Here is a 72,089-nt window from a genome sequence, read left to right as displayed (position 1 = left end):
TTTACAGAACATTTTATCTAAAGGGTGTGAAGAACCTACTAAAAACTCTCAAGCATTTCCCCATTCTTCAAAATGAAACTCTATAAATTCCAGAATAATAAAAGCGATAAAGACGAGAGTCAGAGGGAACAGTCCTTATGATATGTCTGAATCAAAAGATATGTAATTAAATTATACATTCTCCAGTTATTTGACTGACGACAGTCATGAGAAATAGTCCTATCTCAATTACTGATGTGTACTCTTGTGCCAGATTCTCAATTATGTTATTTTAATCTCTGCTGGTTGACTACATATCTACTTTAAATCTGAGTGTGAATTTTAATGGAAGTGGAAATGAGAAAGAAATTCTCTTATGTGTCTCTGCCACCTGTACCTTTCAGGTCTGATTTTTCTTCGATGCATGTCAGCTTCACGCGGTGCTCTCCTAACTTGAACACTCCAGTGCTTCTCTTACAGCGTAGAAAGTTGGTATGAGTCACTGCCAAGGAGAAAAAAAAGTTCATTTCCTTTTCCTATATAATCACTTAATTTGGAAAATGGGAGCTTTCTCTTATCCTAATAGTTAGGGCCCTCACATTCTGTTTTCTCCCTATGCAGTTCCTCTGTTGTAGCTCCAGGTGAATTGGTTGAAAGATATTGTTGAAATTAATATTTTTATTATCATACTAGAGGCCTGGTGCACGAATTCATGCATGGGGGGGGGGGGTTCCCTCGGCCCAGCCTGTGCCCTCTATTAATCCCAGACCCCTCGGGGAATGTCCAACTGCCGGTTTAGACCCTTCCTTCCCCAGTTGCTGGCTGCCGGCTGGGGCCTTCCTTCCCTGCCTGCTGGCTGCCAGCCGGGGCCTTCCTTCATTCCGCACCACCCCCTGGTGGTCAGCGTACATCATAGCGAGCGATAGAACTCCCAAACTCTTGAGGGGACAATTTGCATATTAGGCTTTTATATATATAGATTGTCCATTTTGTGCTTTATGGGGGTAGTTTTTCAAACCTTTATGTGCATGTGCTTTTAAGCATATTTTTCTATTAGACTTGGTGTTAGAGTGGTGATTTTTGGTGAACACTGGGATATTTCTACAGTTTTATGAGCCTTTTGGTACATGATATGAGACTGGAGACCAATTTCATTTTTAAAATATGGATAATCAATTGTCTCTACACCATTAATTGAATAATAAAACTACCCTTTTCCTATAACACTGCAATTGCCCCTTCTGTTTTATATAAAGAACTTATATATGCAGAATCTGTAACTAAGCTCTCTATTCTTTTCTTCTGGTCTATTTGCCTTTATTTGCACTTATATTACTCTAATTATAATAACCTTATACAAGGTCTTGATATCAGAAAGAACAGGTCTTCCAACTATTCTTTTTAAAGCCAGACTTTTTTAAGTCCATCTGAAAGTTGTTTTTTTGCTGGTTACTCTTTACTCATACAAGGCAGCCCTTTGCAATCCTACTCCAAAATGAGGGCTGATTTACTGGTCAACAACTTTCACATGTATAGGTAAGGGTCTAAATTCTATCTTTCATTTCCTGACACAAGGCAGCAGCATCAAAGAATAGCAGATCTAGTATGTAGATCTGAATTTTAAATCAGAGACCCTGAAGACATTATAGCTTGATATGTTGAGGAAAATCAAGATAACAAAATGTTTGATGCAACTTTATAAAATTGGTTTAGGGAAATATTTCAAGGAGACCTCTACTTTTGCTAACTTACCCAAACAATTTGCAATACAGCAGGCACCAAGAAGTGAGATGAAAACAATAGCAATGACCCAAGAGATTAGCTGGAAATGCTGGCCTCCTTCTACCAGGACAAAAAGAAAGATAAATAGATTACCCCCTTTTCAGCCTCAAGAGCTAGGGAAACTAATTCTATCAAGGAACAAGCTAAACATGAGATCATCCAAAAATATTTTAGATGTGGAGGAGAGCTTAAAAATTTTCCCTGAATAAATCAATTTCATAGTTTATAATAAATAAGTAAATAAATAACATGTAAACTTTTTTTTAATAGGAAAGGCTTTTTATAAGGAAGACACAAAATTCAAAAATTGTAAAAAATTGATAATTGGGGTACATAAAAATTAAAACTTCTGCATGGCTGGAGTGGCTCAGTTGGTAGGAACATTGTCCTGTACACTGAAAGGTTTCAGTTTTGATTCCCTGGTTAGAGTATATACAGAAGGCAACCAGTTGATGTTTCCCTCTCACATCAATGTATCTCTCTCTCTCTCTCTCTCTCTCTCTCTCTCTCTCTCTTTCTCTCTATTCCTTCCTCTCTCTAAGCATGGTCTCTGGTGAGGATTATACATAAAAAATTAAAATTAAAAAATAAAGCTATGATATCTTTAAAAACACTAAAACTTCTATATAACAATGTTAAAACAAAAGGAATACCTGGAAAAAATTATGTCACAATATTAATATCCAGACTGTATAAAGTATTTTTAAAATTAATTAGAAAACAGCAAAAATTTGATGAAAATTTAATTTGTTGAAATTATAAATGGCCATTAAACAAATAAAAATATGCTCAATCAGAGAAATGTAAACTAAAATATCATGGTATGATTTTTTTACATATCAGAGTTTTTAAAGTAAATTAAAAATATAACATCCTAGGTAAGAAAATAAATGCTACTGCTGAACTATAAATTAGAAAGCCACTTAGACAGATTGTTAGCAACATTTATCAATTTTTAAATGCATTATATTTGCCACAACAATTTCATTTTTAAATTATAGTTTACATTCAGTATTATTTTGTAGTAGCTTCAGGTATACAACATAGTGGTTAGATAATCATACACTTTACAAATTTCATTTTTAGAGATTTGTCCTATAGAAATAACTAAATTTATTTCTATTAAAGGATATTCATTGGAGTACTTTGGAAACAGAAAAAACACTGAAACCTAATACTTGTATATGTATTGTCAATAGTAGATATTTTAAGCTATGATGAATCCATATGATAGAATTCTATATTGCAATTAAAATAGTCATGTTTATCAGTACGCATTGTCATAAAAAATCTCCAAGACCTATTGTTGCATAAAAAAAGGTTTTTTTCAGTACCATCATTCATTATGGATCCATTGAAGTTTGCCAGGGTGTGATGAGGAGATAAAGTGAAACATTAATTTTAAAATTACATATTTCTGCATATGCTCTATATATTTCTCAAAATATTATTTAATGTTCTCACAGTACAAATCCATTTGTGTCACTTTAGTAAAACATAAAATGGGAAAGTTAAAGCCTCAGGAACAGCCTTAGGCGGGATGTTTTCTATATCTTTTCTCACTTCCCTTTAAAAGAACCTCCCCAAATTACTGTCTTCCCTTCCATCTCGTTTTTCTTTTATATTTTATATACTTTAACTCCTTTCTTGGCCCAATTTATGTTTTACAAAGAAGTTTCTATTTCCCAGTGTATTAGAATCTATTTATAGCCTTTTTCTTCATCAAAGTCATTCTCATTTTCTTCCACCTTCTCCTCCCCATATCATCATTTTCAATCTTCACAACTACAACTGTCAATTTTATTTTTAAATCTTAGTCATAATTTTATCTGCCTCTTTAAAATTAAAAAGAGAGAAGTACTCACGTTTATTTTGAGATCTTTCTTGCCCCATTGTGTGTTAACTCTCTTGCTGTCCAGTGTTTGGGAAAAACAGATGCCTCTTATATTTTTTTCCAGGTATATTTCTGTGGATAAGATAATATATTCAGAAATACTTGAGATTAAACATCAGTCTTACTATTCTGGTGAGACTATAAAGCTCTCAATATAAAAGACTTGACTCAAAAGAAGAAGTCTTTCTAAAAGTGAGTTTCCTTTGATTCACTCTGGGAGATGGAGCAAAGAAAAAAGGAAATTGAGAAAGCAACATCCAAAAACAGTAGAAATTTCTATAAGTATCTTGAGATCAGTAATTAATGTATCATGTGGAATTATTCTATTTATTTTTATTTATCTGAACATAAAAATTAGCAGTGCCATAACAGACTAATCATTATACCTAATAAAAATTTAATGTATCTGACAGACTTGGAACAGTTACTGCTGCTGCTAAGGTTCCAGTAGAGACGTAAGAAAAAGGGTACTTGCACTTTCTGTCTGTCTGTCTGTGGCAGCCAACCTTGAATGCGGGGATACAGTAGGCAAACATGAAGCTATTACAACTTGGAAATTGCCTTGTAAACAGTTGAAGAGCCCGTTTTACTCCAAAGAAGAATCTAAAGTACAAGTTAACAAGTGAAAAAAAAATTAATGAACATGCTCTCATTTTTCTCTTTTTCTGGATTTTATATTTTCAAGGCAGTTACATGCTTGAGGTAGGCTCTGCCCCAGAAAGTCCCCTGTAGTTAGTACGTTGTGTGCAAAATGGTAAAAGACAATGTGACCAATGATCAAAAGCTTTTAATGCACACAGTGTATATACATTGTATGTAAAGACACAAAAACCTTTGTTTTGGTGTTGAGAAAGAGGTGGTGGAGCTATTGATGAAATTCCAAACTTTTCATAGATGAGAGAAAATAGTATTGTTGTTGCAAAGGAAATGAAAATGTGACATCCTGTGATAAAGTCACCATCAGGGTCCCTGACTTCATTTACTGTACTGTCATGCACTGAATGTTTTTGTCTTCCCATCACTGTGCTAGCACCTGATCTCAGACTTCCCAGCCTCCAGAACTGTGAGAAATAAATTGTTATATAACACCTGGTTGCAAAAAAAAAAAAGCACAGACTAAAATAGCCCGGCCAGCATGGCTCAGTGGTTGAGCATCAACCTATGATCCAGGAGGTCAGGGTTTGATTCCCAGTCAGGGCATATGCAGGGGTTGCGGGCTCGATCCCCCGCGTGGGGCATGCAGGAGGCAGCCAATCAATGATTCTCTCTCATCACTGATCTTTCTCTCTCTTTCTCTTTCTTTCCCTTCCTCCCTGAAATCAATAAAAATTTATATTTTTAAAAGTAGACTAAAATACACTAATGTCACAGTGAAGAATAAAAATAATTATCATGTTCTGGTTCAAATTAGTGAGATGGAAAGCTCCTGAACTCACCTCCCACAGACACAGCAAATCTACAGCTACACATGGAACAATTCTCTCTGAAAGAAATTGAAGCATACCACTACAGAAAATCATAAGAACATGAGTAAAGAGTGCAAGAGGAAAAAAATTATAAAACAATCAGAAAACAATAAATATGACAATAGCAAATCCATACCTATCAATAATTACTTTAAATAAAATGAATTAAATTCTGCATTTAAAAAATTAGAATGGTTAAAGGAATTAAAAAACAAGACCAAACTATGTGTTGCCTGTGAGACCCAGTTCAGCTTCAAGGGCACACACAGTCTGAAAGTGAAGGGATGGAAATTATATTTCATGAGAATAGACACCAAAAGTATAACAGAGATAGCTATTCTTATACCAGAAACAATAGATTTAAGGTAAAGATTGTAATAAGAAACATTGTAATAAGAAGCATTACTACAGGTCATTATATCATGATAAAGAGATCAATCTAAAAAAGGATGTAACATTTGTATATATTTATGCACCCAATATAGGAGCACCTAAATATACAAAGCAATGGAGAAATAAATAATCAATACAATAATATTAGGGGCCTTTATTACCCCACTTTCATCAATGTATAAATCATCCAGAAAGAAAATAACAAAGAAACTTTATGTTAGACCAGATGGATTTAGATATTACAGAACATTTCATCCAACAGCAGGAAAATACACATTCTCAAGAGCACATGGAACATTCTCTAGGATAGGTTATGTTAGGCCACAAAACAAGTCATAATAAATGTAATAAGATTATGATCATATCAGGCATCTTTTCTAATGACAATGGTATGAAACTATAAATCAATAATAAGAAAAACTGGAAATGCACTAACATGGAGTTTAAACAGTGTGGTATAGAAAAATCAATGGGTCAAAGATGAAATCAAAAGAGAAATCCAAAAAAAATCTTAAGACAAATAAAAATAGAAATACAACATACAAATATATGTGGGATACAACTAAAGGAAACTTCATAGCTATAGATGACTACATAATAAAAAAATTAGTTCTTTGAAGTAAAAACAAAATTTTTATAAATTCGAAGATGCATTTGAAAAGTGACATGTAAATCAAATCAAGCTACTAAATCCATTAAGATTTTGACCAGACAACCCTTTCAGATAATCAAACTAACTTGCAGTAACCAAGCCCAGAAATGGAGATAAGTATATGGAATGTGAGATTCAGAGGTTTGCTAGAGTGAGGAATCTTGGATAATCTGTTACTAAAAATTTTACAAATTTTTGCAAAATCTGTAGGTAATTTAGAGCATCCCATTCTATTAGGCTGTGCAATCTCTTCTACACCACAAGTTACTGCTTTTTGTCATTTTCACTTTGATGGCCTTTGTCAAAGACTGTCCCACAGTGTCTCACAAGTGAATTTTTGCTCTGAAGTGAAAGAAACAGTTCAGCCTCAAATCGTATGGTCCAAATTTAGCAAAACAACAACAACAACAAAAACAAAAACAGTTCCTTTGCCCTCAGAGTTTTTGGGCTCATACAGATGATAGAACCTAAAAAAGGATATATAGAAAATAAACATAACAAGGAACTACCTGATGAAAAACCAGAACTAGGAAGGAGATGGAAATAAAAGTAATCACTCAGTTACAAAAATTTAGTGATCATCTACTATGATGCGATACACTTTGTAGACTGTAAGAATACAGCAAGGAACATTGTCTTTCACTGATTCCACAATACACTTATTATTTTTCAAGGACTCTTCCACACTCGGGAAAAGGCAGTGGCTAAATAGGTAAAAATCACCTATCCTAGCATGAACTAGATGAGTAGAAGTTGTCTACCATGTCTTCCTAATTAGATGAAAGAGGGTTTCTTTCAAATGTGACAGAGTCTCGGTACTTTACAAGATATTTGTTTAATTCTTTGTTCTAAGATAATTTTATAAAAAGTTAATACATAAAAATGATGAATCAATGGTCACAGACTCAACATACTTTAAAAGAACAAATATCAAGAAAGGACCTTACTGATAGGAACAATCTCCTTGAAAAAAAAAAAACAACAACACCCCTGAATTAATGCATGGGACACATAGACCATTCTTGGCCCCAAAAAGTCAGAATCATGTAAAAGTTCATTGACTAAATTGAGCCTCTCAAGAATACATGGGCACTAAATCATGGATGTTATATACAATATAATTAAGTGCTAACACTTTAACCAGGTAAAAATAAAAGTGTGGCTGACAAAAGGTAGGAATCATTCTCATTTTAATAGAGATATAACAAAAAATAAATGAACAACCTCTAGCAATGGAGATGTTTTACAGACAAGTGAGAATCACACCTTAATCGTGTTTTTCCTGTGGCTTAAAAATGTTTTTCACATATTCATTCAGTTGTTCAATCATTTATTCATTCATGCTTGAATTCAACAGGTGTCACTCCAGACCCAGTGTGTCCTCAGTGTCCTAGTGCACCCTAGTGTCCCCTAAAGGAGGACACAGTAAATAAAATACGAGTTATTCCCTTACAGACCATTTCCACATGATTCTTATGGTTATTCAAGCAAGAGATGTCGAGTGAAGTATTATTAGATAACACACAATCCACACACACTTCTAACTTAAACACAAGTGGGGGAGAGCTCAGCAAGGTATCACTTACCTAAAGCTTTTCATTCCTTTTTGACACCACAGTCACTCTTGTGAAGATCAGGTTTTTGTTCTAGGACCAGGATTGAAAACAGTGGTGTCCAACATGGGATGTACAAGACAACCCATCTGGGGCACAGGAAGAAAATATTTTCATGTATCCTTATATTGTATCTTTTACTGGTAATACGTTTTACATAAGATGTATAATGTTAGTATTATATACATTAGTACACATGTATTCTTTATGAATCAATAAGTATACATATGTTATGTGCTAAAAATATAACAAAAATAAGTGAACAAATATATTATTTATAGAGTTGCAAAAGCAACCAATAAATTAATAACCAATGTAATATAATCAGGCCAACTCAGAAACTAAGCAAAGTTGAGTTTGTAAGAGGTTGACATTGGTCATTACAACTGGAAGAGGCTGAGGAAAAAAGTGGCTCACCAGTATGCTTTGTAGACTAATTCCTAACAAGGTAATCTGATAGGCTATGTCTGATTCATTGTCCAGATCCCTTGTTGGATCTGTAGTATTGCCCCCCGCCCCCCGCCCACTCCTACCTTGACACCTCTTGGTAAAAAAAAATAATAATAATAATATAAGTAACCTAACCATACACCTTGGAGCATTGTGAAAAATATACCACTAAAGCAATAATAGTTAATATGTTTTGGTATGCCAGGCACTCTTCTAAGCACTGAACACAAATTGCTTAATCTTCACAAATTGCAAATAACATATACAAGTCTTTTTGAAAAGTTAAAAACTGGTCTGAGCTCCCACAGTGAATGCTAGACCTGGAATTCAGATCTAGGTAACATGGCACTCAAACCCATACTGTTGTTAACCACTACATTATAGTCCTCTGAGAAAAGGACATTTTATCAGATAAAATGCCACTGATAAAACAAACACTAGCTTGCAGATAAATTAAAAAATATAGATTAACAGTAAATAAAAACACATTTAGTATAGAAATCATGACTAGACTACACTAAAAAGGGAATTTACTCAAGAGGCAGAGAAAGGAAAATTGTACACCAACTCCAGTGATGATGAAAGCAGCAAGTGAACAAGATGACACCACAGCAACAAACCAATGACTCAACGGAGACCCACAGCTTCCTCTTTGGTGGAGCAAGTAAATAACACTAATGTGGGGTAATATACTTCTCTGAGAGCAGACAGGCCAGAGTAAACCAGAAACTAGAAGCCAGACTACAGTCAAAGACATTCAACAGAGAACTTTTTTCAAGTACTATAGACAGCATTCATACTCCCAGGCTGCTGACTGGGTTTGTATATAGAAGATGGAGTGCCCCTAAAGGGCCATGAAAATATTTGGAAAAAATTTTTTCCAAATTAGATGAAAACTATAAACACACATATTAAATAAGTTTAATACACTCAAAACAGGATGAATATCAACATACACACAATCAAGGTATATCATACTAGTAATCAAGTTGTTTTAAAAAATAGTGAGAAAATCTTAAAAGCAGCCAAAGAAAGGAAATACAGTATATACAGAGGAATATAATAAAGAAATATGATGGACTTCTCAATAGAAATTGGCAGGTTTTCTAAAGATGTTCATAGATTTTTTCCATTTGACTCAGCAATTTCACTTCTAAGAATTTACTCATGATAAATGAAAACATGCTCAAAAAACATTGCATATAAACATTCATAGCAGATTTATTCATAGTAGGTGAACTCTGGAAGCAACCAAATGTCCATCAACAGATAAATTGTATTACATTCATACAGAGGAATACTACTCATCAATAAAAACGAACTTGTTAACAGCTAAACAACAGCAGAATGTTACCAGCAACCTCAGAACTTGAGCTCTGGCTAAGAAAAAATTGAGAGACAAGACTCAAATACAAACAAAAGTTTATTTAGAAAGTAACAGAGGTACAATAAGTGAAAAAAAAGTGAGCCAGGTGGGCTGCATGGGCTCAGGAAATAAGTTACAGAGGCAAAAAGTGGCCTTTGGAGCTAAGGAGAAAGAAAGGCAAAGGTAATGTTCCTGGGGGAAGAATATGGGGGGGAAAGGCATGGCATGCTCTAGAGAGAAAGAGCACATCTGAGAAGGGGGTGGGGAAAGGTACAGGCATGGGAGAGAGAGAGAAATGGGTCCTCCATCCCAAGGTTTTTTATTTGCTCTCTAAAAGCAGAGATCTTAGGGTAGATCCCAGGAAAGACTTTAATGAAATATTCATCAGCTTTCTAGGTGTGTCTTTCAGGGTTGTGGTCTCTACTGATTGGTTGGCACCAAGGGAGATGGTCATTAGTCATCACAGCTGGTCCTGATGTCAGCCATGGCATTGTCCCACCTGGCCTTTTTGCTTTTTTGGACCTGGAGCCGAAACACAACTGAGGCTTAGATATTATTTCTGGTTTGACCAAAACCCTGTGATCAACAGACCCAAGGTTCTACTTCCAAGATCATTTGATGCAAGTCAGAACCTTATTGTTCTGAACACTTAAAGGAGTAGTCATGCAAGGGCTTGTATGGGAATAGTTTAAAGCTATTCTCCAGCCTCCTTATTCCTCCTCTAAGGGGGTCTAACACATGACTAGCAACATGCCATGGGAGGAAAGTTCAGGGAAGGGTCTGAACCATATGACCAGTGATAAGCTAGGGAAGGAAAAGTCGCCCTGGGGCGAGTTACCACCATACAATTGTTTGCTGCTAGGCGCTCAGGGCTGTCTGCCCTGGTGACTTTCCATACCTGGCCTATTTTTTTCTACTCTGCTCTTGCATGTCTAAATGCCTAATACATTTCCACTTCAAGGATTTTTGGTTCTGATTTCTATAAGGGAAGGGGTGTCCTGCTGAAGAGAAGCAAAGTTTTCCTTCAGAGCTAAGGGATGTTTGCTTTTTGCACGAGGATCAATGAGGCCTGGGCATGGAAGGAGGTTGCGATGGTCTCTAGAGTTGTTAAAAAGCAATATCCCTGGAGCATGAGTAGGCCTTGTACCCCAGTGGAGAAAAATCACGTTATAAGTCTCAATAATTCCAAGTCAAAAAATGGGAGAAAAATTAGAGGGTTGTAGTTAAATATCTAAGAAAACTAGAAAAATTCAGAATCCAGTTTAGTTTATAGGTGAAAAATAAAACTTTGAACACAATTAACGGAACCAGAGTCTAATATCCACAACTGTGCATTACAGATTCTATTGAAACACAGCATGGACACAACAAGAATAGTAATTAATCCTATAGCTTCTTTTAAACCTGCTTTGCTGGAACCTCATAAGGAATCTACAGATTGTGCTTTAATTAGCCTCTGAGGATGAAGAAGCCAAGCCACATAGTCAAAGCACCCAGAGATCCACCTCCACCTCCAGGCTGCCTGTTAGGCATAGTCACTGAAAGAGCCTCCAGTTGTACACCTCAGCAGGGCATAAGCTCCCACAGAGTGGGGCAAGAGGCATTCAGTGAGTGAGGCTATTGCTTTTTCCCAGGCTGATGGGGCATGGAAGGGAATGCTCTGCCAGAGACAGATGGCTTCTGCCATATACGGCAATGACTCAGCACAGGGATCCTGATGGCTGACTCTTCAGCTCTCTCCCCAAAGACAACAACCCCAGACGCTCCTCACATGGCTCTAGTCCACTCTGCCCTCCCTCTACCAGAGCCTAGGATGAGTGGCTGCAAACAAAATCTTGGTGCATTGGTCTTTTAAGAGTGGGCCTGCTCCTCTAAGCTGTCTCTCCCAGGCAGACAAAACTTCCACTGCCTTTCACAGCTGGATGTTATGTGGGTGCATGTCCCTGGTTCTGGTGCTCTAAGCTGGGAAATCCAGCTTGGGGTTTACATTCCACACTTCTCAGGGGGAATACCCCCTCCCCCGCAGCTGCGATATCCCTCCAGAACTCCAGGGGCAGCCTGTGGGAGCCCCACCAGCTCTCTCCTACCTCCACATATTCTATCAGTCTTCATGTGGCTTCTCTCCAGCTAGCCTTTTTTTTTTTTAATAGCATACAAATTATTTTTAAATATGTTTTTATTGATTTCAGAGAGAAAGGGAGAGGGAGAAAGAGATAGAGATGAGAAAAAACATTGATTGGCTGCCTCCCTCATGCCCCTGACTGAGGATTGAGCCCACAATCCCGGCATGTGCTCTGACCAGAACTGAACTGGTGACCTCTTGGTTCATAGGTCAAAGGTCAACCACTGAGCCATGCTGGCTGGGCTCTCCAGCTAGTTGGTTATTTGGGATGATTTTTTTATAATTTAGTTGTAATTCCAATTTGGTTCTGGGAGGACGTGAGTGTAGCTTCCACCTAATTCGATACCATATTAGATCAGTATCTTAGACTCTTGAGAAAGGAACTGATGCTTTAATTACTTCCACTGAGGAGAACTAATTCATCAAAGGACAGTATTCAAGTGTTGCTTTTCTCTCTTGGCTCTCTATAGGAAGGTGAATAGGAGGTCTTTTTTATTCTGCATGTAGCCTACACACTTCTCCCTAAAAGGGGTTTCCATTTTAGACTTGGAGTTGGGAGAGTAATCTAAAAACTTTTTTGACTGCAAATCCAATCCATACTTTTTTAGTATAGATTTGCCAGAAATAAAACTAGTATTTGCATTCCTTCCTGGTTCCTTTATATGTTTCATAAATTCTCCAGAATTCAGAAATAAGAGCGGTGTCATGAATCAGCACCTTTAAACTTTAACAAGTAGGATTTGATAATAGATTAGATGAAAAGATGTAGTGTGTAAGCACCTGACAGTTGGACTTTTATTATTGTAACACAAGTGCCTTAAGTGGTTGAGCTAAGGCATCCACTTCAAAGATTTCTGATGGTTATTGCTAAAGGTGTCTTGGAATCATAATAAGAACCACAGAGTCAGGTACAGCCACAATACTGGTTTTCTCAGTGGTTGAGTGACAACCTGTGAACCAGAAGGTCATGGTTCAATTCCTGGTCAGGGTACAAGCCTGGGTTGCTGGTTGGATCCCCAGTAGGGGGCATGCAAGAGGTAGCCAATCAATAATTCTCTCTTATTATTGATGTTTCTATCTCTCGCCCTCTCCCTTCCTCTCTGAAATATATATATATATTTAAATAAAATAAAAGTGAAGATGTCTGCGGAGGCTCACTGCAGGCCCAGATGAGTGCCTTCAGAAACTTCTAGCCCAGTGGTCGGCAAACCGCGGCTTGTGAGCCAGATGCAGCCCGCGAGCCGCGGTTTGCTGCTCTGTTGACTAACGGGTTTGCCGACCACTGTTCTAGCCAATAGCATTACTACTGGTAGACTGAGACAGCACAAACGGGGGTAAAGAAAGGAAAATTGTTGAGAATGATTCTTAGATTTATATTTTGGTCATCTGGATATATGTTGAAACTGAAATGGGGAGTACTAGAAGAGACAGTTTTTAAATAAATAAATTCTAGGGCCTCTTTTCAACATGCAAAGTTTGAAATGTCTACTTATAACCTTCAAGTGAAAGAGCAGGACCTACTTATATGAAACTCAGAATGGAGGTCAAAGCGAATAGGAATTTGAACATTAGAACAGGAAGTCTAATTACTCATGAAAAAGTGGTATCTTTCAGTAGGATGGCATTTCACAAGCAAGTCATAAAAAACCCTTGTCAATCTTCCATTATGAAGAATTTTGACAAGTCACTGGGAAAGAGGAAGGACAATTAGTTCTGTTACAATTTATTATGTCATTATCAGGCTAGAGAGCTTCATGTTTTCACAAACCACCAAAACATAACCCTCTCACAGATTCTTTACTCCTGTTCTCCCACATTTATTTTTTCTTGTGTGTTTTAAGATTAAAATATGTCATCATAATTCTGACCATTTAATGCCAATTCTCTAATCCTCTTAACAGGTGTACTGGTTAATAAAGCAGATTTTTTTCAATAGATGGAGTTACACATATGTTGATATATATATGCGGTTTGATATGTATGCTATTTTGTTGTATTGACAACAAGCTTCAAAACTTCATATGTCAAATTTTCTGAAGGTGTTAACATTATAGACATTTTTACGCTTAAAAATGTTGAATTTTGTGCCAAAAAAAAGAGAGCATTTGTAGGAAGTTTTAATTTCATTACTTTATTTTGAAGAAAGTGCTGCTGAAAGTTATTGTATACTTCGGGAAGCTTATGGTGAATATGCTCCATCTCAAGATCCTTGTGAACGCTGGTTTAAACTCTTTAAAAGTGATGATTTCTATGTGAAAGACAAAGAACATTCAGGTCAATTTTAACCATACTTTGATTGTAAAACGACCAAAATGGGCCAGAAGACATGGCAAAGCAATTTTGCTTCATGATAACGCACCATCACACACTTCAAAACCAGTTAAAGACAAGTTAAAAAATCTTGCCTGGGAAGTATTAACCCACCTGCCATATTCACCAGACCTTGCTCCTTCAGATTACCACTTGTTTGATGGATGGCACACGCACTTTCTGAGCAGCACTTCAAAACGTACGAAGAAGTGGAAAATTGGGTCTCTGAATGGTTTGCCTCAAAAACAGAAAAGTTCTATTGGGACAGTATCCACAAATTACCTGAAAGATGGGGCAATGTGTAGCTAGTAATGGACATTACTTTGAATAAAGCACTTTTGATGTTTCTCTTGAAAATATCATGTTTTCTTTGATTACAAAATCTGCATTATTAACTGGTATACCTGGTAAACACACTCACTTTTCTATGTGCCTAACCTCACGAAAAATAACTTCGCTACCTCAGAGCTTGCTTGTGTGTGCTTTCATTTTTTAATTTATAGTTTTATATATATTTTTAATGTCCATCGAATAAAAATGAAGAGCTACAGTTTAGATTAGAGATTGTTAGGGGCCTCACTGATTCCCTAGTACCAAGAAAATAGTAATTATTCAATAGAAATGTTGATTCACTGGCTGTCTACTTCTCTGTATTTTACTATTCCTAACAAAATAGAATCTCCTAGGTCTTTTAGAAGTGTCTAAAGTTTTCTGAGTACTAGTAACTACAAAAATATATAAGGAGTAAAATAAACAAAGTAAATTTTTAATGCTTTGAAATATCCTAGATATCTTGCGATGAAAACTATCTTTGGTAATACATGAAATTGTCTTTCTTACTTTCTCACTTCATTTCTTTACTCCTTTCCCTTATTTTCTTCTGATTTGTAAAAACTCAATCCAAATTCTATACATTTCTCTTGATTAATGAAATATCTGTCCTCAAACCCATTTCTCTATTACTTAACATTAAAAAACTAAACTGGAGCTGGTGTTAATGCTAATATTTTTTTAAATTTCACTAAAGTCTGAGATTTTTTTTTAACATTCAAAAAAATTTCAGCTTATCTAAGTCAACATGTTCTCAATTCACATAATAAGGCAGCTTGGGTTGCTCTCCCATACTCTTATTATCTTCTTATTTACCATCATATTAGAAAGTAGATATATTTTAAATATCACAGAAATAGCAAAGCAGAGAGATGCAAAATCCTTAATGCTTCTCAAAATGTAATTATTAGATATTTGCTTAATGGTACAGGAAGTGGGAATAATATATTTTAGTATTATATTCCTTGACAAATTATCCTTTGCACATGTCTTCCTTTCATAGTTTAGAAAACTTTTGCATTAAAATTAAAAATATTACTCTAGAGCCAAAACCGGTTTGGCTCAGTGGATAGAGCATCGGCCTGCGGACTGAAGGGTCCCGGGTTCGATTCCAGTCAGGGGCATGTACCTTGGTTGTGGGCACGTCCCCAGTGGGGGGTGTGCAGGAGGCAGCTGATCGATGTTTCTCTCTCATCGATGTTTCTAGCTCTCTATCCCTCTCCCTTCCTCTCTGTAAAAAAAAATCAGTAAAATAAAAAAAAATAAAAAATCAGTAAAATATATTTTTTAAAAAAAATTTAAAGAAAAATATTACTCTAGCGATTATAATTATGTAAGATGCTAATTAACCAGTATACTTCTTTTGAACCATGGAGAGTTTAACACTGGTAACTCCAAAACTGGGACGTAGTGTGTTAAAGGGTTACTACCATTGATGTACACATATAAATGACTTCAGAGTAGAAATTTGGATGATGATAGCAAAATGGAGGCTTAGGAGGTTCCAACGCAGTCTCTCCACAAAACAAGAAAAAACAATGAACAACTACAAACTGACAAAAAATAGCTCCAAGGAAGTTTGGACTGCAACGTAAAAGCAGCAGAAATCCCATTAAGCTAAAAAACCAATAGATGCTGCAAAGAAAAGCATATGACTCATTTTATTTTATTTTTGTTGTTGTTCATATTTTTATTTTTTATTTAAATTCTTTATTGTTTAAAGTATTACATATGTCTCCTTTTCCCCCATTGACCTCTTCCCAGCCACTTCCACCCCCCAGCTCATGCCCTCATCCCCCTACTGTCTGAGTCTGTGGGTTATATTTTTTTGCATGCATACAAGTCTTTTGGTTGATCTCTTACCCCTCCCCTCCTCTGCCTTCCCTCTGAGCTTGGACAGTCTGTTCAATGCTTCTATGTCTCTGGATCTATTTTTGTTCATCAGTTTATGTTGTTCATTATATTCCACATGAGTGAGATCATGTGATATTTATCTTTCTCTGACTGGTTTATTTTGCTTAGCACAATGCTCTCCAGGTCCATCCAGCATTGGACTCATTTTAACTGCATCATCTCATCTTCCAGTCCAGAAAAGCTCAGCACCAGAAGGAATCCCCTCCGAAATATTTTACCCATGGAGAACAGATTTGTGGGAAAACCCCAGCAAGCCTCACTGCCATGGAAGTGTGCAGCCTTTGTTACTGAGGGATACTATAATCGTCACCAACACTGATCCCAAAATTCTAGAGCTGAAGAATAGAAAGAATAAAATGAAAACTGAAATAGAGAACTTCAACATCAGGCTCAATCAGGCAGAAGAAATTATCTGGGAACTTGAAGACAGCTCTCTTCATATTATCCAATCGGAGGAGAAAAATAATCTTATATAATAAAAGCCTAATATGCTAAGTGTCCAACCATTTGTTCGACTATTCGACCAGTCACTATAACCAACACTGACCACCAGGGGGCAGATGCTCCGACTGGTAGGTTAGCTTGCTGTTGGGGTCCAGCCAATTGGGACTGGGCGAGATGGGTCAAACATGCCCTGGAGCACTCCCACGGTCCCTCCCTGGCCCTGATAGTGCATCGGTAGAGTCCCTTGGCCTGGCCTGCACCCTCTCGCAGTCCTCAGGGGGTGTTGGAGAGCCCGTTTTGGCCCAATCCCGCAGGCCAGGCTGAGGGACCTCACTGGTGCATGAATTCGTGCACTGGGCCTCTAGTTTATTATGAAAGCCATATGGTAATCACAAAGCAAAACCTTATAATAGATACACAAATGATAGAAGAATCAAAGCTTACCCCTACAAAACATCACTGACTCACAAAAAAGATAACAAGAGAGGAAGACAGGAAAAAATAAACTACAAAACAATCAGTAAGCAATTAACAAAATATGATAACAAGTCATTACTTATCAATAATTACTCTAAATATAAATGGTTAAATTCTCCAAGTCAAAGGCATAGAGTGGCTTAAGAAAATTTGTAGGCTAAAAGTGAAGGGATGGGAAGACATTCCATAAACAACCAAGTCAGAAGAGTGGGAGCAGCTATACTGAAAATCAGGCAAACAGACAAGTCCAAAACTGTAAAAAGAGATGAAGAAGATCATTATAAATGACAAAGGGGTCAAGTAATAAAGAGAATGTGCCAATTATGAATAGACTAGAGGCCCGGTGCACGAAATTTGTGCACGGGGGGGGGGGGGGTGGCGGGAGCTGTCCCTCAGCCCAGCCTGAACCTTCTCCAATCTGGTACCCCTCGAGGGATGTCTGACTGCCCATAAACGGGCAGTCGGACATCCCTCTCACAATCCAGGACTGCTGGCTCCCAACTGCTCGCCTGCCTGCCTTCCTGATTGCCCCTATCCGCTTCTGCCTGCCAGCCTGATCACCCCCTAACCACTCCCCTGCCAGCCTGATTGATGCCTAACTGCCCTCCCCTGCAGGCCTGGTCACCCCTAACTGCCCTCCCCTGCAGGCCTGGTCACCCCTAACTGCCCTCCCCTGCAGGCCTGGTCCCCCCCAACTGCCCTCCCCTGCTGGCCTAATTGCCCACAACTGCCCTCCCCTGCTGGCCATCTTGTGGTGGCCATCTTGTGTCCACCTGGGGGCAGGATCTTTGACCACATGGGAGCAGCCATCTTGTGTGTTGGAGTGATGGTCAATCTGCATATTACTCTTTTATTAGATAGGATAGAGGCCTGGTGCATGGGTGGGGGCCCACTGGTTTGCCCTGAAGGGTGTCCCGGATCAGGGTGGGGGTTCCCTTGGGGCGTGGGGCGGCCTGGGCGAGGGGGCCTGTGGTGGTTTGCAGGCCTGCCACGCCTCCCGGTGACCCAAGCAGAAGCCCTGGTATCTGGGATGTATTTATCTTCTATAATTGAAACTTTGTAGCCTGGAACAGAGGCCAAAGCAGGCCAGGGCTGTGGAAACTTGGCTTCCTCCATCGCTGGGGGCAACCCAGCCTCCTGCTCTCTCCAGCTCGGTAGCTATCGCCATTTTTGTTGGGATTAATTTATCTTGTATAATTGAAACTTTGTAGCCTTAAGCGGAGGCCTGGGCCGGCCAGAGTGTGTGGAATGCTTGGCTTCCTCCATCACTGGGGAAACCCAAGCCTCCCTCCTGCTCTCTGTGGCCGCAGCCATCTTGGTTGGGGTTAATTTGCATACTTGCTCCTGATTGGCTGGTGGGCATGGCTGGTAGGTGTAGCGGAGTGATGGTTAGTTGGCATATTACTCTTTTATTAGATAGGATGTGTTATATATACATATTACATCATTATTAACATTTCTGAAGACAAAAATAACCATCAATTCAATAATTGTAGGAAAATTTTTAAACATTTTAATTAATTTATTTTTTAATCTTTACCCAAGGATTTGTTTATTGATTTTAGTGAGAGAGGAAGTGGGGGGAGAGAAACATTGATACAAAAGAGAAATATTGATCAGTTGCCTCCTATAAGCTTCCCTACTGGAGATTGAACCCGCAACCTATGTATGTGCCCTGTCTTGGAATCGAACTCACAACCTTTTTGGTGTACAGTCACACTCCAACCAACTGAGTCACCCTGCCAGGGGCAATAATTGTAGGGAAATTTAATGCCCCACTTACAACAATGGATAGATCATCCAGACAAAAATTCAATAAGAAAATAATGGACTTACATTTTATGAAATTGATTTAAAGACACATACAGAACATACCATCCAACAGCAACAGAATACACATACAGACATTTTCCAGGATAGATTATATGTTAAGCAGGTCTAAACAAATTTAAAAATATTGAAATCATATAAAGTATCTTTTCTGACTACAATGGGATGAAACTAGAAGTCAGTAACAAGGGGAAAGTAAGAAAATTCATAAATGTGTGGAAACTAAACAACACATTTTTGAGCAACTAATGGATCAAAGAAGAAACCAAAAGTAAAACCAAAACTATCTTGAGAAAAACAAAAAATGAAAACACAACATACCCAAACTTATAAGATGCCTCAAAAGCAGTTCTAAAAAGGAAGTTTATAACAATATATGCCTACATTAAGAAAAAATGATCTTAAATAAACAACCTAACCTTATACCTAAGGAACCAGAACAGAACAAACTAAAAACTAAGTTAGCAAAAGAAAGGAAATAATAAAGATTAGAAACGAAGTAAAATGGAGACTAGAAAAACAAAAGAAAAATCAGTGAAATTAAGAGTTGGTTTTTGGAAAGGACAAATCTATCTGACCTTTAGCTAGACTTACCAAAAATAAAAGAGATAATTAGATTTAATAAAATTATTTTTTAAATGAGACATTACAACTGATACTGTAAGAGTACAAAGAATCATAAGAGACTGTTCAGAACAGTTATACTCCAAAAATTAGGTACCTTAGAAAAAAATGTATTAATCCCTAAAACACACAAATTTCCAAGACTGAATCATGAAGTAACAACAAATCTGAACAGATATTATTATGAGCAAGGAGATTCCATCAGTAATCAAAAATCTCTCACCAAATAAAAGCCCAAGACAAAATGGCTTCACAGGTACACTCCTGATAAACATAGATACAAAAATTCTTAACAAAACACTACCAAATTCAAAAGCACATTACAAATGCCATACACCAAGATTAAACAGGATTCATCCCTGGGATGCAAGAATAATTTAACATATGCCCATCAATAAATGTGATACAACCCATTAACTGAATAGAGGAAAAAACTCATAGAAACATATGAGCCAGGTGGTCAAGAGGAGTTCCACTGTCAGCAACCACAATACAGGGGTACCAGACTTACTAGTATGCGCAACTTGTTCTCCAGGATATAACGATGACTTGGAGTAAGACAAAGGGAGAACCTTTGTAGTCTCTGGAGAGTATTTCAGTCAGCCCCTATATGTGTGTTAAATTAGATGCCTGCCCCTCAGGCTGAAGCTTTTAAAATAGGCCTCTCTCACAGAAAGATGGGGTGTTTTGTAGTCCTCTGCCTCTGCTGTGCCTGAGGGATTAGCCATGATGAGCCTGCTTGAGCCCCACGAGAACCTTTCCTTGGTTCTCTATGGACTTGGGGGGTCTCATGGATGCAAGTCCTGTTGGCTTTCAAAGCTAGATGGTGTAGGGCCCCATTTCTCAGGTGCAGGACTAATTGTGGTGCCAGATGTGAGATTCAAGCCTTTATTTGCTCAGGGATAAACTAGGACTCTTCCAATGTGGGTTGCCATGCCTGGGTGGGGTTTATGGCAAGATTGTGTCTCTGCCTCTCCTTGCCATATTAATATAAATTTTTCCTCATTCATCTTGTGTGTAGGAGTTGCTTAATGAGTTTTGGGGCTTCTTTTAGAGAAAATTGTCCTGTATGTAGGTGTAAATTCAGTGTGTCAGTTGAAGAAAGTGAGTTAGGGCCGAAACCGGTTTGGCTCAGTGGATAGAGCGTCGGCCTGCGGACTGAAGGGTCCCGGGTTCGATTCCGGTCAAGGGCATGTACCTTGGTTGCGGGCACATCCCCAGTAGGGGGCGTGCAGGAGGCAGCTGATCGATGTTTCTCTCTCATCGATGTTTCTAGCTCTCTATCCCTCTCCCTTCCTCTCTGTGAAAAATCAATAAAATATATTTTAAAAAAAAAAAAAAAAAAAAAAAAAGAAAGTGAGTTAGGATTTTCCTACATCACCATCTCGAACCACAGTATGTTTTTCTTATCCTTTCAATTGCTCATGTCTGAGTTATTTTTCTAATTTCAGCTTTTCCTACCTATTGTTGTGCTCTATTCTCTGTTTTGGTACTATAATCATCTAACTTCACATGTCTTTCACTTGTTTACTTACTTTATAGACGATCATTCTTGGAATCAACATCAATTCCTAATCTTCTATTCTTGGTTTTACTTCTGCTCTCCTATCTGGAACTAAAAGGAAAATAAGTTCTCACTTCCACTTTGTGGTTGTTCTTTTAGAATTACTGCGTTTGCGCTAACATACTGAGACATACTAGGAACCTCTTATGTCTGTTTCTCTGAAGTTTTTATCCAAGAAAGGGATTTATTTAGAGAAGTTAGACTTTCGTCACTCTGAAAATCTAGAAAATGTTAAATGTAAAATTCACTTCAAAAGAAGTAGTGTTGTTGAAAATTAAAGTTCCCAAAGATTTAAAAGCCTTTTTCTTTATATGGAGAGTAAAACAAGCAAATGTACATTCAAAAATAAGAGAATGTTAAGGACTTCTCCAAATACATTAAAATCATTTGCTTGGTAGTTCACATGAAGTTACTCTGTTCAATTACTATGTCAGTTCATGCAAATAACAAGCATGTATATGACATAAAGTAATTCATTCATATGCCTTCAAAATATGAACAATTATTCACCTTTATTGCTATTTCTTTTTTAAAAGTCTATTTTTTATTGATTTTTTACAGAGAAGAAGGGAAAGGGATAGAGAGTTAGAAAACATCAATCAGCTGCCTCCTGCACACCCCCTACTGGGGATATGCCCGCAACCAAGGTACATGCCCTTGACTGGAATCGAACCTGCAGGCCGATTCTCTATCCACTGAGCCAAACCGGTTAGGGCATTTATTGCTATTTCTACGCAATTTTATTAGAGTTATTGGGGTGACATTGGCTAATAATATTTTATAGGTTTCAAGTATATATTTCTTTGGTACATGACCTGTATATTTCATTGTGTGCCCACCACCCAAAGTCAAATAATCTTCCATCACCATATATCTGACCCCCTTTACTCTTTACTACCTTTCCACACAGCCCTTTTCCCTCTGGTAACCACCATACTGTTGTCAGTGTCTATGAGTGTTTTTTTTAGATTGGAAAAATCATCATAGTTAATATGTCCATATTACCCAAAGGAATATACAGATTTAATGCAATCCTCAGCTAAAAATCCCAATGGTATTTTTTAAAGAAATAGAGCAAAAAAATCATCAGACTTTTATGGAACCAAGACCCTGAATAGCCAAAACAATCCTGAGGGGAAAAGAGAACAAAGCTGGAGGTATCACACTCCCTGACTTCAAATTATACTACAAAGCGGCATAATCAAAACAACATGGTATTGGCAGAAAAACAGACACGCAGACCAATGGAACAAAACTGAGAGTCCAGAAATAAACCCTATGGCAAATAATTTTTATTGTTGACACTATTACAAATGTCCCCCATACTCCCCATTTCCCCCCCTCCTCCCAGCCCCTGCCCTACCCCAGGCCTTCATCACAATATTGTCTGTGTCCATGGACTATGCATATATGTTCTTTGGTTCATCTCTTCCAGTCCCCAACCCCCCACCCCTCTGAGATCTGTCAGTCTGTTCCATGTATCCATGCCTCTGGTCCTACTTAGTTCATCAGTTTATTTTGCTCATTAGATTCCACATATATGTGAGATCAAGTAATATTTGTCTTTCTCTGACTGGCTTATTTGGCTTTGCATAATAATTATCCATGCTGTTGCAAAGGGTAATAGTTTCTTCTTTTTGTTTTTATAGCCACATAGTATTGCATTGTGTAAATGTTTGCTGTAGGTTTACAGTTGTGAGTACAGGAAACACAGAGTTTATTCTTGTATTATTATTTATTAATTATTGTATTATTTTTCATACAAACAACTACAAACCTACTTTTGCCCCACATTATTGCGGTCCTACTTGCCATTCTCAAATTAAGAGTGAAGCTTAACATCTTCATAAAACATGTTTACTGAATTAGGTATTCCTCTTCTGCGAAATGCTTTTTAAATATTTTGCCCAATTTTTTGTATTTCTAATTCATTTGTGACCATTGTATGTTCTTTGTATTAATACTGTGTTAGTTACAAATATTTGAAATATCTTATTTCAGTTCTACTTTTTAAATTCTGATAGTGTTTTAATGAACACAAGTTCATAATTTTAGTGTAGAAGAATAAATTGTTTTACTTCTTGGTACACATATTTGGTATCTTTTTAAAGAAATTCTGCTATGGTAGCCAGCCTATAACATAGCCCTCAGTGCCCAGCTGGTGTTGCTCAATGGTTGAGCATCGACCTATGAACCAAAAGGTTGCAGTTTGATTCTTGGTCAGGGCACATGCCTAAGTTGCTGGCTCGATCCTGAGTGGGGGAGTGCAGGAGACAGCTGATCAATGATTCTCTCTCATCATTGATGTTTGTAACTCTCTCTCCCCCTCTCTCTCTCCCTCTCTGAAACCAATAAAAATGTTAAAAAAAAAAAAAAAGTCTAAAAAAAAAAAAAAAGATAGCCCTCAGTGATTTTCATCTTGAGCTTGTCCTGCCTTTGGGTAATCCATTTCTGTAGTATATCAGTTTGGTCTATGTGACCAATGGAATGCACCAGAAATTAAAGTGTTTGACTTCTGAGGCTAGATCATAAAAGACATTACTACTTTCACCTGCTCTCTTGGATTCCTTCCTCTGGGGAAAGCCAATCATCATATTGTGAGAACACTCAAGAAACCCTATGGAGAGTTCCCTATGGTGAGGATCTGAGGCCTTCTAACAAAAACCAGTACCAAGTTGCCAGCCATGTGAGTGAGGCATCTCGGAAGCAGATCCTTCAGCTCTTGGCAGGCTTCCACATGATTGCAGTCACAGTTACTATTTTGACCAGAAGAATTTCTCAATGGAGTTTTGAGGCAAGTCCTTCTTAATTTTTAATAGTTATCTCATTATGAGTCTTCAGTTAGACAAAATAGCACTATCTCTTGCCCAAGGAATGTGTGTGAAAAAAAGTATGAAGAAAGTAAAGAATGCATAACAAATGTTTAAAAATGGAAAAGTTCACCCAATTATTAGTGTAAAAGAGGAAACTATCAGAGGGATGACTGAAGGAAGCAAGGCATCTGGATATTTCCATGAACCTCTATGAAAAGAATTATATGAAAGAAATTACAAGAGGAAATTATCATTTTAAGATAGGTCTCCATTTTAAATGTGACAATGAATAAAGTTCAACTCATAGATAAACCTTCTTCATCTCACATATTGAATTTCTTTTAGAATCACAGAAAACATCATTCCAGCCCCATCCTCCAGGATTCCAGAAAACTAATGAAGCACATTCCTCTGCAGAAAAATTGGGCTCACCCTGGTGCCATAATCTAAAGAGAAACAAAGGATAAAAACATGTCAGTCAATGCACAGTGATTAATTAGAAAGTATATAGAGTTGGGGTTTGAAGAGAATGGGGTTCAGGGTGAAAGAACACTCCAGGGATTGCTCTCCTCTTTCCATACTGCCCTCCTCAAAAACCCCAAGTGTAAACACACACTTTTATAATTGCTCCTCTAACATTCCCCTGGCAAATTTTTATGAAATAGAGTAAAATTGACCCTGTCCCTAAAATCTGATCTTCATTTTAATCTCTATAAAGAGCCCTTATCCTGATCTGGGTTGTTAAACAATTCGCATCTTAGCAGCATAATAAAGAGGTTGCCTCCTGAATGTGTGTACTCGTACCACCTTCCTAAATACCTACATTCTCATGGAGCGTGGGGCTTGTCATAAGAGGTTACCCTGCCTGCAAGGAATACAATCTGTAGTAAGGGTGATAAGGTTTGGATGGGTGTTTTTTAATTAAGAGACATGGTTTTCTCCTGACTCATTTTGATCTTAAGCAAATAATTTATTCTCTTCAGGTATTTGACTCTTCACTTATAAAAATAGGAATCATAGTCAGGTCCCCAAATAGCTTATAAAATTATGTGAACATCACATGCAATAATGTATAATTAAATTCTGGATTTTTTTCAAAGGCACAAATAAATAGTATTATTATATAATTACTAGAGGCCTGGTGCATGAAATTCGTGCATGGGAGGGGAGTCCCTCAGCCCAGCCTGCACCCTCCCCAATCTGGGACCCCTTGGGGAATGTCCAACTGCCGGCAGTCAGACATCCCTCTCGCAATCCGGGACCACTGGCTCCTAACCACTTGCCTGCCTGCCTGATTGTCCCTAACCACCTCTGCCTGCCTGCCTGATTGCCCCTAACCACTTCTGCCTGCCTGTCTGCCTGCCTGATCACCCCTAACCACCTCTGCCTGCCGGCCTGATGGCCCCCTAACTGCTCCCCTCCCAAACTGATCTCCCTAACTGCCCTCCCCTGTCTGCCTGATGGCCCCCTAACTGCTTGCTCCCCCACCAGCCTGATTGCCCTTAACAGCTTGCTCCTCTACTGACCTTAATCACCCCTAACCGCCTCTGCCTTAGCCCCCGTCACTGTGGCTTTGTCTGGAAGGAAGTTGGCTGTCTGGAAGATGTCCGGTAGACCCAGTCTAATTAGCATATTATCCTTTTATTAGTATAGATCAGTGGTAGGCAAACTCATTAGTCAACAGGGCCAAATATCAACAGTACAATGATTGAAATTTCTTTTGAGAGCCAAATTTTTTAAACTTAAACTTCTTCTAATGCCACTTCTTCAAAAAAGACTCGCTCAGGCCATGGTATTTTGTGGAAGAGCCACACTCAAGGGGCCAAAGAGCCTCATGTGGCTCGCAAGCCGCAGTTTGCCAACCACTGGTATAGATTATTAGTGTAGATCCTCCTAGAATTGAACACAGTTCTCACAATGTATTTTAAGTCTTATTAATTGAAGTAAAATGTAACTGAAGTGTCTACACAAATTTAGAGGCAGCAAATTGTAATGAATAAGAGAACCATCTTTGGGTGGAAACCAAGATGGCAGCATAGGTAAACACCTAAACTGCTGCCTTGCACAACAATTTCAAAACTACAACTAAAAGACAAAACGGACATCATCCATAACCATAGGAAGGCTGACTGAGTGGAAATTCTACAACTAGAAGGAAAGAGAAAAGCACACTGAGACTCAGAGAAACTGCGGAAGTCAGAGGTACTGAGGCGTGCGCGCATGCGGAGAGGGCAGGCAACTGAGTACGTGGCTGGTTTTCTCAAATGAGAGGGAGACAAAAGCTCCCGATTGTGCTGAACTCCAGTTCCGGGTGAGACACTGGGGACCCAGACTCATACGGGGTGAAACTGGACTGTCAGGAAAGAGAAAGCACACTGAGACTCAGAGGAACTGTCGAAGGCAGAGGTATTGAGGTGTGCGCGCGCAGAGAGAGGGCGGGCAACTGAGTACACGGCTGGCTTTCTCAATCAGGAGGGAGACAAAACCTCCCGGATGCACTGAACTCCAGTTCTGGGTGAGACTCTGGGGACCCAGACTCATTTGGGGAGAAACTGGACCGTCTGGCAGTGGGCGGAACTCGAGGGCGGCTTTCTCTCAGAGGTGCTTGCAATGATTACGACGGGACACTGAGACACAGGGGCCTATTAGGGCAGGGCTGACGGGAAACCAATGCTGTCTGCTCTGCCCTGAGACTCCGCCCCATTCAAGCTGAGCACAGAGGCTTTTGCAAGTCTTCTCCCATAAGGGTGTCTCTAGCACAGTTCTCCCAGCATAGACACAGCTGATCCTCACAGCCAATTGGCCTGGAGGTCAATTTCTTCCACTGATAACAACAACAATCAAGGCTTAACTACAACAAGACTGTGCACACAGCCCACAAAGGGGTGCACCAAGAGTGTCCACCTCAGGTAACTGGGGAGGCTGAGCCACTGGGCCCTATAGGACACCTAGCACAAAAAGCCACTCTATCAACTCAGGGAAGCAGCCAAAATGCAGAGACAAAGAAACAGATCACAAATGAAAGAAATGGAGGAAAGCAAATGACTGGATATAGAGTTCAAAACCACGGTTATAAGGTTTTTCAAGAATTTTCTAGAAAAGGCCGATAAATTTAGCAAGACCCTTGAGGTTATGAAAAAGGACCAACTAGAAATTAAACATACACTGCCTGAAGTAAAAAATATTATACGGAGACCTAATAGCAGACTAGAGGATCACAAGAATCAAGTCAAAGATTTGAAATACAAAGCAGCAAAAAACACTCAACCAGAAAAGCAAAAAGAAAAGGAATCCAAAAATATGAAGATAGTATAAGGAGCCTCTGGGACAACTTCAAGCATACCAACATCAGAATTATGGGGGTGCCAGAAGAAGAGAGAGAGCAAGATACTGAAAACCTATTTGAAGAAATAATGACAGAAAACTTCCCCCACCTGGTGAAAGAAATAGACTTACAAGTCCAGGAAGCGCACAGAACCCCAAACAAAAGGAATCCAAAGAGGACCACACCAAGACACATCATAATTAAAATGCCAAGGGCAAAAGACAAAGAGAGAATATTAAAAACAGCAAGAGAAAAACAGTTAGTTACCTACAAGGGAGCACCCATACGACTGTCAGCTGATTTCTCAACAGAAACTATGCAGGCCAGACGGGAGTGGCAAGAAATATTCAAAGTGATGAATAGCAAGAACCTACAACCAAGATTACTCTACCCAGCAAAGCTATCATTCAGAATTGAAGGGCAGATAAAGAGCTTCACAGATAAGAAAAAGCTAAAGGAGTTCAACACCATCAAACCATTATGAAGTGCTGAAAGGTATTCTTTAAGAAGAGGAAGAAAAAGAAAAAGGTAAAGATAAAAATTATGAACAACAAATACATATCTATCAACAAGTGAATCTAAAAATCAAGTGAATAAAAAAATCTGATGAACAGAATAAACTGGTGAATATAATAGAATCACGGGGCATAGAAAGGGAGTGGACTGACAATTCTTGAAGGGGGGAAAGGGTGTGGGGGTGCGGGAAGAGACTGGACAAAAGTCGTACACTTATGGATGAGGACAGTCGGGGGGGGGCAGTAAGGGCAGAGGGTGGGGTGGGAACTGGGTGGAGGGGAGCTCTGGGTAGGAAAAAAGAGGAACAACTATAATAATTGGAACAATAAAGATTTATTAAATTTTAAAAAATAAAGAAAAAAGAGAACCATCTTTGGAGTTAGACATAAAGTTGAGGCCCTGTTTCTCATATTACTACTTATTGACTTCAGAAAAGTTAATTTACTTTTCATCAGTAAAATGAGTTCTAAAAAAGTTTTCATGAAGTTTAAGTGTGACGATACATGCACTTAATAATTGTGTATTTAAGAGTTTAATAATTGTTAGAATCTAAAAAAAAAATGGCAGCGGAATAGACAGACATGTCCCAAGCCTTGTCCTGGAGCAGATAGAAAGAACAGCTGAGGGTCACATGGGGAGTGTCTGTTGGTGAGTTAAGGGACAGCTATACTCCAGGAGAAGGTGGGGGTCTGCTGGACGGCCCACTGCTGCTGGGTTCCCTCCCAGAGCCACCCACTCGGACTCAGAGACCGCACCATCTTGAAGGGGAAAGTGGATGTTATCGGAAGCCTGAAAATCTACAACTTTGGCACCCACCAAACAGCTGCAAACTCCAGAGCACCGGTCCCTAGTTGGCGCAAACACGTGGATTCAGAGGAGTTCTACACTCCACCACAGAAAGGTCAGATTTCGCCTGGGATAAGGTGAGGTCTCTGGTTCTGGCAGGACAGAGAAACGTGCGCACTGCGTGAGCTGGAGGACCAGGGGAAGTCTGCGCCTAGAAAAATCCGTGGCAGTGGCTTTAGCATATGAATGGCCTGCCCTATTGCAGCTTAACATAGCAAACTTGCAGCCCAGGTCAGACAGCTCCAAAACCTCCAAACCCCAAGCAAAGAGGAGAAAAACTGTAGTTCTCGCTGTAGCGCATGCTGGGTGGCCTCAGACAGTAGCTGCCCTGCACCCCATTGGAGATCCAGAAGCCAGTGTACCTAGCGGTCAGTGTGAGACACCAGATTTCAACTCCTCACATCCTTAAGTGACACATTCAAGAGGCAGACTCAGTGAGCACCAAAGCCCCACTGAAACAAGTCCTGCACCATAAGCGTGTCTCCAGCGCAGCAGTTCTTCCATTATAGACATAGCGGGTCCTCACAGCCAATTGGCCTGGAGGTCAATTCCTCCCAGTGTACCAACAGCAATCAAGGCTTAACTACACCAAGACTTTGCACTCAGTCCTCAAAGGGGTATACCAAGAGCGTCCACCTCAGGTGATTGGGGAGGCTGAGCTACTGGCCCCTGTAGGTCACCTACCACACAAAGCCACTCCAACAACACAGGGAAGCAGCAAAATGCAGAGACAAAGAAACATGTCATGAATGAAAGAAATGGAGGAAAGCAAACTACTGGACGACATAGAGTTCAGAACCACATTTATAAGGTTACTCAAGAATCTTCTAAAAACCACTGAGAAACTTGATGAGACCTCTGAGGAGCTTAGTGAGACCTTAAAGGACCTTAATGAGAATGCCAAAAAAATTGAAAGGACCAGTCAGAAATTAAGCATACACTGTCTGAAATAAAGAATATACAGAAATTCAACTGTAGATCAAAGGACCCCAAGAATCAAACCAAAGATCTGAAATATGAGGAAACAAAAAACACCCAACCAGAAAAACAAAAACAAAAAAGAATCCAAAAATATGAAGATAGTGTAAGGAGCCTCTGGGACAACTTTAAGGGTACCAACATCTGAATTTTTGGGGTGCCAGAAGAAGAGAGAGAGCAAGATACTGAAAACCTATTAGAAGAAATAATGGCAGAAAACTTTCCCTACCTGGTGAAAGAAATAGACTTACAAGTCCAGGAAGCGCACAGAACCCCACACAAGAGGAATCCAAAGAGGACCACACCAAGACACATCATAATTAAAATGCCAAGGGCAAAAGACAAAGAGAGAATCTTGAAAGCAGCAAGAGAAAAACGGTTAGTTACCTACAAGGGAGTACCCATATGACTGTCAGCTGATTTTTCAACAGAAACTATGCAGGCCAGACGGGAGTGGCAAGAAATATTCAAAGTGATGAACAGCAAGAACCTACAACCAAGATTACTCTACCCAGCAAAGCTATCATTCAGAATTGAAGGTCAGATAAAGAGCTTCACAGACAAGAAAAAGCTAAAGGAGTTCATCACCACCAAACCAGGATTACATGAAATGCTGAAGGGTGTTCTTTAAGAAGAGGAAGAAGAAGAAAAAGGTAAAGATAAAAGTTGTGAACAACAAAATGACATCAAATACATACCTACCAACAAGTGAATCTAAAAATCAAGTGAATAAAAAATCTGAAGAACAGAATGGACTGGTGAATATAATAGAATCAGGGACATAGAAAGGGAGTGGACTGACAATTCTCAGGGGGAAGGGGGTGTGAGTGATGTGGGAAGAGATTGGACAAAAATCTTACACCTATGGATGAAGACAGTGGCGGAGGGTAAGGACATGGGGTGGGGTGGGGTTGGGAATCAGGTGGAGGGGAGCTATGGAGGGAAAAGAAAGAGGAACACCTGTAATAATCTGAACAATAAAGATTTATTTAAAAAAAATAAAAAATAAAAATCCTCCCAGCAAAAAAAGAGAGAGAGACTAAAAAAGCAATGCCATTTACCATTGCACCCAAAAAAATTAAGATACCTAGGAATAAACTTAACTAAGGAGGTAAAAGACTTATACGTGGGAAACTACAGGACACTGAAAAAAGGGATAGAGGAAGACGTAAACAGATGGAAGAACATACCATGTTCATGGATTGGTAGAATCAACATCATTAAAATGTCCATACTACCCAAAGCAATCTATAGATTCAATGCACTCCCCATTAAAATACCAATGGCATATTTCACAGACCTAGAAAGAACTCTCCAAAAATTCATCTGGAATAAAAAAAAGACCCCGAATAGCCACAGCAATCCTGAGAAAGAAGAACAAAGTAGGTGGATCTCAATACCAGATTTCAAGCTGTATTACAAAGCCACTGTTCTCAAAACTGCCTGGTACTGGCACAAGAACAGACATATAGATCAATGGAATAGAATACAGAACCCAGATATCGACCCAAATCACTATGCTTAATTAATATTTAACAAAGGAGGCATGAACATACAATGGAGACAAGACAGTCTCTTCAATAAATGGTGTTGGGAAAATTGGACAGATACATGCAAAAAAATGAAACTGGACCACCAACTTACACCATACACAAAAATAAACTCAAAATGAATCAAGGACTTAAACATACGATGAGAAACCATAAAAATACTAGAGGAATCCACAGCCAGAAAAATCTCTGACATATGCCGAAGCAATTTCTTCACTGATACTGCTCCTAGGGCAATGGAAACTAAAGAGAAAATAAACAAATGGGACTACATCAAAATAAAAAGCTTTTGCACAGCAAAGGAGACCATCAATAAAACAACAAGAAAGCCCACTGCATGAGAGAACATATTTGCCAATGATATCAACGATAAGGGTTTAATCTCCAACATTTACAGGGAACTCATGCAGCTTAACAAAAAGAAGATAAATGATCCAATCAAAAAATGGGCAACTGATCTAAATAGACACTTTTCGAAAGAAGACAGAAGGAAGGCCAAGAGACATATGAAAACCTGCTCAAAGTCACTAATCATCTGAGAGATGCAAATCAAAACGACAATGCGGTACCATCTCACACCTGTCAGAATGGCTTTTATCAACAAATCAACAAATGACAAGTGCTGGCGAGGATGTGGAGAAAAAGGAACCCTCGTGCACTGCTGGTGGGAATGCAGACTGGTGCAGCCACTGTGGAGAACAGTATGGAGTTTCCTCAAAAAGCTAAAAATGGAACTCCCATTTGACCCAGTGATGCCACTTCTAGGAATATATCCCAAGAAACTAGAAACACGAATCAGAAAGGATATATGCACCCCTATGTTCATAGCAGCACAATTCACCATAGCTAAGGTTTGGAAACAGCCTAAGTGCCCATCAGCAGATGACTGGATCAGAAAACTATGGTACATCTACACAATGGAATACTATGCTGCCGTAAAAAAGAAGGAATTACTACCATTTGTAGGCACTTGGATGGAATTAGAGAACATTATGCTAAGTGAAATAAGCCAGTCAATGAAAGAAAAATACCACATGATCCCACTCATTTGGGGATAATGAAAAACATTATAAACTGATAAACAAAAAGATAGTTACAGAGGCAGTAAAGCATCAAACAGACTGTCAAATTACAGTGGTAAGGTTAGGGAGAGGTGGGGGAAATAAGAGATCAACTGAAGGACTTATATGCATGTATATAAGAGTAACCAACGGATGCAAAACATTGGGGGGTGAGGGCATGTATGGGAGTGGGGTGGGGGTGGGGGGCAATGGTAAGATATGTACACATATAATACCTTAATAAAAACTTGAAAAAAAAAATAAAAAAAAAATAAAAATAAAAATAAAAAATAAAAAATAAAAATTGTATATATGAAAAAAAAAAAAAATAAAAAAAAAAAAAATAAAATGTCCATACTACCCAAAGCAATCTATAGATTCAATGCACTCCCCATTAAAATACCAATGGCATATTTCACAGACCTAGAAAGAACTCTCCAAAAATTCATCTGGAATAAAAAAAAGACCCCGAATAGCCACAGCAATCCTGAGAAAGAAGAACAAAGTAGGTGGATCTCAATACCAGATTTCAAGCTGTATTACAAAGCCACTGTTCTCAAAACTGCCTGGTACTGGCACAAGAACAGACATATAGATCAATGGAATAGAATACAGAACCCAGATATCGACCCAAATCACTATGCTTAATTAATATTTAACAAAGGAGGCATGAACATACAATGGAGACAAGACAGTCTCTTCAATAAATGGTGTTGGGAAAATTGGACAGATACATGCAAAAAAATGAAACTGGACCACCAACTTACACCATACACAAAAATAAACTCAAAATGAATCAAGGACTTAAACATACGATGAGAAACCATAAAAATACTAGAGGAATCCACAGCCAGAAAAATCTCTGACATATGCCGAAGCAATTTCTTCACTGATACTGCTCCTAGGGCAATGGAAACTAAAGAGAAAATAAACAAATGGGACTACATCAAAATAAAAAGCTTTTGCACAGCAAAGGAGACCATCAATAAAACAACAAGAAAGCCCACTGCATGAGAGAACATATTTGCCAATGATATCAACGATAAGGGTTTAATCTCCAACATTTACAGGGAACTCATGCAGCTTAACAAAAAGAAGATAAATGATCCAATCAAAAAATGGGCAACTGATCTAAATAGACACTTTTCGAAAGAAGACAGAAGGAAGGCCAAGAGACATATGAAAACCTGCTCAAAGTCACTAATCATCTGAGAGATGCAAATCAAAACGACAATGCGGTACCATCTCACACCTGTCAGAATGGCTTTTATCAACAAATCAACAAATGACAAGTGCTGGTGAGGATGTGGAGAAAAAGGAACCCTCGTGCACTGCTGGTGGGAATGCAGACTGGTGCAGCCACTGTGGAGAACAGTATGGAGTTTCCTCAAAAAGCTAAAAATGGAACTCCCATTTGACCCAGTGATGCCACTTCTAGGAATATATCCCAAGAAACTAGAAACACGAATCAGAAAGGATATATGCACCCCTATGTTCATAGCAGCACAATTCACCATAGCTAAGGTTTGGAAACAGCCTAAGTGCCCATCAGCAGATGAATGCATTAAAAAACTGTGGTACATCTACACAATGGAATACTACGCTGCGGTAAAAAAGGAGTTCTTACCATTTGCAACAACATGGATGGAGATGGAGAGTATTATGATAAGTGAAATAAGCCAGTCAGAGAAAGATAAATATCACATGATCTCACTCATTTATGGAATATAATGAACAACATAAACTGATGAACAAAAATAGATCCAGAGACAGAGAAACATCAATCAGAACGTCAAACCTCAGGGAAGGTAGGGGAGGGTGGGGGTAAGGTGGAGAGATCAACCAAAGGACTTATATGCATGCATATAAGCCTAATCAATGGACACAGACAACAGGGGGGTGGGGGCATGAATGGGAGGTGGGGGGTAATGGGGAAATAAGGACACATATGTAATACCTTAATCAATAAAGAAATTTTTAAAAAATAATTGTTAGAATCTGTTATCAATATAATTATCAGTATTAGCATTAGCAGTCACTGCCAACAAAATTTCCCCACATTTTTATGTAAACAAAGCCCATGGTTTGTTAATGTGAGTCTGTACTCACCTGACATTTTCCGTGTAAGGTGTCTGATCAATCCATTGCCAATTGCCATTCCCTTGTGGATCTGAGAGTCCCAGAAAATAAGAAAATGATTCATTCAGCTGCTGAACAATGAAATCCTGCATAAAGGAAAAGAAACCATAGACTGAAATTCCCAAATTGAATAGAGTAAGAGTTCTTTAGAGCTATAAAAAGAAAATAAAATGCCAGCTGTGAGGAAGTGTCAAGACAGCTCATTGGACAAGATAACAGGCCAAAATCACCAACATCATTACAAGAAGGAGGGAGTTATTACCCATGAATTTCCATCGCAGACAGAATGCTTTTTTTTCTTCACCAAGTGGCAGAATTCTCTTAAAATATATGTCAGTTTTTGCCATTTCTACCATTTTTAAAATTGTATACGTTCAGATGTACTAGTATTCTAGCTTATTTCTCATTGTTTATCAGTGAAATTGCATTTGAGTTATCAAAATTCAAATTTGTTTCTCTCTTCTCCTAAGTAGTAATTCTCTAGTACTGTGTTTCCCCGAAAATAAAACATCCTCCGAAAATAAGACCTACTTACAGGTTTCCTTCTGAGTGAAATATAAGGCATCCCCTGAAAATAAGGCCCCCAGGCTCTGTCTCAGAATAAAAATTAATTTACTGTAAACTGGTCGCTAGGGCTGCCCCGACTGGCGTCTAGCAACCAGTGACGTTACGTGGAGTCCTGATGTCACTGCTGTGTGGAGGCGGAGCGGAGGTCGGAGTGAGCGGTGAGCGCGGGGCGGGAGAGAGGAGGAGACTTTCGCAGATGCGTGTAGAAGAACAGGAGGATTAGAGCGGATGGGATGCAGCGAAGGTGGTGAGTGCTGGTCTGTCTCTGGTGACACTACCTGATGCTCACGGCCGCCTTCATGATGACTGAAGGTTCTCAGTCAGTGGCAGACCATGCTCCAGCCCAGATCCAGGCCCCAGCAAGCCCAGTGACAGTCCCCAGGCAGGCCCCAGGGGGTAAATGTCTGATAAAGGGGTAGGGAGGATGTCTGGTGAAGGTGTTCAGTGGCACAGGGGTGGGGGGAGGGGGATCACTTAAAATGACACAGGAGGATCAGAGGGGACAATCAAAATGACACAGGAGGATCAAAAGGGGTTACTAAAATGGTAATTCCCCCCTCTGATTCTCCTGTGCCATTTTGATTCCCCCCTCCGATCCCCCCTGTGTCATTTTGAGTGATCCCCCTCCCCCCACCTTGATACCCCAATTCCTTTTTTTTTACCCCTAGAAATGAGCGCAAAAAGAAAAAGCTTCTCCGTGGAGTACAAGAAAGGAATCATGGAAGACTCTTGGGGCCAAAATCTTACTGCTTTCTGCAAAGAGAAGATGTTGAGTATCCGATTGGTCCGAAAATGGCAAGCAGAGTATGGTAACCTCATTGAACAAGTGGACAAGGGAAATGCTAAAAAGCGCAAGTGTGGATCAGGTCGGCAACCATTATTTTCCGAGCTGGAAGACCTGATCTGTGAATGGGTTGTTGACAGGAGAGCAAAGGCTTTGGTTGTGAATAGGGCTCAGATTCAAGAATTTGCCCTTGCAATGGCACCACAGTTTGACATAGCCCCCGAAGACTTCACAGCATCACAACACTGGCTGGATAATTTCCTTCAGCAAAGTGAACTGTCTTTAAGAAGATCTACAACATTGTTTAGGTTGGAAGATACTCAAGTTATTAAGCGAGCACTTGCATTCAAGTCCTTTATTGATGATGCTGACTTCTCTAAATACAATCTTTCCAACATGATTGCTATGGATGAAATGCAGTGTTTATGGGCCAATCATCTCAAACAACAATTGAACAGCGGGGTGCCTCCTTAGCGTACATTCCCTCCACTGCTTACAAAAGTGCACATGTTTCCTGTATTTTGGCAATTTGTCTGGATGGCACTAAAATCCCACCTTTAATCATTTCTAAGGGCAAGAAGGAAAAGATTGAACATGTTTTGGGCGTTTTTATTCTTGAAACTGAAAAAGCCTGGGCCACACAAGCAGTTATAAGGAAGTGGGTCGATTTAATGCTGCCGCTTGTTATGCGAGGGAGCCAAAGAGGTCTGCTAGTCTGGGATGCAGCCAGCACTCACCGCGCTAAAGACATGAAGACATTTCTTCACGAAAGAAAAATAGATCAGATAATGATTCCTGCAGGAATGACGGCCTATCTCCAGACTCTTGATATTGCAATAAACAAGCCATTCAAAGACAATTTGCGCATGGAAATTAATGACTACATTGAAAATAGAATGGAGAGAAATCAGCGTGGAAACTTTGTGAAACCTAAACTGCAAGAAGTTGTGACTTGGGTGAAGAATTCATGGGAGAAAATCACTGACAGTTGCATTGCAAATGCACTGCGAGCAGGCTACCTTGACAAGAAGTACTCATTTAAAGACAGTGCTATTGCTAAACATGAGAGATTTGGTCCACTGATTCTGAAAGAAATGGAGTCACAAGAAATTCACCAGGAAATTTAGGAACTGGATTGTTATGATGATGTTCCAGAAGATGATGACATGATTGTCACTGAATAAATGAGTAAATTCTTGATACTGTAGGATTCACAGTTTGTCTGGTTTGTGTTGACAACTACCGTACTACCGTACCATATACAGGTAATAAATTTCCTTTATTTTCATTTAACAATAAATGTGTACCGTATTCTTCTTCATGGAAAAATAAGACATCCCCTGAAAATAAGACCTAGCGTGTCTTTGGGGGGCAAAAATTAATATAAGACACTGTCTTATTTTCGGGAAAACACGGTAGTTAATTACTTTTAAAAGTTAAACATAAAGAAATGCTTATTATATTTATAACAGTAGTGATGATTTCTTAAAAAAAAAACTATTAGTCTCATATTTCCATCTGGGCTTCTGTATCACCTTTTTAATCTATCAGAATTGTTTTCCAGTTGAGATAAGGTGCCATTTATTTTGAATTCAGTTTTTTAAATCTATCTTTATTGTTGAAAGTATTACAGATGTCCCCCCTTTTTCCCCATTGACCCCCCCCTCCTCCCTCTCTCCCCGCCTCCCCAGGCCTTCACCGGCACTATTGTCTGTGTCCATGGGTTATGCATATATGCATATAAATTCTTTGGTTAATCTCTCCCACTCCACCCTCCTTCCCTCTGAGAATCATCAGTCTGTTGCATGCTTCCTTATCTCGAGATCTATTTTGTTTGTCAGTTTATTTTGTTCATTAGATTCCATTTATAAGTGAGATTGTGTGATATTTGTCTTTCTCTGACTGGCTTATTTCACTTAGCATAATGCTCTTCAGATCCTTCAATGCTGTCTCAAAGGGTAAGAGATCCCTCTTTTTACAGCTGTATAGTATCCCATGGTATATATACACACCATCTAAATGTACACAGCTTTTTTATCCACTCATCTACTGATGGGCACTTGGGCTGTTTCCAGATCTTAGCTATTGTAAATTGCCCTTCTATGAACATAGAGGGACACATATTCGTGCTGATTGGCTTTTCAAGTGTCTTAGGATATATTCCTAGAATTGTAGAGATCTTTTTACAACAATGTGAATATAGTTAACTATTGAACTGTACACTTAAAAACAGCTAAGATGATAAATTTTAATTAAATTTACTTTATTTAAATGAAAATGAAAAATAAAGAAAACAAAAGTACCTGCTCTGCTTTTGTGTCGAGTACCACCAAATGAGCCCCCATCCGAACACAGTTCTGCTCACTCTTAGACCAAAAATTACCTTCATCAGAAACGAGGTAGCAGCTGGAACCAAAAGATTTCCAAGTACTTGGGCAACATCCCCAGACTTTTTCTACATTGAATGAAATAGAAGAGTGAGCACAAGAGGAAACAATTAAGATTAAAGAAGTAAATGCCATATATGTGAAATCTGAGGTTGTTTTCTAGAGATGGGCTTCTTAATTCATGTATTTATTGTTCCCTAAATTATATAATTTGGGGCCATAGGACTGCTTTTAAATAAACATTTTTTTAACCTTAAGTCCTCAATATTTACCAAGGTTTACTTGCAGAATTTATCTGGAATTTTTGCCAAAACATCACTATGAAATTTTTTCTGTTCTTTATATCCTTTATACATTAGATGCACCAAGTTCTATCAGGGTTACAAATTACTGATAAAGGTGTATCTCAAATGCCAATTCTAGCCAAAACCGGTTTGGCTCAGTGGATAGAGCGTCGGCCTGCGGACTGAAAGGTCCCGGGTTCGATTCCGGTCAAGGGCATGTACCTTGGTTGCGGGCACATCCCCAGTGGGAGGTGTGCAGGAGGCAGCTGATCGATGTTTCTCTCTCATCGGTGTTTCTGGCTCTCTATCCCTCTCCCTTCCTCTCTGTGAAATATCAATAAAATATATTTTTAAAAAATGCCAATTCTACTTAATAATCTTGGGCAAGCCACAAGTCTCAAGTTTTAAAAATGGAAATGATAATTATTCACAGGGAGATTATGAAAATTAGAATTATGCCTTATTCGAATTCTGACTCCACCTTTTATTATGTATGCCTTTGGGCAAACTGCATAACCTCCTTGAGCTTTAGTTATTTTGTCTTTAAAATGGAAATAAAAACAGTACCAAACCCAAAGGGAAACTTAATCACATAATATGTGCAAAGCACTTTAAAGGATGCTTAACGTGGAATAATTTCTCATAAATGTTACTTATTACTAATTTTTATACAACATCAAACTTATAAGAGTTTTAAAAATTATCACTTCTCTCTCCTTTCTCCTTAGAAACACCAATTTGCCATTATCTTAGAATTAAAAATTTCTAGCTAACCAACACAGATCCACTGACAAGTTTTGATCATATATGTCGATATACATGTTTATATACAATTTTAGCACATATATGTATACTTAAATAATAAGTTGTTTTGATTTATTGAATTTTAAATCTTTTTAACAGTATAATATATGTGGTCTTCTTGGCTTCATTTTTTTATTCCACATTGCTAAGATTTATTCATGTTGTTATATATAGCTCTATGTTATTCATTTTTAATATTATTGCATTAAAATGTACATATTAAATGATGAGAAACAATCTATAGAATTATTCTTCCTTTAATAATATTATAATATGAATAAAATAAATTATATATATATATATATATATATATATATATATATATATATATATATAAATTTCCACTTTTGGAAATTTATCTTAATTATGCTTTCTATTCATTATTAAATATTGTTTTTCGCACCCAAATACATAAAAAAACTCCTGGAGGATATTAAGGGAGACATTGACAGCAATACAATCATAGTAGGAGACTTTAATACCCCACTATCACCATTGGACAAATCCTCTAAACAAAACATCAGCAAAGAAACATCAATCCTAAATGACTCACTAGACCAGATGGAATTAATTGACATCTTCAGAACATTTCACCCCAAAGCCACAGAATATACATTCTTCTCAAGCGCACATGGGTCATTTTCAAAGATAGACCATATGTTGGGACATAGGCAAAGTCTCTTCAAATTCAAGAAGATAGAAATCATATCAAGCATCTTCTCAGACCACAGTGGCATAAAACTGGAAATCAACTACAATAAAAACAACCCAAAGAAATCAAACACATGGAGACTAAACAGCATGCTATTAAACCATGACTGGGTTACCAGAGAGATCAAAGAAGAAATAAAAAACATCATGACAACAAATGACAATGAAAACACTACAATCCAAAATCTATGGGACACAGCGAAAGCAGTCTTGAGAGGGAAGTTCATAGCTCTACAAGCCTACTGCAAAAAACAAGAAACAGGGGTAATAAATTACCTAACCCAACAACTCAAAGAGTTAGAAAAAGAGCAACAAGAAAAGCCCAGTGTAAGCAGAAGGAAGGAAATAATAAAGATCAGAGCACAGATAAACGACATAGAGACCAAAGAAACAATACAAAAGATCAACAAAACCAAGAGCTGGTTCTTTGAAAGGATAAACAAGATTGATGAACCTCTAGCCAGGCTCACCAAGAAGCAAAGGGAGAGGACCCAAATAAACAAGATCAGAAATGAAAGAGGTGAAATAACAACAGATCCCGCCGAAATACAAAGGATTGTTAAAAAATACTACGAACAACTCTATTCCAACAAACTGGACAACCTGGAGGAAATGGACATATTCCTAGAAAAATATAACCTTCCAAAACTCAATCAGGAAGAATCTAAACAGCTCAACATGCCAGTAACTATGGAAGAAATTGAAGCAGTCATCAAAGAGCTTCCGGCAAACAAAAGCCCGGGGCCAGACGGCTTCACAGGAGAGTTCTACCAAACATTCAAGGAAGAACTAAAACCTATCCTCCTCAGACTATTCCAAAAAATTCAAGAGGAAGGAACACTTCCAAGCTCCTTCTATGAAGCCAGCATCACCCTAATACAAAAACCAGATAAAGACAACACAATGAAGGAGAATTACAGGCCAATATCCCTCATGAATGTAGATGCCAAAATCCTCAATAAAATTCTAGCAAATAGGATCCAGCAGTACATCAGAAAGATCATACACCATGACCAAGTAGGATTTATCCCAGGAATGCAAGGATGGTTCAATATCCGCAAATCAATAAATGTGATACATCACATAAACAAATTGAGAGATAAAAATCACATAGTCATATCAATTGATGCAGAAAAAGCATTTGACAAAATCCAACACCCTTTCTTGATAAAAACTCTCAACAAGGTGGGAATAGAAGGATCATACCTCAACATCATAAAAGCTATATATGATAAACCCACAGCTAACATCATACTCAATGGGCAAAAACTAAAACCATTTCCCCTAAGAACAGGAACAAGACAGGGATGCCCACTCTCACCACTCCTGTTTGACATAGTACTGGAAGTATTAGCCACTGCAATTAGACAAGAAGAAGAAATAAAAGGCATCCAAATTGGAAAAGAAGAAGTAAAGCTGTCCTTATTTGCAGATGACATGATATTGTACATAAAAAACCCGAAAGACTCCATCAAAAAACTAACAGACTTAATAAATGAATTCGGCAATGTAGCAGGATACAAAATTAACACCAAGAAATCTATGGCATTTCTATACACCAACAATGAACTTACAGAAAGAGAGACTAAAAAAGCAATCCCATTTTCCATCGCACCAAAAAAATTAAGATACTTAGGAATAAACCTAACCAAGGAGGTAAAAGACCTATATGCGGAAAACTACAGGACACTGAAAAAAGAGATAGAGGAAGATGTAAACAGATGGAAGAACATACCATGTTCATGGATTGGTAGAATCAACATCATTAAAATGTCCATACTACCCAAAGCAATCTATAGATTCAATGCACTCCCCATTAAAATACCAACGGCGTATTTCACAGACCTAGAAAGAACTCTCCAAAAATTCACCTGGAATAAAAAAAGACCCCGAATAGCCACAGCAATCCTGAGAAAGAAGAATAAAGTAGGAGGGATCTCAATACCAGATTTCAAGCTGTATTACAAAGCCACTGTCCTCAAAACAGCCTGGTACTGGCACAAGAACAGACATATAGATCAATGGAACAGAATAGAGAATCCAGATATCGACCCAAACCAATATGCGCATTTAATATTTGACAAAGGAGGCATGAGCATACAATGGAGTCAAGACAGTCTCTTTAATAAATGGTGTTGGGAAAATTGGACAGATACATGCAAAAAAATGAAACTAGATCACCAACTTACACCATACACAAAAATAAACTCAAAATGGGTACAGGACTTAAATATAAGACGGGAAACCATAAAAATACTAGAGGAATCCACAGGCAGCAAAATCTCAGACATATGCCAAAAGAACTTTTTCAGTGATACTACCCCTAGGGTAATGGAAGCCAAACAGAAAATAAACAAATGGGACTACATCAAAATAAAAAGCTTTTGCACAGCAAAAGAAACCATCAACAAAACAACAAGAAACCCCACTGTATGGGAGAACATATTTGCAAATGGTATCACTGATAAAGGTTTAATTTCCAACATCTACAGGCAGCTTATACAACTTAATAAAAGGAAGATAAATGATCCAATAAAAAAATGGGCAACGGACCTAAATAGAAGCTTTTCGAAAGAAGACAGAAGGAAGGCCAAGAGACACATGAAAACATGCTCAAAGTCACTAATTATCCGAGAGATGCAAATCAAAACAACAATGCGATACCATCTCACACCTGTCAGAATGGCTATCATCAACAAATCAACAAATGACAAGTGTTGGCGAGGATGCGGAGAAAAAGGAACCCTCGTGCACTGCTGGTGGGAATGCAGACTGGTGCAGCCACTGTGGAGAACAGTATGGAGTTTCCTCAAAAAACTGAAAATGGAACTCCCATTTGACCCAGTAATCCCACTCCTAGGAATATATCCCAAGAAACCAGAAACACCAATCAGAAAGGATATATGCACCCCTATGTTCATAGCAGCACAATTTACAATAGCTAAGATTTGGAAACAGCCTAAATGCCCATCAGCAGATGACTGGATCAGAAAACTATGGTACATCTACACAATGGAATACTATGCTGCCGTAAAAAAGAAGGAATTACTACCATTTGTAGGCACTTGGATGGAATTAGAGAACATTATGCTAAGTGAAATAAGCCAGTCAATGAAAGAAAAATACCACATGATCCCACTCATTTGGGGATAATGAAAAACATTATAAACTGATGAACAAAAAGATAGTTACAGAGGCAGTAAAGCATCAAACAGACTGTCAAATTACAGTGGTAAGGTTAGGGAGAGGTGGGGGAAATAAGAGATCAACTGAAGGACTTATATGCATGTATATAAGAGTAACCAACGGATGCAAAACATTGGGGGATGAGGGCATATATGGGAGTGGGGTGGGGGTGGGGGGCAATGATAAGATATGTACACATATAATACCTTAATAAAAATTTGAAAAAAAAAATGAAAAAAAAAAAATATTGTTTTTCATAATACTCCTTAAAGTATGTGATATATATATAGATATAGATATAGATATAGATATAGATATAGATATAGATAAATTTCCACTTTTGGAAATTTATCTTAATTATGCTTTCTGTTCATAATAAATATTGTTTTTCATAATACTCCTTAAAGTATGTGTTAACAATATGTTAATTTAACATGTCTAATTAGGTGGACTGTTTTGATGGTGGGGATTGACTTTGTCAGTTAAGTTATATATGGAAGCATTTTACATATGTAAATATGCTAAATCTACAGTTCCAAGGTTGGCAAAACTATGTAAAGCTGTGATAAAAGGAAGCATTTGTCAAAAAGATATATGGGCATTAATAATGTTTTATTTTTCCAATTGTGTTTTGTAATTACAAAAAGAAGTGTACTTAATAGTCATTTGATAAATCTTATAAACTCTTCTTTTTGGTGTAATTCCCAGAAATTGAGAAAGTGAATCACTATTGACTGAGAAGAAAACAAACCTTTTATAAATTACTCTATTTATTATTCTTTATATTTAACAACATTGAACAATTACCTAATCAAATTCTGTGAACAGATTATTACAAATAATATTTGATACTAGATCACTATATGTTTTTAGCAAAAAACTAAAAAAATTGGATGACATTCTAACAGAACACTTTCTATCCTATCAATTTATTTAGATAAGTAAGATTTATCATATTGTGTCACTAAAGTGAAATATAAGGAAGGAATTGATGTTGAATTCTACTTCACTCTAGTAGTAATGTTATTCAATAGTAAGTATATCTGATTGCATTTTTTAAAGTCCATTTGTCTCCTTAAAATACTAGAGGCCTGGTGCACAAAATTCATGCACGGGTAGGGTTCCTAGGCCTGGCCAGCAATCAGGGACGATCAGGGCCTTCTGGCTGCTGGCCGAAGCCTCCCTTCGTTCTGTGCTGCCCCCTGGTGGTCAGCACACATCATAGCAAGCAATAGAACACCCGGTCTCCCAGTCTAACTCCCACGGGGACACTTTGTATATTCACCTTTTATTTATATAGACTAAAGGCCCGATGCACAAAATTCGTGCAAGAGTAGACCTTCCTTCCCCCAGCTGCCAGCACCAGCTTCCCTCTGGCAACCAGGACCCGGGCTTCCCTCACAGCCCCAGCTTCATCCGGAAGGTCGTCTGGAAGGTTGTCCGGAAGGCCGTCCAATCTAATTAGCATATTATGCTTTTATTATTATAGATGGGCTTCTAATAGTTTTATTTTATCAGTAATAATTTATGAAAATATATAATAAATATGTAATGTTTTGACTATATATATTCTGATGATAATTATAATAAATCCATCCAGAAGAAATTTTATAACAAGCTTAATGTTCCATAGGAAATAAAACTATTAGACATGTTTTTATTTACATATCTTGGCAGACAGGGAAGTGCTATGTGAATGTAAGTCTAAGGGGGGGAAAGAATGATGTAATACACAGGACTGTTAAATAATACATGCTTTTCTTCTTCTTTAATATTCATGGTGGAGGGGGGGTAGCAATTTGTAATGGTATCTAGACACCAAAGATACATTTTAAAAACAGTTTTAACCGTTTTATTTTTAAATGTTGATATTTACAAAGTTCCAGAAATTATAGCTTTTGCTTCTAATACATGATAAAAAAATTTAGATTTCAGATTAAATAAGGGGATGCATAGTTTTTCAATATATTTCTGGAGTTGTGACAAGCATGCTTCTGCATGTCCCAGCACTCGGACTGGGGCTGAGTGGAAAACAAATAGGAAAAGATACATGTGGATCTCGATTATTTTTTTTACCTTTAATGAATATGGAAAATTTTTGTTTGGACTTTTAACTTTTTATTATAATAATAATGTGAAAGGATGTTCTTAAAATCTGAACACTTTCATTTGCTGACATGGTAGCACATAAAATAATTTTATCAAATAAGCTTATCTGTAACTTGACTTATTTGCATCAAACAGCTTGAAAGGCTATAACAGGGAGTAAATTTGCAGTTTCTTATGCCAGATGGATGTGGGGTTAATTTAATTAACACCCATCTTTGTCTCATTCGTTTCAGAGCATTCTGAAAGCAAAGGCTAAAGTACCCATTGCTGCTTCCAGGAGGTAGTCTTTAAAACTCCAGTTGTTGATACAGGAGTGTCTCAAGTTGTTGGGATTTCTTCATTTGGAAGGAATAAGGCCATAAAGACATCTACGAACATGCATTTTGCCTTTCTTTGGCATTTCTCACTAGACATAGTGCAAGGCAGACCATGATTTTGAATTCAACTCTCTTAATTGTCCACATACGAGGGTGCCAGCACCACATTTTAAAGTGAGGACAACCTCTTCCTGAACCATGTTTCACCATCCAAATTGATCAGTAATAAAGCTGACACTTGGAATTAAGAAGGGTGTTATTAACTAGGAACCTTAGATAACAAAAATAAATTTTATCCAAATGATAAGGTTAAGGATAATTTGAAACCAAAACTTTTATGAAGAATTTCCAGGGTTGGCTTGAGCAAATTGCATGGTATATGTTAATAACACTTATTGATCTCAAGAAGCCTGGAGAAGGGCAAATCTAGAGCCTGAGATGAGCGCATAAGTTTAGAGATATCTTTTTTTATATATTTTTTTATTGATTTCAGAGAGGAAGGGGGAGGAAGAGAGAAGAATAGAAACATCAATGATGAGAGAGACACATGGATTAGTTACCTCCTGCATGTGTCCCAACCAGGGCTCGGGCCAGGGAGGAGCCTGCAACGGAGGTACGTACGTGCCTTTGACCGGAATTGAACTGGGACATTTCAGTCTACGGGTCAACACTCTATCCACTGAGCCAAACCAGCTATGGTGAGATACCCATTTTTAAAAAATAGAATAAACCAATCGTGAGTTCACCCCTGACCTCTCTTTCTCTAGGAAAAGAGAAAGTCTGGTTAAGAATTGCAACACCTTACCTGTCACCCGTGTACCTTCATTGAAGCAGGTTAGACTTGGATGATATGTATGTAATTCAGACAGCCTTTTGTCAGTTTTTACATATGTAAAATGGTAAGTCACTGTGGAGGAAGCAGGAGGATTAGTGTCCATTGATTCTTTTGCTATAAAACCTTATGCTCTATAAATCTGTGCCAAGCAGGCTTCCCTCCAACTGTAACCATTTTCTTCTCTCTATTCAAACTCAATACCGACCATGTTCAATTGCTGCTTGTCTCTATTCATTTGTTTGTGTATAAGCCTGTACTTTTCTGTTGTTGCTCTTTCCCCACTGAAATTTAAGTTCTATATTCTAGAACAGAGATTCTCTTTCTACATATATTAATCACAAACACCTAGAATAGAGACTTTCAAAAATAATCCATAGATATCTGTTGATACACAGACTGTCTGCTTCTTCTTAATTTTCATAATCATGAAGCAAGAATGCAGGTTATTTTTACATTTTCTAAAAGTTCTGACTGTTAGTAGCTACAGATAAAAATATGAGGTAAATAGAAACCAATGGGAGCCTTTAAACATTTAGAAACATTTTAAATATCTCAAATAAACATTACCTTTTATGTTCAAAGGTGTGCACATAGTGAAAGACCTGTTCTTTCTTGGGCCCTGAATTGATTCTTCACTCATTTCTGTGTTAGCCTTCTACTACTAAAGCTCACTACTTTTCTACCATTCTCTTAGCCAATGCCTTGGGGTCCTGAATATCTGCTCCTCTGGATTAATAAAATAACTGTTTTAAACCCTCTTCTCTCTTGCATTTGACCATAAAAAGTGAAACATATTCTAACTTTTTGATAATTATTTTTATTTTTGTTTTAGTAAAGACCAAGACATTTATTTGCCTCTTGAGGGAACTTTAAACATGGCCCATCTGGCATATGAAATCACTTTCACTTCCTTCCAGACTATTTTATAACTATTTTTAATCGCCTTAGCAGAGAACGGAGAACAAAATTGTAGATTAGAGAGAACAAAGTGTTGAAGATTTCTCACAAAATGTACTTGAAATATTTATTTGGAAGCAAATGGATCAGAAAAGAAATATTTCATTCCCTTACATCCTCAATATCTCATTTGAATATTTATTCTCCTTATATTGGAAAAGACTCTCACAAGAAAATCAAAGAAGCTATTCTAAAGTATTATGATTATAAAATCAATTATACTTGTATTCTCAATAGTGGGCTTTTGTGACTAGAGAATATGTGATCACTAGTGAACCATGTAGTGAAAAATGATGTCTTAAAGGATGCCAATGAACATCCATCCATATGTGAGGTCATGATTGAGAATATAATAATAAAACCAGGTGAAATATATCTGGAAGCAGAATCAATTATCAAAATATGAAGGAAAATGAGAAAAGATAGGGAGGGAAAGGAGGAGAAAGAGGAAGAGGAGGAGGGGAAATTAACAAAAGCATTGCATTCCAAGTAACAGCTGACATATTAATGGTGTATAGAACATGACAGGGAAAGAAATCACAAGAGTGTCACCTCAGTGAAGAACTTACCCACACAACTCACGATGAAACAAGCACTGAGGAATGCTATGGAAATCACAGCAACAGACCAGATCTTCACTTGGGACCACCATACTGGCCTTTCTGTCAGAGAGGCAAGACAAATGCAGTTACCACAGAGCCAGGAAGCCAGGGTTCCTAAGAAGCTTAGAAAATGAAGAAACTAGGTGAAGAATCTCATATTAATTAAAAACCTAAAAGAAGGAGAGAGCTTAAAAACTCCCTCAGATGGTGATGGAAGGAGACTTAACTTGGGGTGGTAAACACACAATATAATATACAGATGATGTATTGTAGAATTGAATATCTGAAACCGACATCATTTTATTAACCAATGTCAACCCAATAAATTCAATAAAATTTTTAAATAAAGAAACTCTCTCAGAATAAATAACCAGGTAGTAGCTCTGAAGTCCTAAACAATCGAGGAAAAAGTCATCCTCAATCAACTGTATTTTCTACTTCCCTTTTCTTTCTTCTTAAATATTACATTCACCCATGGTTTCCCCATCTTTCTCAAACTATCACTTTTGTCTCCTCTTTCTCATACCACTGTATTAATATTTGTTTACTCATTCTGACAAGTACATCTGGCTCTGAGGAATTAGTCTTTCTTCTAACTTCTCATGATTGCTATGGTAGTCCAATCTGTATCCCTCCAATCTGTTCATTGTCTATCTCTTCTCTCCAGATAACTCATCATCTCATCACACACTTCTTTCTTTCTGGAATTAAGAAAAGGAATGCTCACCTTTACCTTGAGGTTGCCCTTCTTGCACCATCATGTGGGCTCCCTGTGTTCAGAAGGCCCAGGAGCCTCTTGTATGTCTTTTTCTCTGAAAATGTTACCCAGAGCTTTGGCTTCATTCAAATAGGTCAGAGATGAGACAATCAACTGAACACTCTGACGAGGCTAAGAGCCTATATAAAGAATGCCTCAAAAGAAGAAGTCGCGGTTTAGATTTTTAAAAAGAAAGAAAGAAATTCCCTCAGAATAAATAAGCAAACGACTAAACAAACTTCAGTCTTTTAGTTTAGACTAAAGTTTCCAGTGACTTTAAAATATCAGGAAAAATAAGAGGAAATTGAGAAACACATCTAAAACAGCTCATGAAAACTTTGACAAGAATGTTGAGATCACTTGTTCAGTTTCTGACATGAAATTTCTCCCCCTGATTCCTATTTATTCTGGCATGCAAAATAGAAAATTTTATATATCCTAAAAGAAATTTATTAAATTAATTAGGTATATGCCTAATTAATTTAAGTGCTCCCTAGCCAATCTTTACATTGGATTTTATGTAAGGCTTAATCCATGTGTTGAACAGTGTCCTAGGAAGTGAGCAAAAGTCTGAATAGATATGGCTTAAAAAATATGTTAATATTTTTACTTAAAGATCCATGAACATTGTTCAAGAATGTGATTGCAAAATGGAAGGTTCTGGAATTTATCTACAAAAGTAATTAAACATTCTTAATGAATCAAGACTGGTACTAAACAAAGGTTAGTAATATCTTTTATTTTTATTTATTGATTTGAGAGAGGGGGAATGAGGGATGGAGAGAGAGGAAGGGATCAATTTGTTGTTCCACTTACTTATGCATTCATTGGTTGATTCTTGAATATGTCCTGACTGGGAATCAAAGCACAACTTTGGCATATCAGGACAATGCTCTAGCCCAGTGGTCAGCAAACTGCGGCTTGCGAGCCACATGCAGCTCTTTGGCCCCTTGAGTGTGGCTCTTCCACAAAATAGCACGGACTGGGTGAGTCTATTTTGAAGTGACATTAGAAGAAGTTTAAGTTTAAAAAATTTGGCTCTCAAAAGAAATTTCAATTGTTGTACTATTGATATTTGGCTCTGTTGACTAATGAGTTTGCCGACCACTGCTCTAGCCAACTGAGCTACTCAGACAGAGCTAGAGTAATCCTATATGATAAAACCCTAATATGCAAATAGACTGAATGACAGAACGACCAGTCACTATGACACACACTGACCACCAGGGGGCAGATGCTCAATTCAGGAGCTGCCCCTGGTTGGGAGCAGCTCCTGCATTTGAGTGTCTGCCCCCCTGAGGGAGGCCACCAGTGGTGACGATTTGGGGATAGGGCCCACCAGTGGGCAGTGCCAGGCCACCAGCCAAGGCAGGTGCCAGCAGGGGCTGTTGATCGTCCCGCCCACCAGTCGCCGCACAGATGGCCCTGATCACCGGCCAGGTCTAGGGACCCTACCCTATATATTGGGAACAGTCTCTTAGATTTAAAAATTAAAACCTGGCAAGGCCACTCAAACACGAAAAAACAGGATGATGCAGTGATGATATGCATGGACTCTGGCTTGCACATTTTGTGGTCAGTTCTGATTCTGACACTTATAACTGTGTGACAAAGCCAATTACTTAACTTCTCTCTGCTTTAGATTTTCCACCCGTAAGATGGAGAAAATGGTACTACTGCCTCAGAAGGATGGTGTTATGTACTACTTTTTATAATCAGGGCAAAAATTATAGCTGCCCACACAACAGCAAGATGCCTTTCACCTGTATGAAAATATGATCATTGGTGCATGCAGCGTCCCAAATTGCGAGAGGTATGTCCCACTGCTGGTTTAGGCCCAACACCCCCCCAAGGGGTCCTGGATTGCGAGAGGATGCAGGCCAGCTGAGGGATACCCTATAATCCCAATCCTCCCTCCCCTGCACTAATTTCGTGTACTGGGCCTCTAGTATCTTATAATCTCTCTGATTAGGTAAGGGAAAGCTTCACGTAGTATAACATTAGAGGCAGGCTTCATGAATTCCTTGTCATTCCTCAAGGGCTTGAGGATCCTTCCTTCTTAAGATAAAGTCTCTAGAATACCTTTCTATCAACATCAAAAACACCTCCACATTCTCAAATGAGAATCTTGAATACAAGAAAAATCTACCATGGATAAATGAATATTAAACTCAACAAGCTTTTTAAGTAGATAGTTATAGCTAATCATGAAATAGACACTGAGAACAGATTTAAAAACCCAGAAAATTATCCCCAGGTTGGTTTGAGATGCAACAGGTCATTCATAAAGGGAGAAGAAGATGTGATCATAAAATATCACCATCTGTTTCCAGTTCCCCTCAAAGATGAAAAAATACAACCCACAGATTGAGCCACTTGTTGGTCCAGGAAAAGAAAACATCCTCCTTAGCTATACACAGAAAAGTCAAGTTAAAGACCTCTTTGCTTCCTTGCTCATCTCCAATACAGGCTCTTCTAATCACATAATTGTCTTACCATTCCGCAACTCTGTGTTTCATTATCTTTGCTTTTTTTCCATTCCTCTGTTCCATATACATTTCTATATTGCTACTGGCAAACCTTTGTATAGTAGTAGCAAAGTCATAAAGGAGCAATACACCAAATAAAATAAAACAAAAATTGATAGGGAAAATGGCATATTGGAGCAAAAGCTGAATTGTGGACAGGTTCAAGTCAGATGTGCAAAAAATTTTAGAATATTTTAGTCTGGCCAGGGACTAATGCAAAACTAGCAATGGAGAAGATAATAACCAGTATTGATTGAATATCAAATCATATACTATTAGACAAAGTGAATATTCTTCTGTTTTGGCTTAAACTCTTTTTTAAAAGGCATGATTGGTGAATCAACAATTAGAAGAAATCCCTTTCCAAGTAAGCAGCATTGGATTGCCCTTTGGAAAATTAGTGTTCATCCAAACAACTATATGCCAAAAAATTAGATAATCAGGAAGAAATAAATTCCCCAAAACATGCCATACAATCTTTCAGAACAGAATAAAAAAGAAACAGAAAATATGAACAGACAAATTAAAACCAACAAAATTGAAGCAGCAATTGCTTCATCTGGTTTGGCTCAATGGACAGTGTCAGCCCGTGAACTGAAGGGTCCCGGGTTCGATTCAAAGGGCATGTACTTCAGTTGCAGACTGGGTCCCTGGCCATGGTCAGGGCTCTTGTGGGAGGCAAAAAATTGATGTGTCTCTCACATACATGTTTCTTTCTCTCTGTCTCTCCCTCCCTTCTACTCTCTAAAAATCAATGGAAAAATATTCTCAGGTGAAGATTTACAACAACAAAAAATTGAAGCAGAAATCAAAATACCCCCAGCAAAAAGTCCTGCACTGGATAGTCTCACAGGTGAATTGTACCAAACATTCAAAGAAGAACTAACATATATCATTCTTAAACTATTACAGAAATTTCAAGAAGAGAGATGACTTCCAAGCTCATTTTACAAAACCAGTATTATCCTAATTCCAAAACCAGATAGAGACATTACAAGGATAAAAAAATTATAGTTCAATATCCCTGATGAGCATAGATGTAAAAGTCCACAAAAATATTTGCAAAGTGAATTCAGCATTACAGAAAGATTATACAACATGAACAAATGGGATTTATTACTGAGATGCAAAGTTGATACAATATATGTAAATCAATGAATGTGATACACCACATAAACAAAGTAGAGGATAAGAATCCCATTGCAGAAAAAAATTAACAAATTTCAGTACCCATTTATGATTTAAAAAGAAAAAAAAACAAATACCTCTCAGCACAGTTGGAACAGAGGGAACAGACTTCAACATAATGAAGACCATATATGACAAACCCACAGATAATATCATACTCAGTGGAGAAAAACAAAAAGCATTTCCCTTCGGATCAGGGACAAGACAGAATGTCCACTTTCACCCCTCTTATTCAACTTAGTACTGAAAGCGCTAGTTATAGCAATCAGACAAGAAGAAGAACAAGCAAAGGCCAAAGTTAGTAGAAGGAAGGGAATAAGAAAAATTAGAGCAGAATTAATTCAAATAGAGAACAAAAAGACAATAGAAAAATGTAATGCAACAAAATGTTGGTTCTTTGAAAAGGTTGATAAAATTTACAAAGCTCTGGCTGGACTCTTTAAGGAAAAAAAGAGAAAAGACTAAAAGAGACAGAGGAGAGCGAGAGAGAGAGAGAGAGAGAGAGAGAGAGAGAGAGAGAGAGAGAGAACTGAAAAACAAAACAAAATCAGAAATGAAAGAGAAGTTACACTGGACACCACAGAAATACAAAGGACTATTGAAGAATAGTATGAAAGGCCATACACCACCAAATTCAATAACCTAGAAGAAATGGACAAGTTACTAGAAATATAACTTTCCTAGACTGAATCATGAAGAACTGGAAAATCTAAATAGACTGATCAACAGTAAGAAAATTGAAACAGTCACTAAACAGCTTCCCAAAAAGTAAAAGCCTAGAATCAGACGGTTTAACTAATGAATTCTACCAAACAGTCAAAGAAGATTTAATATCTATCCTGCTCAAACTCTTCCAAAAAATGTAAAAAGAGGCAATACATCCCAATTCATTTTATAAGGCCAGCGTACCCTGATACCAAAACCTGGCAAGGACAACACACAAAAAAAGACAAATTTAGACCAATGTCTTTGATAAATATAGATGCAAAAATCCTAAACACTATACTAACAGATAGAATAAAACACTAAATGAAAAGATAACACAGCAGTGAGGTTCATTCCAGGGGCACAAGAATGGTTCAACATACATAAATCAATCAATGTGGTACACCACCTTAAAAATAAAGGATAAAAGTCATATGATCATATCAGTAGATACAAAAAAAACATTTGACAAGATACAGCATCTTTTATAATTAAAATGATTAGTAGAATGGGCATAGAAGGAAAGTACCTCAACAGAATGGAGGGCATATGTGACAAACCTTCAGCTAATGTCATACTGAATGGTGATAAGCTGAAAGAATAGGAGCAAGAAAGGATGCCTACTCTTATCACTGCTATTCCACATAGTACTGAAAGTCCTAGTCAGATCGATCAGACAAGAGAACAAACAATTAAAAGCATCCAAATTGGCAATGAAGTAAAATTGTCACTCTTTTTGCAGATAATATGAGTCTTTATATAAAAAACTCTAAATACTCCACCGAATAAGAATCAACATCATTACAATATCCATACTACCCAAAGCAATCTATAGATTCAATGCAATCCCAATTATAATGCCAATGGCATATTTTACAGATCTAGAACAAACACTCCAAAAATTTTATGGAACCAAAAAAGACTCTGAATAGCCACAGTAAACTTGAGAAAGAAGAGTAAAGTTGAAGGAATTACAATACCAGATATCAAGTTATACTACAAACCGCTATACTCAAAACAGTCTGGTACTGGCATAAGAGCAGGCATATAGAACAATGGAACAGAACAGAATCCCCAATTAATATTTGACAAAAGAGGCAAGAGCATACAATGAAGTAAAGACAGTCTCTTCAATATATGGTTTGGGGAATACTGGATAGGTACATGCAAAAAAAATGAAACTAATCCACCAACTTACACCATACATAAGAATAAACTCAAAATAGATAAAAGACCTAAATGTAAGTTGTAAAACCATAAAAATCTTAGAAGAAACCAGAGGCAAAGGAAACTAAGGAGAAAATAAACAAATGGGACTACATCAAAATAAAAAGTTTCAGAGAACCAAGATGGCGGCGTAGGCAAATGCTTGTACTTGCTGCTTGCCACAACCACATCAAAATTACAACTAAAATACAGAACAACCATCATCCAGAACCACTGGAAACTGGCTTAATGGAAGTACTACAACTAGAGAAGTAAAGAAGAAAGCACACTGAGACTGGAAGGAGGTGCGGAGGTGCGGAACGGGCTGGCCCAGCCCCCACGTGTTACAGAAAACCTAAGAAGAACAAAGCAATACTTAGAGAGATGGAGTTACATTTATTACGCGCGGGTCCAGAGGAGAATGTCTCTCAAATTCTGGGCCCCAACATGCAGGAATTTTCCCTATTTATATGTTTTTACCTTCTTTGTCTCCCAAATATGGGGTGTTTCCGGCCCCTTTTGCAAGTTCTTAAAGAGCCCGTATGTGCTGGGGCCTTGAGACCTCAACCAGAGACCTGGCCTGGTGCCAGCACTGATAACCTTGTCTGGGGAAGGTTTAATGGCCTCTCTGAAGTGGGAGTAGTCTTAGCAAGCAAGAATTTACAGAAGCCAAATAGCAGGGCTAAAATTTCGAACAGCAGTATTTATATAAGATGGATGCTTCATTCCCCACTGGTTTTATGTACATGAGTCAAATCATTGACTCTTAGTCATTGTAGTTATATTTAACCCTGAGGACTATAATCTTAATTTTCTGCCTAATAAAGTTAGGGCCTGCTTATAAGATAAGGGCCCAGAATTAGGGCCAGGAGTAATCTTTAGAGAGTCCGAAGAGTCCTGGACTCTCAATTTTTCCTGGGCTGTTTTAAGCCAGGTGTGATGAAGCCATGTTGGGATTCCATTGACCTTGACTGCCGTGGAGGTGGTCCTTTCCAGGTAGGAGTCAGTCCTTGGGTGGCAAATTTCTTTACCCAAACAGAGTCACCAGGGTGGAAGGGATGAACCAAATCAGAGTTGGTACAGGCAGAGCATCTCAGATGTGCTTCTGGATTGCTTCCTGGGTAGACTGTAAAGCCTGTAAGAACTTGAATAAAGACTGGTTATGGATTTTAGCTTTTCTAGATTGGGTAGGTCAGGATCTGGAAGAGTCACTAGAATCTGTAGAGGCCCCACTGGTTTTAGGGCAGCCTCCCGGGCAGCTTCATCTGTGGCCCAGTTCCCGCTTGCTTCTGTGGAGAACCCTTACCTTGTTGTAAATGCGTACCTGCTATCAGTATACATTGTTACTGATTTTTCTTTTGTCTACTAGAGAGCCTAAAACTGGGTGACTCAAGTGTTTGACATCCAGTGCTCTAGTGTGTTCTGGAGTAAAACCTCGACCTTATGTGGGGCAGTTAGGATTAGTTACTGCCCTAGGGTTAACTTATTTGCTTTTTCAATAAGCATAGCTGTGGCTGCTACCGCCCAGAGGCAAGTAGGTCACCCAAATGCAAAGGGGTCAAGTTTTTTGGACAAATAGGCTACCAGCCTTTTCTAGGGGCTGAGACTTTGGTGAGTACCTCTTTGCCTATGCCCCTTGTCTCACATATGTAGAGGTGGAAAGACTTAGTTACATCTCGTAGCACTAGTTGGTCCATCATCCCTGCTCTGCTCATGTCTGTCTAACTGCCTAATATATTACCTCAAGGATCCTGGCTCTGAATTCTTTTAGGGAAAATGGACATTGAATTTCTTCTGTAGCTGCTTTGTGCTGAAGAGGGACGGAGTTTTCTCTCAGAGCCGAGAGATCCTTGCTGTCTGTCAGAGGGATGATGAGGCCTGGGCCCAGAAGGAGGTGGGCTTGTGACCTGGCAGAGACAAACTGTAACAAATGGTCCAGTGGAAGGGAAAGAAAACATTTCAGTTTTAATGACCTCTATTGAAATAGAATTTTTCTCCTCAAAATTACCTCTATGTTTATCAAAAGAGCCAGATAAAGACTAATTTACCTATTGTATTTAATTTGGCCTGATTGTTTGCATAAACACAACAAGAATGGTAACTGACTACTTTGCCGGAATTTCATGATTGAATCTTATTGTGCCCCATAGGGCCAGGAAGCCAAGCCATCCAGCTGCCGTCAGGCCTGCCTGTAGTATCTGCTGAGTTAGGTGAATCCCTCACCTGCAGCGACTCCACCTGGGCCCACGCCCTAGGTTTTAAGGCCCATCTCAGTAGCCCTCCTACTCATCACGGCCTAGAGTGTGTGGGGTTCTGCAGGGACGCAGAGTCATCCTTATTGCTCCCCTCTACTCTGACCAACCACCAGTGATGGTAGGGCCTGGGCCTGATGCTCTAGCACCAGCCATTTTCAGGGCTCCCAAGCAGGATACCAGGCTTTTCCTTGGCACTCTTATTGGCTTCAAGTCTTTAGAGTTTAGACAGGGCTCTTTAAAACATGACACTCCAGTCAAAGTTTCTGGTCAATAAAACCACTATTAGAAACCGGTCTTATTGAATTTATGCAGAGAAATGTATTGCCATGATTTATTAAGCATTGCCAAATTTCAGAGGAATTATACAAGGAGAAAAATATACTGACCTGCTTTAAGATCTTCTGATTTTCCTTGTCAGTCCTTTCTATGGATTCTTCAGAGTAATATAACTGTCTTCAAATGACAAGGAAAAATTCAAAATGTGTCAAGTAGACAATTATAGCTGTCCTTGTAGTAGGGTTCCCCCTACTTAACTTGTCCTTAAAATTTCGTATGGTCTCTGGGAGGGGTGACATGCCCTCTGAGAAAGGACTAAGGGAGCTTTATTGCTTTACAGGGTCTCATATGTCACAGGACCTCACGGGGTCTGTAATTCCTGTAACAAAGGGCTGGTACTCACCACTTCCCTCTGTTTGAAACAGGCCTTCCCCAGTTTCCTAAAGTTGAGGTTTGTGCCACACCTGACATGGGCATGGTCACACAGGCCTGTAAGACAGTATACAGGCTGTCAACTGTCTTTCAATAGAGACCAAAACCAGATGGGTATTTTCCTTGTCCATTTGGGTACCTGCCCTTTTGGCAACTGTATTCAAATCTGTAAGGTTAATGCAATATTATTAACACAATGAAGTACAATATTGGTACTGTGGTCACCTTAGGTAGCCAAATCTTCTGCTACCATATATGACACATGGTAGGGCTATACAAATATCTTAGGGAGGTGATTAAAGTCTATTCTTGACCTTCCCACACAAAGAAAAATTGTCCTTGTCTTTCTGGAGTCATGTCCATGAAGACGCAGGCATCATCTAAGTCTATTATACAGTTTTCTGCAGGTCACTGTCAGGGCTGTGCATGGTGGCCAGTTCTTCTTTCTAGTCACAAACACAGCCTGTCTAATTTCCCTAAATTTTATTCTGGCACGGGAGAAAGTTGTTTTGCTGTAAATAGGCAGCTTAACCCCTATATAACTGGGCTTGGACATCTGCCTAGAAAGCCATAATTTATGAGTTTAACATGTGGCCTTGGGTCCTTCTAACCCAACAGGGTCTCTGCCATCCCTCAGTCAGACTCCTCCTCTCTTGGAGAACCTCAAAGTCCTGAAGGCTCCCTGGTCCAGGGAGAGTGCCTTTCCTTTGTTCTTTGACTTTAGGTTGCCAGTCCAAAACAGCCGGAGTTGCAGTTAGAAACAGCTCTGCATACTGCAAAGCGCTTCTGTGGCAGTGGCTTGGGTATTAGGCCCCTAGTCTTCCCGCCAGTTCCCTTTGTGGCAGAGCAGGGACCAGGCCTCTCCCAAGGGAGTGCATTGGAAAGGGATCTCAGCCCCTCCTCTTCCAGCAGCAACAGGCAGTGAACCCTTTCAGTACATTTGCAAACAGGGAGCTTTCACTAGCTCTTTCTGCTGCTTTCACAGATCCCGGGCCTGCTGCTCTATTCCTGGGGCTGCAGGAAGGCTAGTAACAGTCACTGGCTTCTGGTTTAACTGCTGCAGCCAGCAAGCCAAAGGCCTAAGTCTTGTATTGCTTGTTGTAAAACACTCATTACTCACTGGGCAGCAGCAGGGCAGCTCTAGTGTCAGGTAAATGTCTGCTGTCCCCCGCTTTTCTCCCTGCTGCTGAGGCTTCTTCCAGGGCCACTGCAGGCAGCTCAGGCATCCAGCCCTCCTCACCCACTTCTTTCACCTGGCTCTCGGGGGTTGAGTCTGCCTAGCAACGAGTTTTAAGTCACCAGGGCAGCTAGATTAATTATGCTTGCAGAAAACTTGAGACCTTAAATCTAGTGAAGTTCTGATAAGACACCTGGACCATACCCCTACGCCAGCAGAGTGGTCTACAGCCAGTAAAATCAACAAAAACCTATCTCTCCCTGCTTCATAATTAACTGTGGACAACCCCCCTTTCCCCCGTCCCGTCCCCAGTCCAGTTGCTTGTCTCTCTTTCTGATTGTGAGTCAGAGGAAGACAATTCCTATAGAGGGGAGAAATAGAAACAGTGGGAGTTTCAGAGAAAACTACAGACTACCACTGTAGTAGTCCTCCCTTTTGAAGGCTGAGGTCCGACCTGTGGAGAAAAATGACTCTTAGTCAGCCTGGAAAGATAGGGAGGAGGAAGATAAGGGTGTGTAGGGAGATTTCTTGCGAATTGAAAGCCTGGATGGCCTCCTGAAAGAAAAGATCTTTAATCCAGTTACAGATGCTATTAGAGTTAGGATGAGAGAGGAAGAGAAACCCAGGTTATGTCCTCTATGAGGATCCTAATAACTGAAAACAGCAAGGCAAACAAATGTTGGACTATGATGTCACAGGCAGGGACAGGGCCTGTAAATCTCTCCGCCCTGCCCCTGAAAGTCTCCAACCACCAAAAGAGATAAGAAAGCCATAAATAAAAGTTCTTTGTTCTTTGAAATGTCACAAATTTATACCTTTAAATTAACCCTAGGACTTCAAAATTTCAATTTAATACAGCAAATTCACAAATCAGAGCAAACTGATACCCTTACTTATACAAACAGAGAGAAAAATTTTTATTAGCTAAATGGGCTGATTCCCTCCTACTGTGATAGAGAGCAAACATCTCTGAGAAAAATAACTCAGCAGCTGCTTGAGACGTTTGCAGACCATCACAACAGGTCCGCCCTATCTTTAAACAAATTAAACAATAGAAAGAGATAAATACTCTCCTGTGTACAGCCAGAATGCACGAAGTGGCTTTTGCTTCACACAGACCAGTTAATGAGCAGATAATTATGCCAAGACAGACAAACATCCATACTCACGCTCTCTCAGTAGACTAGCCCAGATTGGAGCTGAGCAGATAAACAAAACAATGCCCAAATCCCCAGATGGGCGTGGGGGCACTCCCGGCACCCATGCCCCAGAACAGAATTCTCAACCAAAGTCTTGGTGAGAACCTACCGGAGGAGTTAAGACTGCGTCCAGTACCCCTTCTCAGTAGCAAATTGGCTAGTCCCACACAAACAGCAGAGTGAACTCATAATTCCTTCATTCACCTCCAGAGTCCCACATTTATATACTAGCTAGTCCGAGTTTTTGACTTCTACCAGATATTTACTCAGAGTTTAAACAGTCACCTGATTCCTGACTCCTGATTAATTTGCCTGAGGAAGCCGTATGGCTTCCGGGGAGGTGATCAAGCTCCCCCTTCCACTCACTTGGAGTGGGCTGAACTGACGGGGCCCCTACCTTACAGATTCTGTCGACAGGTCCAGAAGTGTCCGTCCACTCTCTCCAGATGCCGGCCGGGTCCTGGGCTGAGGTCCGGGAGCGCCCGGAGTCCCCCGGTTCAATTCTGCTAAATCAGCAGAGCGGCACCTCCCGGAGGCCTATCCGGCTCCCCGGGCCCCAAACCGGGCCCATTCACCGGAGGCCAAAAAGGTCAAGCACAGTTGTTCACGGTCAGGGAACCAATAATGTTACAGAAAACCGAAGAAGAACAAAGCAATACTTAGAGAGATGGAGTTACATTTATTACGCACGGGTCCAGAGGAGAATGTCTCTCAAATTCTGGGCCCCAACATGCAGGAATTTTCCATATTTATATGTTTTTACCTTCTTTGTCTCCCAAATATGGGGTGTTTCCGGCCCCTTTTGCAAGTTCTTAAAGAGCCCGTATGTGCTGGGGCCTTGAGACCTCAACCAGAGGCCTGGCCTGGTGCCAGCACTGATAACCTTGTCTGGGGAAGGTTTAATGGCCTCTCTGAAGTGGGAGTAGTCTTAGCAAGCAAGAATTTACAGAAGCCAAATAGCAGGGCTAAAATTTCGAACAGCAGTATTTATATAAGATGGATGCTTCACACGTGGTACTCTTTTTTAATCAGGAGGGAGATCACCTCTGTGGAGGTCACCCAGAGGAGCAAGGGCTCCCAGCCCCACATCAGACGCCCAGCCCAGGGTCCCAGAGCTTCCCCACAGTACACTGCTGGTGGGAATGCAGACTGGTGCAGCCACTGTAGAAAACAGTATGGAGTTTCCTCAAAAAAATTAAAAATGGAACTCCCATTTGATCCAGTGATCCCACTTCTAGGAATATATACTAAGAAACCTGAAACACCAATCAGAAATTATATATGCACCCCTATGTTATAGCAGCATAATTTACAACAGCTAAGATTTGGAAACAGAGCAAGTGCCCAAGAGCAGATGAGTGGATTAAAAAAGTGTGATACATTTACACAAAGGAATACCACATGACACGTGACGGTAAAAAAAGAAGGAACTCTTACCATTTGCAACAGAATGGATGGACCTGGAGAGTATTATGCTAAGTGAAATAAGCCAGTCAGAGAAAGATAAATATCACAGGACCTCATTCATATGTAGAATCTAATGAACAAAATAAACTGATGAGCAAAATAGATCCAGAGACACAGAAGCATGGAGCAGATTGTTGAACCTCAGATTGAAGGCAGGGGATGGTGGGTGGGTGGGAAGAAATCAAGCAAAGAACTTGTATGCCTATATGCATTGTATTTTATTCTTTTTATTGCAATTTCAACAAAGAACTTGTATGCCCATGGATACAGACAATGGAGTGACAAAGGCCTGGGGTGGGAGATGAGGGCGGACTAGAAGAGGTCAATGAGGGGGGGAAGGAGACGTCTGTAATACTTTCAACAATAAAGATAAATATTTTTTAAAAAGACTCCACCAAATAGCTATTAGGAACAATAAACAAATGACGTAGCATTGCAAGATACAAAACCAATGTATAAAAATGCATAGTGTTCCTACATACTAACAATGAAATTTCAGGAAAAAAAGAAAAAATAAACAATTCAATTTGCAATTGCAACAAGAAGAATAAAATACCTACAAATAAACTTAACAAAAGATGTGAAGGATTATTCGCTGAAAACTACAAAATATTATTGAAAGAAATTGACAAAGACATGAAGAAATGAAAAAATATTGCATGTTCATTGTAAGAATTGAAATAGTTAAAATGCCCATATTATCCAACACAATAAGCAGATTTAATGCAGTCCCTATCAAAATCCAAATGGTACTTCTCAAAAAAAATAGGACAGAAAAATTATCAAATTTCTATGGAGCCACAAAGAACCCTAAATAGTCAAAACAACCCTAAGACAAAAAGAACAAAGCTGGAGCTACCACACCCCCTGACTTGAAATATACTACAAAGCTACAATAATGAAACGATATAGTTCTGGCCAAAAAACAGACACACACAAAAAATGGAACAGAATTGGCACTTCAGAATACAGTTTGACGGTTTCTTACAAAACTAAAATAGTTTTACCATGAAATCCAATAATCCCACAGTTTGGTATTTACCCAAATAAGTTGAGAATTTTGGGCCACACAAAACCCTACACATATATGTTTATAGCAGCTTTCTTCATAATTGCAAAAATGTCTTTCCATGGGTGAATGAATAATATACAGTGGCACATCCAGACAACGGACTATTATTCAGTGCTAAAAAGAACTGAGCTATCAAGCCACAAAGAGACAAGGAGGAACTTCAAATGCATTTTACAAAGTGAAAGAAGCCAATCTGAAAAGGCTGCATACTGTATCGTTCCCATTATATAACACTAGAGGCCCAGTGCACGAATTTGTGCACAGGTGGAGTCCCTCGGCCTGGCCGGCTATCGGGGACAATCAGAGCTGGCTGGCCAGGGGGAGGGACCATGGGAGGTTGACCGGCCATGAGAGGTTGGCTGTGGGAGCACACTGACCACCTGGCTGGTCGGTGGGGGAGGGTCCGCAGGAGGTTGGCCAGCCATAGGAGTTTAGCTGTGGGTGCACACTGACCACTCAGCCGGCCGGGGGGAGGGACCGCAGGAGGTTGGCTGGCCATGGGAGGTTGGCTGTGGGAGCGCACTGACCACCAGGGGGCAGCTCCTGAGTTGAACATCTTCCCTCTGGTGGTCAGTGCACATCATAGCGACCAGTCGATGGGTCGTTCAGTCGACCGGTTGAAACGTTCACTCAGGCTTTTATGTATATAGACTAGAGGACCGGTGCATGAAATACATGTACTCGGGGCAGATCCCTCAGCCCGGCCTGTGCCCTCTTGCAGTTTGGGAGTCCCGCAATCAATTGCCCTGTAGAGGGAGGCCCCACCTACCCACTACAGCACTGCCGGCCAGGGAGCCTGGGCCTCCCTCAGTGGGGCAATCAATCGCTGGGCTCCGCCATCTATCACCCCAGAGGTAGGCCCCATTCACTCGGCCAGGGCTCTGCAATCAATCACCTCACAGAGGGAGGCCCCACCCACCCGGCACAGCCCGCCGGTTGGTGGCCTGGGCCTCTGTCTTTGGGGGATTGCAGAGCCCCCGGTTGATCACCCCAGGGGCCAGTGGCCTGGGTCTCCCTCTATGGGTGATGGTGGAGCAATGGCGGGGCCCCCCAATCAATCTCATAGCACCCACCTTGGCTGGCCTGACGCCAGTGCATGTCATAGTGTGGTCGTCCGGACAGTCATTCTGCTATTCAGTTTAATAGATTTGCATATTATGCTTTTATTATTATAGATTCTGGAAAAGGCAAGAAAGAGAACAACAGTTGCAGGGTGAGGTGGGGAGAGATGAATTGGCAGAACACAGGATTTTTGGTGCAGTGTAAATACTCTGTATGATATTATAATTTTGGATACATGTCATTAAAAATTTGTCCAGTCCAGCCAATTTTGCTCAGTGGTTGAGCATTGATCTATGAACCAGGAGATCACAGTCTCATTCCTGATGGGTGCACATGTTGGGGTGTGGGCTTGATCCCCAATAGGGTGCGTGCAGGAGTCAACCACTCAATGGTTCTATCTCATCATTGATATTTCTATCCCTCTTTCCCTCTCCCTTCCTCTCTCTGAAATCAATAAAAGCATATTTTTTAAAAACACATCCACAAAATACATATGAAAGAATGTTTACAGCATATTTATTCGTAACAACTAAAGCCTAGGAAGAACTTAAAGGTTACCAAAGGAGAATGACTAGTATATTTAGATCTATTTAAACAATAGAATACCAGTCAACAATAAAATTTATTGTATTGCCTAAAAAAAAACAAAAACCTGTATGAATGTCACAAACACATTGAGCAAAGGAAGGTAGAAACAAAAGTGCATACTTTATTATTTCATTTATATGAAATTTTAGAGCTGGCAAACAGATATATGTTGAAATCAGATCACTACTTTTCTAGGGTGAGGGCACAAAGGAATGACAATAATGTAAATTGTTCTTATATTGATTGACATGGTGGTTATAGGTTTGTATACATTTGTCTAAATCATTAAATTGTACTCTGAAAATGTTAGCTTTTTACTGTTTGTAAATTAAACATCAATGAAGTTTGGTCACTAAAAATAATATAGTTTCTTGCCTGGCTGGCGTGGCTAAGTGGTTGAGCATCAACCTATGAACCAGGAGATCACAATTTGATTACCTTTCTAATAAAGAGGGAATATGCTAATTAACCATCACTCCATCACAAAGATGGCTGCACCCACAGCTGAGGCCAAGTTCCCTTAAGGAGCCTTAACCAGCAATAAGCAGGGACCTAAGGCTACACCCTCCCTTACTCCCATGGGGCTTGACAGGGGACCTCAGGCTGCACCCCCCACCCAGCAGGGCTTGATGGGGACCTCAGGCCTTGCCCCCCGCTCCAGCACCAGGCCAGGGGACCTGAGGCCACACACCCCACCTGGCGGGGCTTGACGGGGGACCTCAAGGTGCGCTTCCTGTCCTGGTGCTGGGCTAGGGGACCTCAGGCTGCTCCCGCCGCCTCAGCGTCAGGCCAGAGGACCTCAGACCGTGCCCCCCCACCAGGTGGGTCTTAACAGGGGACTTCAGGCCGCACCCTCCAGCCTGGCACGAGGCTGGGGGACCTCAGACCGCACCCCCCGCCCCAGAACTGGGCCAGGGAACCTGAGGCTTCACCCCCTGCCTGGCAGGGCTTGACAGGGGACCTCAGGCCATGCTCCCCACCCAGTGGGGCTTGACGGGGGACTTCAAAGTGCACCCCCAGTGCTGGGTCAAGAAAACTCAGACCGCACCCCCCGCCCAGCGGGGCTTGACGGGGGACCTGAGGCTGCGCCCCCCTCCCGGTACCGGGCCGAGGGACCTGAGGCTGCGCCCCCCTGCCTGGCAGGGCTTGATGGGGGACCTCAGGCCATGCCCCCCACCCAGCAGGGCTTGACAGGGGCTCTCAGGCCACGTCCCCTGCGTGGAGGGGCTTGACAGGGGACCTCAAGGCACTCCCCCTGCCCCATCTGGGGGACCTGAGGCCATGCCCCCTGTCCTGGTACCAGGCCAGGGGACCTGAGGTCAGCCCCCTGCCCGGCGGGGCTTGACCAAGGTGGGACTGGCCGGGTCTGGATCTAGCCCAATGGGGGGATGGCCGGGTCTGGGTCTCATGCGATTTTGAGGTACACGTGGGTGGGCAGGGACTTGACTCTGGGTCCCCCTTTTAATGTGCACAAATTTTGTGCACTGGGCCATTAGTGTTCAATATATATGGAAGCAACCTCTATCCATAATTGCAATGAATTCTCATCTTAGACTCTATCCCTCTTTTCTTCACTAAGAGAGGGTATTCTTGGAAGTTATACATGAGTAAACTTTTGCACATTAAATCTTTTTCTTTTCACAACATCAGAGATTCTTTTACTTCATTTCCCCATTTGACTTAATACTACATCTGTTAATTAACAATTCCTATAACATTTACATGTTGAAATAATAAACTGATATATCAGGCTGAAATATTTTCATCATCCCATCAACCCCCACATATTACAATTTAAATGTCCTTATTTATGTTGGGGGAGTTTAATTTTGTGGAAATAGAAAAAAGGTGTGAAATGTAAAGCCTAAGTAGCCTTTCCTGCCTATGTTATTGAAAGCCTTTGCCACAGCACCAGTATCTTACAACAGTGAAAATCTCCTCCTTCTCCAAGAGAGGTGTACAAAACCCAGGCAGAATTTTTGGCCCCATTATCTATCAAAATGTACCTGTTCTTCCTTGGTGTTGATCACCAGCAAGTGAGCCTTCATTCCTAAGCAGTTCTTTTTACTTTCTGTCCAATTTTTGTATTCAGTAGAAATAAAGTAGAAGTTCAAACTAAATGACTTCCAACTCTGTGGGCAGCAGCTCCAGTATTCCTCTGTGTTGAGAAGAAGATCACATAGGTTCAATATTTTTAAAAGTAACTTTTAGAGTGAGTTTTATTAAAACTAAAGACCAAGGGAGGCTGCATGAAAACCAAAATTCCCATCTTCATCCAAGGGTAACAAGGGATCATCACCTATCAGCTATCAAGGACAGGAAGTCTTCCTGCATTAGGCAGCAACAAGGCAAGACTTTCCCTTTCCCGATTGATGTCAGAAAAGGAATAGATAAAACAAGTTTAATTAAGGGGATTCCAAGATGGTGTCGGTTTATGTGGAAACTACACTGACATTCTCCTAGGACCAAACTGGAATTACAACCAAAATATAGAAAAATCATCCTGAATAACAGACTGAAGATTAGCTGGAGAGAACCCCTATAACCAAGGATGTAAAGAGGAGCCCCCATCAAGACTGGTAGGAAATATGAAGGCCCTAGAAGGCTGGCCGAGCTCTCACAGGCAGCAGATGAAGTTCCAGAGGGATATCTCAGCTGCCAGGATTCCCTCTGAGAAGTCTAGGTTCTAAATGCCAAGCTGGGCTCCCCAGCCCAGAGCACCAGAACTGAGAAAGGTGCCCACATAACATCTGGCTGTGAAAAGCAGCAGGGTTTCTGTTAGACAAGGAGAGACTACTGGAAATACAGGCACCCTCTTAAAGGGCCACACACAAAATTTCATGTGCAGCCACTCACCTTGGGCTCTGACAGAGGGAAGGCAGAGTGGACTAGAGCTATGTGAGGAGAATCCAGGGTTGGTGGCTCTGTTGAGTCATTCCCCCATACTGCAAAAGACATCTTTCTCAGGCAGACCTTCATCATTCATTATTTTGTTTTTTATTGCTTTTGCCTGGGTGAGGTGGGGAAGGGAACAATGGCTCCCACCCATTGGAAAACCTCTCACCCCACCCTGTGGAGTTTATGGCTTGCTGAGGTCTACAGCCTAAGGCTCCTTAAGTGACTGTGAATAACAATCAACCTGCAGGCAGAGTCAGACCTCTGGATGCTTCAAGTCTTTGCCTGATCTGCTTCTGGGCCTGGGGCTAAGAAAAGCAGAACTTGGTGCACATCTTGGTCCTTTACAAATGCACTCAGCCCCAGCAGAGGGAGCACACAAGCTGTGGATCGCTGCTGGCTCAGAACCACCTACTCAAGGTCAGTCACAAACAGAATCTGACATGGGCCTGCACTAGAGACCCTCCAAAAAGACTTGGAATCATAGCAGATCTACCTATTACATAGAAACTAACCCAAGCAGGCAGTTTTAAAAATAAATGATCGGGGTGGGATAAAACTTTTGAATGGTATTTAGATGCTGATAGATATGTTTAAAACAAAACAAAACCTATAAGAGCCTGGCTGGCCGGGCTCAGTGGTTGAGCATCAACCTATAAACTAGGAAGTCACCGTTCGATTCTCTGTCAGGGCACATGCACATGTCTGGATTGCAGGCTCGATCCCCCAGAGTGGGGCATGCAGGAGGCATCTGATCAGTGGTTCTCTGATCAGTGTTTGCTTGTATTCATTTGTTACATAAGCCTACACATCTCCCTCTCCCTTCTTCTCTGAAATCAATAAAAATATTTTTTAAAAAATAAAAATAAAATAACATGAGTTTTGTTTTTAAACTCTGAGTCAAACTGAGTGGGAAATAAATTGGAGAAGATACCATGTGGATTTCAATTAATTTTTAACTTTAATCAAAATGGAAATATTGTGTTTACAATGCAATATACAAATCATGTATCATAGAAATGTACACTTGAACCCCATATGACACTGTTGACCATTATCACCCCAATAAATTTAATTTAAAAAATACAAAGTAAAACAATAACAATCAAGAAATACTATTAAAACAAACAAGCAAGCAAAACAAAACAAGAAAGAAATGGAACTGCCTCATGACCCAGCAACTCCACTTCTGGGAATTTATCCAAAGAAACCCAAAACACTAATTCAAAAGAATATATGCACCTCTATGTTCATTGCAGCATTAGCCAAGATTTGGAAGCAGCCCAAGTGTCCATCAGTAAAGTGGATAAAACAGCCATGGTACATTTACACAATTTTAAAGTGAGGACAGTCTCATCCTGACTCATGGTCTAACATCAGAATTGGCCAGTAATAAAGTATTAATTGGCCATTAATAAGTATTATTAATTAGAAACCTTAAATACCAAAAAATAATTTTTTTCCATTTGATAAAAGTAAGAATAATTTGAAAGCAGAATTTTTGTGAAATATTTTCACAGTTGGCTTGAGCAAATTTTGTGGATGTTGGTAGCATTTGTCTGGAAGTCTGGAAAAGAAATTGTTTTAAGGGAAAATCTAGAGACTGATATGAGCATGTAAGCTGAGATATATCCAAGCAGAGACTATTTTTAAAAAATAGAATAAACCAATCTTGAGCTCCCCCCGGACCTGTGAGAAAAGAGACAGTCTGGTTGAGAATTACAGTACATGCCCTGGCCAGTATGGCTCAGTTGGTTGAAATGTTATCTTGTGCACAAAAAGGTTGTGACTTTAATTCCCAGTCAGGGCACATACTCAGGTTGTGGGTTTGATCTCTGGTTGGGGAGTGTGCAGGAGGCAATCAGTCAGTGTTTCTCACATTGATGTTTCTCTCTCTCTCTCTCTCTCTCTCTCTCTCTCTCTCCTTTCCTTCCTCCCTCTCTCCCTCTGCCTAAAATCAATTTTTAAAAAAATAATTGCAACACCTTACCTGTCATGCTCGTTCCTTCACTGAAGCAGGTTAAACCTGAATTATTAGTTCAGACAGCCTTTTGTCAGTTTTGCCATGTATAAAATGAAAATTCACTGTGAAGAAAGAAGGATTAGTATCCACCCATTCTTTTACTATAGAGCTTAAACTCCATCAGTCTGGGCCACGTGGGCTTATTTCCAACTACCATCACGGTCTTCTCTCTATGAAAGCCCAATAAAGGCAGTGCTGAATTACTGGTTGCTTGTATTCATTTGTTACATAAGCCTACACATTTATATTTGCTCTTCCCTCATTGAAATTTAAACTCTGTGTTCTAGGGTAGATATTCCATTTCTTTTCTATATCAGTGAATCACAAGCACCTAGAACAGTGACCATCATAATGACCTATAGATATTTGTGGACCAATTGACTGTCTACTTCTCCTTAATTTTAATAATCCTGAGGCAAGTTTGCAGGTTATTTTGATATTTTCTAAAATTTCTGACTGCTGGTAGTTAAAGATAAACATATGCGGTAAATAGAAACCTAGGGGGACCTTTAAACACTTAGCAACATTTTAAATACCTTAAATGAACATTAACTTTTATGGTCAAGGGTGTGCATATTGAGCAAAATATGTTCTCCCACCCAGCCAGCATGGCTCAGTGGTTGAGCGTCAACCTATGAACCAGGAGGTCATGGTTCTATTCCCAGGCAGGGCACATGCCTGGGTTGCAGGCTCAGTCCCCAGTGTGGGGCATGCAGGAGGCAGCCGATCAATGATTTTCTCTCATCATTGATCTCTCTCTCTCTCTCTCTCTCTCTCTCTCTCTCTCTCTCTCTCTCTCCTCCCCCCCTTCCTCTCTGGAATCAATAAAAATATGTTAATAATAATAAAAGAGACCTCTTCTCTCTTGGTTCCTGAATTTATTCTTGACTCATTTCTGCCTTGACCTTCTACTTCTGAAGCTCACTACTGTGAAACCTTTCTATCTTCCTCTTAGCCTATGTCCAGGAGACCTGAATATCTGCTTTCTCTTGATAAAAATAAAATAACTTTTCTTGAGCCTCCTCCTCTCTTGCTCTTGACCATAAAAAATAAAGCAGGTTCTAACTTTGGTGGTAATTATTTGTGTTTTAGTAAACACTATGAGATTTATTTATCTCAAAGAAACTTCAAATGGGCCCATTTGACATAAAATCAGTTTCAGTTCCAGGCTATACAATAACTATTTTTAATCACCTTATCAGTGAATAGAGAAGCAAACTGTACATTAGAAAGAAAAAAGTCTTTGAGATTTCTCACAAAATATACTTGAAATATTTATTTGGAAACAAATAAAACAGTAAAGAAATATTTTATTCCTCTACATCTCTATTATTTCATTTGAATACTTTTTCTCATGTTGGAAAAGACTCCCACATGAAAATCAAAAACCATACTCTAAAGTATTGTGATTGTCAAAGCAATTATAGTTGCATTCTCAATAGAGGACTTGGTCACTAGAGAACACTTGACCACTATTGAACCCAGTAGTGACAGATAGTGTCTTAGAGTATGGCTACTACTAACACACATTCATATATGAGGTTATCGTTGAGGAAATGCTAATAAAACCAAATGAAGTAAATCTGGAAGAAAAGTTAATAATCAAGAAAGGCATGAATTGTATAAAAATGTTATTGATTTTAGAATACGGATATTGTATTTTACTACTTGGCCAATCTTTTTATCAGTTCTAGTTATTTATTCACAGATTTTCTTGGATTTTTTTATATTGACAGTCAGATCATGTAAAATAAAGGGAAGTTTCATCTCTTCCTTTCCAATACTTAAAAAAAAATAATTAAAAAGAAGGCAAATATCCCTGATGAACACTGATGCTAAAATCCTCAACAAAATATTAACAAACTGAATCCAGCACTACATTGAAAAGATCATGCATTGTGATCAAGTGAGATTAATTCTAGGATGCAAGGTTGGTATAATATTCACAAATCAATAAACATGATATATAATATAAACAATATGAAGGGTAGAATTCACATGATCATTTCAATACAGGCAGTAAAAGCATATGATAAAATCCATCATGCATTTATGATAAAAATTCACAGCAAAGTGGGAATAGAGGACTCATACCTTAACATAATAAAGGCAAAATATGACAAACGTACTGCCAACATCATACACAATGAGCAAAAACTGAAAGTGTTTTCTTTAAAGTCAAGAACAAGATGGGAATGTCAGCTTTCACCACCCTTATTCAACACTAGAGGACCAGTGCACAAAATTTGTGCAATCGGGGGGGGAGGGGATCCTTCAGTCCAGCCTGCACCCTCTCGCAGTCCAGGAGCCCTTGGGGGATGTCCAACTGCTGGCTTAGGCCCACTCCCCATGGCCTAAGCTGACAGTTGGACATTCTTAGTGCTGCTGCGGCGGCAGAAGAGGCTTCTGCCACCACCGCTGTACTTACCAGCCGTGAACCTGTCTCAGGGCTTCTGGCTGAGCAGCACCCCGCACTGACCACCAGGAGGCAGCTCCTGTGTTGAGCATCTGCCCCCTCATGGTCAGTATGCATCATAGCGACCAGTCGGTCTGCTGTTCAGTTGATTTGCATATTAGCCTTTTATTATATAGAATAGCACTAGAAGTCCTAACCATAGCAACCAGACAAGAAGAAATAATAAAAGGCATGAAAATTGGAAAAGAGAAAGAAAAACTGTCATTACTCACAGATGACATAATATTGTATATAGAAAACCCTAAGCTTCCACCAAAACCAAACAAACCAATAAACAAAAGAACACTAGATATAATAAATGAATTCAGCAAAGTAGCAGGATACAAATTTAATATTCAGAAATTGGTGGCATTTTATACACCAGTAATGAACTATCAGAAAGAGGAATTAAGAAACAATTCCATTTGCTATTGCAACAACCCCCCCACCACCACCACCAAAAAAAATGAGGTACCTAGGAATAAATTTAACCAAGGAAGTAAAAGATCTGTACTAGAGAAATTATAAGATACTGAAGAAAGAAATTGAGGAAGATACAAATAAGTGGAAGAATATTGATGGATAGACAGAATTAACATCATTAAAATGTCCATACTGCTTAAAGCAATCAATAGATTACATATAATTCTTATTAAAATACCAATGGCATATCTCACAAATCCAAAACAAATATTCCAAAAATTTATATGGAACCATAAAAGACCTTGAATAGCATCAGCAAGCTTAAGAAAAACAAAGTTGGAGGTATCACAATATCTAATATAAAACGGTACTACAAGGTCATAAGTAATCAAAACAGCAT

The 72,089-nt window shown here is 39.3% G+C and overlaps 2 protein-coding genes across 2 annotated transcripts in view; both read right to left on the bottom strand.

Moving 5' to 3' along the window:
• CLEC4D (C-type lectin domain family 4 member D) overlaps positions 1 to 3,849 on the bottom strand; it is a 6,663-nt gene extending 2,814 nt beyond the window's left edge. Inside the window, exons 1-3 of the mRNA XM_080663119.1 lie at positions 3,627 to 3,849; positions 1,732 to 1,821; positions 377 to 481 (exon numbers count right to left, since the gene is read on the bottom strand). Of these exons, the coding sequence (XP_080519245.1) occupies positions 377 to 481; positions 1,732 to 1,821; positions 3,627 to 3,654 (223 nt within the window). The 5' untranslated portion in view covers positions 3,655 to 3,849. The remainder of the gene's footprint in view (positions 1 to 376; positions 482 to 1,731; positions 1,822 to 3,626) is intronic.
• Positions 3,850 to 24,001: 20,152 nt separating this feature from the next.
• Positions 24,002 to 48,858, bottom strand: LOC308245439 (C-type lectin domain family 6 member A-like). Its single transcript, XM_080662729.1, has 6 exons — positions 48,709 to 48,858; positions 47,949 to 48,041; positions 46,393 to 46,494; positions 38,093 to 38,244; positions 34,409 to 34,524; positions 24,002 to 24,469 (listed from the first exon to the last, which is right to left on the bottom strand). Exons 1-6 carry the CDS (start codon positions 48,740 to 48,742, stop codon positions 24,325 to 24,327), a joined length of 642 nt encoding a protein of 213 aa, XP_080518855.1. The 5' UTR covers positions 48,743 to 48,858; the 3' UTR covers positions 24,002 to 24,324.
• Between the last annotated feature and the right edge of the window lie 23,231 nt (positions 48,859 to 72,089).

This window comes from Plecotus auritus (assembly GCF_963455305.1).
Source record: "Plecotus auritus genome assembly, chromosome: 3".
Classification (NCBI taxonomy): domain Eukaryota; kingdom Metazoa; phylum Chordata; class Mammalia; order Chiroptera; family Vespertilionidae; genus Plecotus; species Plecotus auritus.
The sequence above is the reverse complement of the archived record's forward strand: the minus strand, read 5'-3'. Positions and strand labels throughout refer to the sequence as shown.

Excerpts from the sequence above, each read along its gene's own strand:
- LOC308245439 (XM_080662729.1), bottom strand. The coding sequence starts at position 48,742 with ATGATGGTGCAAGAAGGGCAACCTCAAGGTAAAG. Across the intron at positions 46,495-47,948 it reads TTTCATCGTGAGTTGTGTGG|TGACTTACCATTTTACATAT; the intron begins GTAAGTTCTTCA and ends CTTCCTCCACAG. Across the intron at positions 24,470-34,408 it reads CCTTACACGGAAAATGTCAG|ATTATGGCACCAGGGTGAGC; the intron begins GTGAGTACAGAC and ends GTTTCTCTTTAG.